The sequence below is a fragment of the Dipodomys merriami genome, unplaced genomic scaffold, assembly GCF_024711535.1.
Source record: "Dipodomys merriami isolate MVZ:Mamm:240054 unplaced genomic scaffold, mDipMer1.0.p SCAF_347, whole genome shotgun sequence".
Lineage (NCBI taxonomy): Eukaryota > Metazoa > Chordata > Mammalia > Rodentia > Heteromyidae > Dipodomys > Dipodomys merriami.
The window spans coordinates 377,488-449,576 of NW_027205015.1; the positions used below are offsets into that span (position 1 = coordinate 377,488).

Here is a 72,089-nt window from a genome sequence, read left to right on the forward strand (position 1 = left end):
GGGCCCCAAAGACTGACAGGAAAATAAATAAATAAAACAACAGAAAAAATAAAAACGGGAAACTTGCAGAGGTCTGCCAGTTTTACATTTGTTTTCTTTGTGAGGTGACCATCTTGGGTGTGAATAGCATGGCTGCACACTGTTTGTCACCTGGCATTGCTGAAGGCTGGTGGGCTACCAGGTAAGGCCAAAACTGCAACATAGGCCCTGTGTTTGAAGACCGGTCCTGACCCCTACCAATGGAAGAAGATACTAAGGGTCTCGTTCCTATTCATAGGAATACTGATGGAATGTTATGAATGTCAGGGTTGAATTAGATGTTCCTGAATGATAATACTATAAAATCAGACAGAGTGATTTTAGGAAGCCGATGGATTTTAGTGAATAATTTTGAACACTTCAAAAGAATACTATTAATTACATGGACACAATAGTTTCCAGACAGTGGTTGATTTAATTAATAATTCATTAAGGATGAAAACAATAATATTAATTACATAGGGGCATAAAAAATACCCAAGAATTGGTAGGAATGTAGTCTGTATAACTGAAGAATGTATAGACATCTCTGGCACTCTATAAAGATCTATATTTATTTGTGGACTACCATCTGCACGTCAATCTGTTCTTATTTTTTCAACACCTGGGGCTCAATCTCAGGTGCTGGGAACTGCTTGTCATCTCCATATACCCCAGGCTGTCCGTGCTGACACTCACTCATTCATAAATTGGATCTTGTAGGCTGTGAGTTCAGACGCCAGCACTCACAAAAATTGAATCTTGGAGTAAGAAGCCCATGGTGACATATGTTTTCCTTTTCTGTGAACGTCCTGTGTGTCATACATAGGCAAATCTATATCACATGTAGTAAATGTAATAAATATTCCATGTGTAATAACAGTCAATAATATAAATGGTAAATAAATGAATAAAACAAAAAATAAAATGAATAACTTCACTAAGCGGAATATGGAATCAATATACAGGGCTCAATCTCAGGGCCTGGGAATTTCCTGGCAACTGTATTGGCTAGAGACTGTTATGCTGACAGTCACCCATTCATAAATTGAGTCTCCTAGGGCCTGAATTTAGATCCCACCACTGCCAAAAATGTAATTGTGGAGTGAGAAGCCAAGCATGACACATGTTTAATTTTAAGTGCTTCAGTGATAGGTAGGATGTATAATTCAGATGCAAATCTATATACTATGTAATAGGATGTCATAAATGTAATAAATGTCATAGCTACAATAATTTTCACTACAATTAATGATAAACAGATTCAATTGGTAGTGAACCATTCTAGGATAAAATTAGATGCAATAATTATAGGACTTGGATTACATTTAATTAATATTATATTAAGCATTAACAGAATAAAATTTTCATGGAGACATAATTAAATGCCTAATAATTGGTAGTAACACATGATGCATAATTTAATAATATATAGACATATGTCTCATTCTATAAAATATGTAATTATATGTGTGGATGTATGTACATATATGATAATGACAAGATATTTAGTAATTATTAATGCTTTATTAATTGTTAACTGGGACACATCAATAGAGGCATAATTTAATAACTAATAATTGGTAGTAATATTATCTATAATTTACTAATATACAGACATCTCTCTTTTTGTGTATATAATATTTATATATAGCTATGTCTATTTATACCTTGTTCACTCCTGGGGCTGGGTGGGTGAGTGCTCGCCTGGTAAGCACGAAGTCCTGGGTCTGATTCCTCAGTGCCACATACATAAACAGAAAACACAGGAGTTCTGGTCTTTCAATTAATTCAGTGCTACCCCGGGGTACAAATGCTTAGGGACAGTGTCTGAGCCCCTACTCAAGTCACAGGACTGCTGCCACAAAAAGGTAGAATGTTCTAACTGCAAAATCACAGAGCAAGCTAGGAGTCTGGTGTTGACAGCTGTCATCTAACCTGACTTAGGCAGATATAAACTGCTGCAACACAGCTCCATGGATTACTCCCGTCATCCTGGCTTACCCTGGCTTAACTCTGACATCCTGACAGGAAGTCTGCTACACACTTTGAAATGTGGCTCGAAGTGGTAGAGCTCGAGCCTTGAGCAAATGTTATTAGAACAGTATCCCAATGTTTTGAGTTCAAGCCCTATGGCTAACTCCACCCCCCAAAAAAAACACCCCACTAAACCATTAGATGTGAACTTGTGTGGTTTGTGAAATGTTCCTCAAAGAATGGTGATACTAATGAAAGCACCCTAATTCTAATAACAGCTTGTGGAATAGAGCTATGTACTGAGTCCTTCATAGGGTGCTCTGTGCTGAGTCATTCACAAGGTGTAGTGTGTTGCGTCCTGCACTGGGTGCGGTCTGCTGTCTTTCGCAGGATGCTGTGTGCTGAGTCATGCAGAGAGCCATGGGCTGTATCCTGCACAGGGTGCATTCTTTCATTGGGTCCTTTTAAGAGCTCCACAACTGAGATGATTATGCAGACAAGAATATTGACGCTCAGATATGTCCCCATGGCAGGGACAAAATTGTGTATTTCTGAAGACTAGTGAGTTTTATCCTGCAGAAAATTTTTTGTCTGTTTTTTCACAGTCGTGAACCTTGAACTTGGGGCCTAGATGCTGACCCTTACCTCTTGGGCTCATGGCTAGCACTCCACCACATGGAGGCAAGGACCCCCTTGCAGCAGAAGCCATGGACTAGGGGCCAATAGCTGAGGTCTGTCATCCTGCCTTCTCAGGAATATGAGATCTGAGGATGTGGGTTCCAAACTATCCCAGACACAAAAGGTCCTATGAGACTATTATCTCCAATTTACCACTAAGAAACCTGAAGTGGAAGCTGGATGCTTGTGGCTCATGCCTGTCATGCTAACTACTCAGGAGGATGAGATCTGAGGATTATGGTACAAAGCTAGCCTGGGCAAGAAAGTCTTTGAAACCCTTAGCTCCAATGGACCACCAGAAAACCTGAAGTGATGCTTTGGCTCAAGTGATAGAGCATAGAGCACAGGACATGAGATGAAGAGCTCAAGGACAGGACCCAGGCCCAGACTTCAACTCCTGCAACAATTAAAAAAGACAGAAACAAACTAACAAACGTGAAGTGGAGGGCTGGGAAGGTGCCTTAGGGGTAGAATGCACTGTATATATGAAACCATGGTTTGATATCTCAGGAACACATCACTAAAAAAAAGGCTGAAGTGGCTCTGTGGCCCAATTGGGAGAGGGCTATCCTTGTAAAAAAGTAACTAGGTACAGGGCTGAGTTCCAGCTCCAGGTCTGGTGTATGTGCACTTGCACACGGACACACACACACACACACACACACACACACACACACTCACACACACACACAAACACACACACACACACACACACATGCATACACACACAGACACAAACACACACAGAGACCAGAAGTGGTGACACAAAATGGTAAAGCACTGGGCTTCTGCACTGACCTCATGGTCAACATACATGCCCTGTGTTTAACCCCAAAACCTAGTCACCCAGGGCCCAACTAGGAGAGGTCAAAGGTTTCAATATCTGATAAGCTTCACCAGCCCTAGATGACAGGAAGCTTTGTGATATTAGACATGTGCTTGGATTTCCCAAGCTTCCAGAAACCTAGGAGAGGCATCATAGACCCATACTCTCCAGCAATGAAACATTTCATTAGGTTCAGTGCCCTAGTTGTCTGCTAGAAGGACTCCTGAATTATATTGATTACTGTATCTGAACACCAGAATACCGTCTCACAAAGGCAGGATAAGTGCACAGGACTTGGCCTGCCACTGGGGGTGGCACAAATGAAGGCTTCCTGTCAAAACAGAGCACTGGGGAGAGAGATCCCTTGGGGTACAAAAAGACCTTTTTCTCCTGACCTGCAGAGCCTGCCCACACTCATCATCACTAACTGACAGAGATGGAGTTGTTTGTTATACAGCTGAACAGGTGTGAGGCCATGTGTGGGCATTTCCAGACAATTAGAGAGATTTCCTCCAGCAGGCCTGGGATGGAGAGAAACATTCAGGCTACACTGGACCAGTGATGGTAGCCCTGGAACATGCACTGTGATGAAAGCAGTCTCTGTGTTATGAAAACATTCTATTGAATACAAATTTCCTAGCTTAGTGTCAATCATCATAAAGTGGAGGTTCACTTGTAGGAATACATTCATACATACCAAAAGACATGGAGGTACAGGTTCTTTATGAGGGGGCAGGTCCTGGGGTTGAACTATGAGCCTAGGCATTTTCACTGAGCTACTTTTGCTCAAGGGTAGTGCATTAACCTTGAATCACAGCCCCACTTCTGGATTTTTCTGTGATCCCTTAGAAATAACTTTGTCATAGACTTTCCAATGCTGGCTGGATTCAAACTCACATTCTGTACATCTCAGCCTCCTGAGGAGCTGAGATTACAGTGAGAAGTCACTGGCACCTTCTTTCTTTTCTTCTTCATTTTTTAATCTGGACATTCTGACTTCTTAACAGGGTCATTCCAATGGTTTGAATTTATAAGTAAACTACCCAGTGTTATTTGCAGCTGCTTTATCTGAGAAGGATTTTCTCTCCTCATCTTTTCCTCTGGTCACAGGTTTGAAGCCAAAAGTGAGGAATGAGTGTCACAAGATTGAGGAGCAAATGTCCAAAGGACATGACAGTTCTGTCACTTAGCATTGAGCTGCAGTGAATTTACTGTCTCAGAATGAGAAGACCAAAGTTTGGAGCGATCCTCATACTGTCTGCATTGCTCCTTTTGCCTATAAAATGATCTAATAATTATGATTGTTTTCTGTCTCCAACCTTAACTATCTAGAACACACTAGAAGTATCTACATGTTTCTGTTTTTCTCTAGTACCTCCTGAGATTTAGACTAAGGGTTTGTGTGGAGGAGCTCCTTGGTGAATCCCTGAGGAAAGCTGCTTGAAGTCTCCTGGGGAGATCGCAATTCAAAGTCCGCCCAAACAGGAAAGTCTGTGAGACTGTGATCACCAATAAACTACCAGAAAACCAGAAGTGGAGCAGTGGCCCAGAGGGTAGAGCTCCAGCTTTGAGAGAGAAAGCCGAGCAGGTGACACAGGCTAGACAGGAAAGCCTGGGAGGCACTTATGTCCAATTAATGACCAGATGGCTGGAAGTGGACCTGTGGTGGTGGCAGCCTCAGCCTTGTACAAAACAGCTGAGGAACTCATTGGGCCTTGGGTTTAAGCACTGAGAAGGCTACAAAAATATTTTTAAAAAAGGGAAGGCCAAGTTTATGTATCAGTTCAATATGTACTTATGTGTGTATATTACTTCCCTGAGTGCAAACAGACCATATGCAATGCTTCTCCTTTTATTTACTGGTTCATTTTTCAGATATGCTCATTGTGCGTACTGCACCGTTCTCTACATTTCAGGCCCATGGCTTTCCTCTTCCAGGGTTCCAGGGCGGTGTCCTTATATGATGCACACTTAAGCTCTCAGCAGTCTTTATTTACATTTTATTATGAGGCCAATGCAGGAACAGTTACAAATCAGGGAGGGGAAGACAAGATACAGTTTTGTAGGAGTAACTATTATACAGACAATTAAACTTGGGAACATAAAATGGTAGCATACTTATGTAAAACCTACCATTAAGAAAAAGATGAGGGTACTGGGAATGTGGATTACTGAGAGAGAGCTTGCCTAGCATACAAGAAGCCCTGGTTAGGATTCCTTGGTATCACATACAGGGAAAAAGCCAGAATTGTCTAGATAGATAGATAGATAGATAGATAGATAGATAGATAGATAGATAGATAGATAGATAGATAGATAGATAGATAGATAGATAGATAGATAGATAGATAGATAGATAGATAGATAGATAGATGATAGATAGATAGGTAGGTAGATAGGTAGGTAGATAGGTAGGTAGGTAGATAGATAGATAGATAGATAGATAGATAGATAGATAGATAGATAGATAGATAGATAGATAGATAGATAGATAGATAGATAGATAGATAGATAGATAGATAGATAGATAGATAGATAGATAGATAGATAGATAGATAGATTAACCTGGTCTTGGATGTCAGGAGATATGAAGGTAACATTCCCAGTCATGAGGCCTTCTGCAGTGTGCCAGGCCACCAGCATCACCTTCACAGAACTACAGAGCAGGAAGAATGTCTCTTTCCCACTTCTCAGGCAGCCAAATGCCCCAGAGCCTAGGGCAGAGCCAGGTTTTAACTCAAGTGCTTGGAGACAGAATAGAAAGGGCCCTGCCTCTCCTTGGACTGGGGATTTATATTAATGATGTGTAGAATGAAGGAAGGAGAATGGATTGGCAGAAGCAGAAGAAGAGTATTCAAATCTGAAAGATGGAGAGTCAAGAATCCACTCCCTAAGACCAAAGAGCAGGATTTTTCTACTCTGTTCCTCCCGTCTCCCCCAATAAACTGACTCTATATTGTTTACCTACAGATAGCCTGGGTTTCTCTTCACCTGAGAGAGGAAGGTTAATTAGTTACTGTTTGAAGAGGCTGAGAAAAGCCTGACCCTGGTGTAACTCTAACAAATGTTTCTGGTTTCTCCTCATTACTGGCCATGCCTGGAATGAATGAAGTGGTTTTGCAGCTTACTTCCCTGTTGAGTGGCATCATCTTGGATCTCTCAAGGCTGGGGTGCCATCTCCAGACCCATAGCCGATCCTGAGATCCTAGGCCCAGAGGGCTGTCAGGAAGAAAAGAAAAAGCTGGAAAGCTGAAGAGGGCTGGGTTTTTATGATTTTTTTTCTTTGCACGGTGACCATCCTAGGTCTGAATAACACGGTTCCAAAGTGTACCTGACCTGCCATTGCTGTTTGCTGGTGGGCTCGCAGGAAAGCCATAGACGAATCTGTCAACATTGACTATGGGTTCAAATCCCAGTTCTTACACTAATGGCAGGAGATCACAAGAGACGCATTCCTATGCATAGGAATACCTATTGAAAGTGTAGTTCATGCCTCAGACTAGTCTAAAATTGGATGCAATAATCTTAGAATGCTAATTGATCTTAATTAAAAATTTATTAAGCATGAAAAGAATAATATTCCTTCAATGATGGAATAACTATGTTTATTGCAGCATTATTTACCATAGCTAAGATATGGAACCAACCCAGATGCCCCTCAGTAGATGAATGGATCAAGAAAATGTGGTATATATACACAATGGAATTCTATGCCTCCATCAGAAAGAATGACATTTCCCCATTTGTTAGGAAATGGAAAGGTTTGGAAAAAATTATATTAAGTGAAGTAAGCCAGGCCCAAAGAAGCATAGGTCCCATGGTTTCCCTTATTTGCAATATCTAGTATAGGTATGAGTCAAGCGGAAAAGGTCAGATAATGTGATGTTAGGAAAATGAACCCTAAAATATGTATTTTAATGTTTTTGTTTCTTTCATGCATGTGTTTCTAACGCATTTATAAGATTATTTCTTTGTTGCTTTGTATGTCCCTCCCCCACAGTGTAACCCCCGCTTTCACTATATTTGATGTCAGTATAACATGTGGAGGAGATGGGGACAAACAAGTCGTTTAAGGATTCAGGTGGACCTGTTGCAACAATGAGAAGTACAAAATGTCATGTCAAAACCAGCTTTACAATGTCGGTGTGGGGGGGGGAGGGGGGTATAATTGGGTGGGGGGAGGGGGGTAAAATTGGGTGGGGGGAGGGGGGAGGCGGGGAAGGGAAGTGAAGGGTAAACAAAGGAGGAGGCTGCAATGCTTGGTAAGAAATGTATGCATTATCCTGCCCATGTAATTGTAGCCCCCCTGTACAATATGTTCTCAAATAAAATAAAATACAATTAAAAAAAATAAATAAATACCTAAGAGTTGGTAGGAACGTAGTAGGTGTAATTCAATCATAGATAGACAGCTCTGGCAATCTTTACTAATATATATTTAATTGTATACCACTGTCTGCCTATTCATGTATTCCTGGTTTGGCCAAACCTGGGGGTCAATATCAGCACATGGGAACCATCTCACAGCTTCATTGGCAAGAGGCTGCCATGCTCAAATTCACCCACTCATGAATTGGGCCTGATAGGCCCTCAGTTCAGATGCTAGCATTGGGAGGCATGATGGAGATGCTATATGATAGGATGTAAACAATTTAATAAATGGTTTAGGTGTCATCAGAGTCAATAAAATAAATGGTAAATAAATGAGTAAAACAAGAAATAAAATGAATAACCACACCAATCACAGTATGGACTGAACATCTCTATGGAAGTATAAATCCTACCTTTAAAATGTATATAAGGAGTATTTTTCCAGGCCTGAGGCTTGAATTCAGCCACAGCTATGAGGTGGGAATGGCAGGAGATCCTGAGATACTCATTTCTGGACCTAGAAAGAGTCATGTTATGCTATCGATATCATCCTTGAATGAGTAGTTTTTGCATGATGCAAATAGGAAATGATAGGCAAGAATCATGTGGTATCAATTATTTGTAAAGAAGAGTTGATGAAGCATGACAATAATCATCACAGTCATGAAATGGAGGCATCAGGAAAGATCCAAGAATCTGTACTGACAAGGTAGATTGGATTCCATCACAGGACACCATCTCTCCTACCCTATACAAATATGTACTTATTTGCATACTACCTTCAGCTTATGAATGGATGACTATTATGCTCCCCACTCTCCCCCGTGCCCACCGAGGAGGGGGGTCTTCAATTTCAGGTCTTGGGAACGGCCTAGCTCCTTCGTGGCTCACAGGCTGGTGTGTTCATGTGGACCCATTTGCCAATTGGGCCTGCTAGGGCAGGAGTTCAGATCCCAGCATTGCCAAAAAATTCATCTTGATGTCAGAAGCCTATCATTTCACTTGTTTTCCTTTCCTGTGCAAGTCCTGTGTCTCAGCTAGGATGGAGAATGCATGGGCCACCCTGTGGCCATGGGAATAAGTTGTTATCCATGTCAACCCAGGTATATCTGTCATCATATACTCAAGAAAATACACAATACATCCATGAATAGCATAAAAAAGAAAGAGAATAACTACATTCAATGCACGATGCAGTCCACACATGAATGTGAATATATATCTCATGTTCCAATGATGCATTGGGTACTATTTGCGCCTACTTGGTGCTCAATCTCTTCCTGGGAATGGCCCAGCTCCTTAGGGGCTCACAGGCTGGTGTGCTCACCTGGACCCATTGGGCAGTTGGGCCTCCTAGTCTCCGAGTTCGAATCTTAGCATCGCCAAAAAATTACCCTGATGTGAGAAGCCAGTCGTTGCACCTGTTTTTATGTGCTGTGCAAGTTCTGGGTCTCAGCTAGGATGGAGAATGCATAGGCAACTCTGTAATTGCTTGTCAACCAGTTCACCACAGTTATATCTGTCTTCCTATACTCAAGAAAATACAAAATACATCAATGAATGAGGCACAAAATAAAGAGAGTGCCTACACTGAATGCAAGATGATGCCCACCATTGTTTGGAAATATAGATCCTCTGTTTAATTATGAATTTATGTCTATATTGGCCCCAACCAGAGCTCAATCTCAGGTCCCAGGAATGACCTAGCTCCTTAGTGGCTCATAGACTGGTGGGCTCACCATGGCCCATTCAACAATTGGGCCTGCTAGGCCTTGAGTTCAAATTCCAGCACTGCCAATAGATTCATTCTGATGTGAGAAGCTATGGTTGAACATGTTTTCCTGTCCTGTGAATGTCCTGGGTCTCATTGAAGATGGAGAATGCTATATAGGCAACTCTATAGCCATGGCAATAGGTTGTCATCCATGTCAGCTCAGTTATATCTGTCACCATACTCAATAAAATACACAATACATCCTTGAATAAGGCACAAAATAAAAAGAATAACTACACTGAATGCAAGATGCATACCACACCTGTAGGTAAAGAGAGATCTTAATTTTAAAAAAGGTGGGCTTGGTAATTTGTGCAGTGCTGGGGCTTCAAATCAGGCCCTGGACCAGGTCTGGCATTCTAGTCCTCAAGGATGGTGAGCTTCCCCTTCCCCCCACCAGTGCAACAGAGCTACCTAGACCTGAGTTCAAATCCCAGCACTGACAAAAGATTCATTCTGCTGTCAGAAGCCAGTTGTTGCACACTTTTTCCTCTCCTGTGAAAGTCCTGGGACTTAACTAGGATGGAAATGCATAGGCAAACCAATAACCATGGGAACATGTTGTCATCCACGGCAGAACAGTTATATTTGTCACCATACTTTGTAAAATACACAATACCTCCATGAATTAGAGACAAAATAAGGAGAAGAAGTGCACCGAACACAAGATGTGTCCACACATGTATGTCAATATAGATCCTATGTTTAAATTATGAATTTATGACTATAGTGGACCACCCTGGGGATCAATGTCAGATCCTGGGAATGGCTAAGCTCCTAAGTTGCTCACAGGTTTTTGTGTTCACCTTGACTTATTCTCCAATTTGTTCTGCTAGGCCCTAAGTTCAGATCCCAGCACTACCAACAAGTGGATCATGGAATAAGAAGGCAAGTGTGAAACTTGTTTTCCTTTTCTCTGAGTATACTGGGTTCATGTATGATGGAGAACATTTCTACAAATCTAGATGCTCTGTGATCGGATGTCATCAATGCAATAAACGGAATGAGTTTCATCAAAGTACAATCAACAGCAAATAAATCAATAAAACAAAAAATAGAAGGAACAACCACATAAAACATGTATGGACTGAACATTAATAGTTAAGAATAAATCCTAAGTTTACAATGAATATAAATAGTATGTTTTCCAGGGCTGGTGCTTAATTCAGGCCTAGTGAACAAGCCTGTCTTTCTTATTTTCAAGTACGGTGATCTTCCCCTTCATCCACATTGCTGCATATTTACCCAGACCCTGAGCTCAAATCCAAAATTTGGCAGAATAATTAGCGGGAATTGCAAGCCAGGGATTATTTTTTATTTTTTCTTTTCTTTTATTTTCTATGAACAGGGTTTAAACTCAGGTTGTGGCAACTCTGCCTCAGCTTCAATCACCCTAGCCTGGTGTGCACCCACTGGCCCCACAGCCGCTGCTGGAATCCTAGATCCCCAGCCCTTGCCTGGAAAAAAATGCATAGAAAAAATGTGGCCTTTTTATGTTTTCTTTCCTTGCAATGTGACCCGCCTGGGTATGAATGACACTGTTGCAAAGGGTTCTTCAACTTGTATTGATGAAGGCTGCCAGACTATCGGGGAAGCCATAGGCCTATGTGGCAACATAGACCCTGATTTTGAATCCCTATCCTGACAGCAACCAATGACAGGAGATACTAAGAAACTGGTGCCCATCCATGGGAATAAAAATGGAATGGTGTCAATGTCACAGTTGAATGAGTTGATTGTGAATAATGCTCCTATAAAATTGGACAGCATCATTTCAGGAGGTTGATTAATTTTATATAATATTTATGAAGCATTAAAAGAATATAATTACTTACAGGAATGCAATAATTTCAGGACACTAATTGATTTCATTGATATTTAAGGATGAAAACAATAACATTAATTATATGGATAAATAATAAATACCCAGGAATTGGTAGGAATGTAATCTGTATAACTGAATAATGTGTAGACATCTCTGACATTCTATGAAGACATGTATTTATTAGCATAATGCCATCTGCATTTCAATCTGTTCTTATTTTGTTAACCCCTGGGGCTCGATCTCAGGTCCTGGGAACAGCCTGTCTGCTCAATTTGCCCCAGGAAAACTTGCTGACATTCACCCATTCATGAATTTGGCCTTGTAGGCCATGAGTTCAGATGCCAGCACTCCCAAACAATGAATCGTGGAGTAAGAAGCTGATGGTGACACGTTTTCCTTTCCTGTGAATGTACTCGGCGTCAGGTATGAAGTAGAATACATATGTAGACCTATATCCTATTTAATCAATGTAACCAATGTTCTTCTATGTTCCATAATATTCAGTAAAATAAATGGTCAATACATGAATACAACAAAAAATAAAATAACTATACTGACACAATATGTAATCAACATATATATATATAAATATAAATCATATATGTAAATTATACATAAATAGGATGTTTTCTAGTACTGGGGATCTATTTCATGCCTAAGGAACAGACTTGAATTTCTTGACTTCAAGGAAGCCAGCTTCCCCTTCCCACACAGAGCAACAGAGATAGCCAGACCATGAGTTCAAATCCCAGTCCTGGCCAAAAAAAATGGCACCTTTATTGTATGTGAGGCCCAATTCTTAGGTATTTCATTATGCCTCCATTATATGTCTGTGATTGTTTAAATGCTTCATAAAGTATTAACTAAAATGATCAATGTCATATAATATAATGGTGTATAATTTTATCCTAGTATCATTCAAGGTCTTCTCATTCAATCAGACATACATCACATTCCATTGGTAATCATATAGAGAGGAACAAGTTCATTAGGATCCCCTGCCAATTTGAGGTGGCAGGATCAGGATTCAAACTGTGGGTTCCTGCTCCCACCACTTAAACCAATGAATAGGGAACTCACCGTTCTGTCCAAGAACATTAGCAAGACCAATGATTAGGCAGGCACCAGTGGCTCTCAGCAGTCCTCCTAGATACTTACAAGGCTGTGACAGGAGGATCATGGTCACTTTAGGCAGGAAAGTCCTTGAGACCCCTGTCCAACTTCATTGCTAACAAAGCTAGAAGCCCTGTGGCTCCATTGTGGAGGGCCAGCCTTGAGCAAAAGCAGCTCACAGACTGCCCAGAGCCTGAGTTTAATTCTGGGACTGGAAACAGACATATCCAACAAAATCTGTGCAGCTATATGGCTAAAGCAGGTCACCCTCTTGTACCCAACTGAATTGGACAGAGTTCCTTGGGAAAAGGACTGGGAGACCCACTGCCATCTTGACTCCGCCCATGCTGCTTGCATCACAGAAATCCGGCCACACTCCCATTATTTCCTCTTTCTTTCTGACCAATGGGATACAAGAATGTGGCCACGCCCACATTCAATGCTGCCTGGTAGCATAGGGATTCTCTCTGTTGGTTGACACCACGACCAGCAGTTGAGGAAGGCAGAGGTGGCTGAGTGGTGAGCAAGAGACTTGAAGCAACTTTTGAGTTTAGTAGGAAATTGACACTCCTCCTTTGCCCCCATCACCTATCCTGCTTCCTTGCAGTGCTGGGTTTCAAACCTCAGACAATTACTTGCTGCCAGCTGGCCTAAGGCCCCTCCTGGTCCCAGCCTCAGGCAGTGTGCCAGAGAAGAGTGCTCTGGGCCGATGTGTCTGCAATGCAGCTGCCATTGCCGCATGCCTCACACTGAGCAGCCAACAACAGCTTCTCCAAGCAGCACAGGTGTGTGGCAGCTCCAACACAATCCCCAGACTAGTTCGGACACCCCTAAAGTGGCACCATGATCCCCTGATTGTTTATTCTTGCCAGCTCTCAGGAGCCACTTTTCTGATTTGAGCATTTCTGAGATAGAGCCTCATTATATTCTCAGGCTGGGCTGGATCGTGATCCTCCTATCTGTGACAGGTATGTTCCACCAGGCCTGGTCCTCTGTAGTTGGGATGGTAGTCATGTAGCAACATGCACAGTCATCAGTTTAGATGGATTATCCCAAACTCTTACTCCACAGCAGCCAATTTTTGACAACAGATTTAGCTCTGTGTAAGGCCTCAACCGTAGGACCTCAGTGTCCTCGCAGAACAGTTGTGTGGAAACCAGGGATTTATACAGAGGGATCTCTGGATCATAGCTAGGCCCAGAGAGATCCGCCTTCAGACAAGCTTCTTGACAATTCTGTGAGCATAATACAGGAAGATACGCGGAAAGGGCTCAGATAGGGCCTGTTATTAATCATGCAACAGGTGTGTGATTATGAAACAAACATACCTCTCTTTTATCCTTACCCTATCCCCATGAGGAAGGAGATTTCTTCACTCTGTTGAGTTTTGCAGCTGGGGAAACTGAGGCACAGAGAAGCAAGGTGATCTACTTATGACCTCAAGTTCACCGGAAGCTCAGCCGGACTTCTCTTCCATGCTCAGTAGGACAATGGGTCCTATTCAGTCCACTTCTTGTGGTGGGAAGTCCACTTCTTGTCAGTCGTGGGGCTTGAACTCTAGGCCTGGGCACTGTTCCCAAGCTCCTCAGCTCAAGGCTAGTGCTCTACCACTTGAGCCCACAGCACCACTTCCGGTTTTCTGGTGATTCTTTGGAGATAAGAGTCTCATAGTTGTTCCTGTCCAGGATGGTTATGAACCATGATCCTCATATCTCAGCCTCTTAGAATTCTAAGCCACCAGCCCTGACTTAAGTGTAATTCTGACTTTCTTTCTCTCTCACACACACAGGAACTGGTTGAATGGGTGCTGGAGGAGGTGGTCCAGAGATTCCATGTGGCTGGAACCCAAGGTGGCCCCCTCATTCTGGGGGTGGGCTTTGGGTCACGAGCTGTCTCGCTCTGCCTGTTGAAACAGCTCCATGAGGTAAGCCCCTCGTTGCCCTGGCTAGACTGTGACGGTTATTCATTGTCCATCCAGCCTTACTGGACTTAGTATTATTTTCGACATCATTTTGTGGTGCCTCTCCAAAATTATGATACATAGTTATGGAATGAAAATATAATGCCATCTTAAGAAAGTCATTTAGGGCTGTGGGAATGTGGCTGCATGGTAGGTTTATTGCCTAGCATTCATCAAACCCTGGGTTCAATTCCTCAGTACTGCATAAACAGAAAAACCTGGAAGTAATCTTATGCCACAAGTGGTAGAGTACTAGCCTTGAGAAAAAAAAAAGAAGCTGGGGAATAATTCCCTAGCCCTAAGTTAAGCCCCTGGACTGACAAAAACAAAACACATTTAGTAAATGCAAAATAAAGAACCCATACTTGCCTTGGAATATATAATTGCTCCTTCCATGCTGACACCTGAAAATAGTCCCTAATTCATGTACTTTACTTATATTAGGATACTGTGTTAAAAAAAAAAGTTTTCTTCATTAGGTCACATCAATTAATGCCTGGAATGTGCTTAGATGTCAGGTGAAGATTAATTCTGGAAATTCAACGATTCTGGGCTTTTGTGTGGTCACTGCTAATCAAAAAGATAAGGGTAGTCAAAGTGTGATTTGGAAATCACAGTCATTGCACCAAAAATTCAGAGGCTAATTAACATTTGTGATAGAAGAGAAGGAATAACTCCAGATGAAGGAATAAAATAGTAAATAAAGTATTCCAGAAACTGTTCTAGGGAACCCTTTTTGGTTATTTAAGAACTAGTTATCAATTAGGCTTACTCCTCATTGACTTTAGCATTCTAAATCTTAGGCTGGTTCTTAATCTCTGTGTGATAAATATATCTCCTTCTATGCTGTTCTTTCATACCTGATCTCCTTTGCTTTCTAAAAATCTCAGTCTTTTATATTTCTCTATGAACATTTCCTGATACTATACATATACTGATGCCAGAAGATGCTAATGTAAGGGTCCCATAGCTCATGAGTCATTAATGTAACAACCTGAAAAGGAGGACATATTTATGGCTAACTCAAATTTTCGGAAAAGCTGCAATATCATCATTTGGTTCAAATTTCCATTCTTTGTCTACATAGTGTCATCCATTACACATAAATGTGAATATGAGATGGGTGCTGATGGCTCACATCTGTAATCTTAGCTACTCAGGAGATTGAGACCAGAGGATTGTGGTTCAAAGCCAGCCTGATCAGGAAAATCAATGAGACTCTTATCTTCAATTAACCACCAGAAAACCAGAAGTGGTGCTGTAGGTAAAGTGGTAAATAGTTCAACTTGACCTGAAGAGCTGATGGACAGTGCCCAGAAACAGAGTTTAAGCCCCATGACCAACAAAAAAGATATGAGTTTAAGTTTCCTCAAAATAAAGACAATGTCAATAATCTTCCCAAGCAGAAGAAATAATTCCAAAAGTTAAAATGTAAGTTATGGCTTCTTTGCTGTACATATTCTCTTCTTTTAAAAATTATAAATTTATTAGTTTTACAATAAATTTCAACTAATATTACTTGTTTCAAAAGATAAGTCCATACAGTTGATATCACTTAGCTTTCTTACGATCTTAGATCAAAAGCCAATCCAGGCAGGGTCATCTGTCAAAATCTTATCTATAATTAAACACCAAAAAAGCCGTAAGTGCAGTTTTGGCTTAAGCTGTAGAGTACTAGCTTTGGGGGCATGTGGGCAGGAAAGACAACTGTTCAGGGACAGGGTCTGCCCTCTCGATTCAAGCCCCAGAACCAGCACAAACTAAACAAACAAGGACAGAGAAATAACCCCACATATTTCTTTGGGACCATCGGTAAAGAAGTACTGATCTGAGAAGAGGCTTCTTTTGCTGATAATACTCACTGGTTCCTGCTTTTTTGGAATCCTTATTTCTATGGAGAACTCAGGAACAGATTAAAGGAATTGATAATTGACTCCTGGAACAAGATAATCATCTCAGGGGAGAAATATCCATCCATAAGACACTTTAAAATCTCCATGTCTTTGTTTCTTTTCATTAGAACACTTTTAAAACAATGTCATTTCCTTTTGTTCTATGCTGGTTTTCAAATGGCACATTATTTCTTTTGTAATAGTCTCTACTAGAAGTTTACAGAAAAGTTTTATATGATTAAAGAACACACTCAAAAAAGTCAAGGACAGAGTATCCTTCTAATCTTGGGATTCTGTTCTTGTACAGTTAAAGTAAAGCATACGTTAACTTGAACTTTGTCATTGCTCTATGTTCAATTCCTCTCCTAGGATCAGTTTCCACATCCAGTAACTGTTACTTCCAGTAACAATCGATGGTGCTGCTTGAGGTATAATGAATGTTTTCTGGGTTCACTGTAATAACACAAGGATACCTTTGGACCTGAGGTAACACGTGTTTCAGAGACAACTTAATTAAGATAAAATATGAAATTTATATTTCTTATAAATTCATTATCCATGAGTACATTGAGTTCAAACTTTGTAAGTTCTCTTTAAATGAAGACGAGTTTTAAATGGGAAGAAGGTTCTCAGATCATTCTCTTTGTGAGTGTATTTGCTGCGCATTATTTCCCAAGTGTACATGAGTTAATAGTAAGAGAAAATATAGCAATAATAGGAGAAAGAGAAGTGCTGTGTTTAAGTATAAGGGTTCAATACAATATAGAAGATTCTACAAATAACACAACATTGAAACAATAAAGCCCAGTATGTAGATTTATGGGAGTGATATAGGGAAAGCATTACTCCTAAGTGAAACACTAAGTATGAGGCCACTCCCTTTCTAAATCACGCTTACTAATCATGCAAATTTGTTAAAAGTAAATGGAAGAATAATTCTGCTTCCAATGCAAGTCAGATATAAGAGCCTGGACTTAACTGGAAAAAAAGTCCATCTTGAGAGAGCAGGGATGATACTAGCAATGAACTGGTGGCTACGATGACATTTCTTTTTCTTTACTTATATATACTTTTTGTGGTGGTGGTGGTCTTGGCACTTGAACTCTGGGCCTGGGTACTGTACCTCTGCTATTCAGCTCAAGGCTAATGCTCTACCACTTGTGCCACAGTGCCTCTTCCACTTTTCTTGTAGTTAATTGAAGAAAAGAGTCTCTGGGACTTTCCTAGTCGATCTGGCTTTGAACTCCAATCCTCAGATCTCACCGCCATCCGGTTTAACACTCAGCATATGTAATGTGTATGTTCATCTATCTTTATATGAATTCTTGAGTTAAAAATGTGGTATACAGCTTAGACTTTACACTAACAAAAATGTTTTTAATTTAAAAGTTCATATTACTGGATAAATAAAACCTAAGTATGTAAAGGAGTCTGGGAAGCTCAGTTTGCATCCAGCCTGGGCAGAACAGTCTTTGTGACTCTACCTATAATTAACCAGCCAAAACCTGGATTAGAAGAATGGCTCAAGTGATGGAATACCAGTCATGAGCAAGACTGATCAATAAGAGCTTGGGGCTTTTGCATACATACATACAAACATACTCACACATAGAGGCACTTACATGTGCACACATGAATACAAACATGATACAACTCTCAGAACATGTAGAAAAGTTAGAAAACAATATAAAATATGTCCTGAGTAAGACTAGAATCAAGTGATAATTGTTAAAATTAGAATGTCCTCAAGTGAATTACCTTAAAAAATGTTTGAGACTATTACATAGGTAGGGACCAGAGATAGTAAGAGAATCAAGTAATCATTATTAAAGGGATCAGATCCACGGAGGAACGAATCAGAGACCCCACAGGTGCATCTGAAAATGTTCATATCTTGTATGAAATGTTAGAACATCTTTGAAAATAGTAGATGAACAGTCTGAACAGTCAGTCTAATGGATAATATCATTGGAGAAGTTCAGGATTACTAGTCTGTATCTAGATTAAATCAAGAAAATATGGCAGAGCAATGTGATAAAAGGCTAGAATTCTAGCACTCAGACCAAGACAGGAGATTAGAGAGTGGAATTACATAGTGATAGCTTCCCTGAACCAAGGAGTATAATTTTGTCTTAATAAAACAAGCCATTCAAGAAAGGAATACAGGGGCTGGGAAGGTTGCTCAGTGGTAGAACGCTTGCTTTGCATGCCTGAGGCCCTAGGTTCGATTCCTCAGTACCACAGAAGCAAAAAGAAAAAAAGGTGGACGTGGCGCTGTGACTCAAGTGGTAGAGTGATAGCCTTGAGCTGAAGAGCTGAGGCACAGCACCCAGGCCCAGAGTTCAGGCCCCACCACAGGACCCCCCCCCCAAAAAAATGAAAGAAAGGAATACACAGTAGGCAGATTGGGCTAATTTTGTCATTATGTTTTGAGAAGTCAAGTTTCTTATTGAAATGCATCTCATATATAATCATCTGTTCAGTTTTAATGCTCTCTTCATTACAGAACATTCCTAGATGCAAAATGGCTTATGAATCCCATCCAAAATCTGAAAAAGTAAGTAATCATTCTGTTGGATTCTAAAGAAATAATGAAGTATTACAAGGTTAAGCCTGGAAAAATAACAAATTAAATCTAATGTAAGACTTGTAGATCTTGCTAAATTAGAATTTAGATTTCAAATAAATATTTTGGTTTTGTTTGTGATTTCATAATCTATAGTATAGTACAAAAATTCTTTTTATGTAGATGGTTTAATTGACAAATTCACAAATGATTCTGGCATTCTATTTGCCTAGAATATTCATTCAAGAATGTTATAATTAGAAATTAGTTAATAGATAATTCCAATAGTTCATGTATTAAATGATCATGTGAATAATGTAGACAGAATTGCCAACAAATGGATTGTATTAATTTATAAATTTAGAAAAAGAGCAATTTTTTGAGGCTTTGGTATAACTTGGTATGAAGAGAATAATTCTGTGAGATCCTCTTTCTTCTACCTATATGTAACACAGGAAGCAATTCCCTTAATTACGTGCTTCCGTACACAATGAGAAAAATGCGAGGTTTGGGGTTTGTTTTAATTTTTGTTTTGTTTTATTGGTTTGTCCTAGGGCTTGACCTTTGGGCCTGGAAACTGTCTCTGAGCCTGTTTTTGCTCAAATCTCATGCCCTACCACTCCAAACTCAGTGCCACTTGTGTTTGGCTTTTTCTGAGAAGTTTATGGGAGATAAGTATCTAAGGAACCTTCCTGCCTGGGTGGGCTTTGAACTGTAACCTTCCAATCTTACCATCCTGAATATCTATGATGGTTAAAAATGTATAAATATAAATAATATTTGTAAGTGTTCTGATCTCAAGAATATCAGTGGGAGATAAATTCATGTAACCCAGTTTATTGTGGTGTTCTTTCCAGAACAAGGAGGGCATCACATTAACAGAGGTGTAGTATTTTTTCACAATAGAGATAAGGTATATTTTATGCAACTTATTTTTTAATTTAATTTTATTGACAAAGTGATGTACAGTGGGGTCAAAGTAATTGTAAATTAGTGAATACATAACTCATTTTTCTCATAATTTTTCTTCACCCTAATACCCTCACAAGTTGTAATGTACATTTCCAACATAATGTCTTGTGCGTATTGTTATTGCATTGTTTTGCCCTTTGTCCTTTGTCTCGCCATTAAGTTGTTCCCTATCCCTTCCCTAATTAAGGGAAATATATATATACAACACACAGGGTACCAAAATCAAATACAGCAGGGGATAAACCATAGGGGGAAAATCCAAAGAAAATAGAAATCACATAGTACATTAAAAAAACAACAATCGCAAATAAAAATCTCTGTTTCCATATCTTAGAGTTCATTTTGCTCAGCATCAGATTATATGGTCATATATACGTATAACAAAGCCACTGGAAAATAATAGTTTCATGGACAAAATATCATGAAAACTATACGTTAAGTGTTTTGATGGTAAAGGTGGAATTAGGATTGGTGAGTTCGTGATTCTGATAAAGTAATTTCAAAAGAGTTTTAAAATTATGACAGGTAAAATTTAATTGTGCAAACTTTTTAACATCTTAGCCTATTAAGAAAATTTAAACTTGCCTGGGAAAATAGGCTTTCATGCAAAGAATCCATGGAGACTAAGCTGAGAGGGAGCAATGTGGGTGAAGATGGCTCATTTTCACAAAAAACAAACAAATCTCAGAAACCTTGCAATAAATCCTGTAGGTTCCTTTGAGAATTGTCCTTACCCAGGAAATGTACTCTCACTGTGTGAAACAAGGTTGTAGTGGAATTTAAATTCAAAATTCTTAAAAAAAAATAAGGCATCAAAATTTGTGAATTGCCAAGCAGTAATTCTCTGAAAAACATAATTTGGGTCAAAATATTTAGGGAGAGCTTGTTTGGAGGTTCTAGCAGGGGAGCGCAGCTACTCGTATACCCTTGACCGAAGACCGGTCCTCCTCTATCGGGATGGTGTTTCTAATGCATTTATAAGATTATTTCTTTGTTGCTTTGTATGTCCCTCCCCCACAGTGTAACCCCTGCTTTCACTATATTTGATGTCAGTATATCATGTGGAGGAGATGGGGACAAACAAGTCGTTTAAGGATTCAGGTGGACCTGTTGCAACAATGAGAAGTACAAAATGTCATGTCAAAACCAGCTTTACAATTTCGGTGTGGGGGGGGGGGGAGGGGGGTATAATTGGGTGGGGGGAGGGGGGTAAAATTGGGTGGGGGGAGGGGGGAGGCAGGGAAGGGAAGTGAAGTGTAAACAAAGGAGGAGGCTGCAATGCTTGGTAAGAAATGTATGCATTATCCTGCCCATGTAATTGTAGCCCCTCTGTACAGTATGTTGTCAAATAAAATAAAATACAATTTAAAAAAAAAAAATATTTAGGGAGAAAGTGTTCTCCACAATGAAAGAAGGTATTGGGTTTACACTTTTCTGCTTGTAATACTTTCCATAATGTCTTTGCACGTGAAGCAGTGAAACAGAAAAAAATCTTATTGGATACTTCAAACCAATGATTTCACATTTCTAAGTAGCTCACAAAATATAATATCCTTATTAACATGAGATAGTGAAGACTTTCCTTATTACATAAGCCAAAAAGTTTTGGAATCAGAAAAGAAGTGAGCAAATTGAAAAGGAAAGAAAAGGCGTTCTTAGAAGCCCTACCTAAGCATATTGGCTCCAACAGTGGAGGGAGGCCAAAACTTTATGATATATTGTAATAATATTTTTGGTACCTAATGTGATTTTACAGAGCTTATTTGGCTCCTTAATGCAGAACAGATTGAATGAAAACATGACAGTAAATTCCACATCCAAATAAATGAGCTTTAAAAGAGAAACCATCAACATGTAGCAGTGAGGGAGGCCGAATAGTCCTTCAGCTTCACTAGACTTGAAGTCCAGAAGCTGTGATTAATTGGAAATCAGGCAAGAGCTAAGAGGAGGACATCAAAGTAGAACACAGAAGTATTGTCCTTTGTAACAGACACAGTCATTCAAGGTATGGGTGATTTAAATCTGGTCCCCTTAGTAAACCTTGTTGAGCAAATGAAAGACCAAGAAAAAAATAATCGGTTGAAATCATTTTGCAACGAGTAACTTCCTGTTCCCGATATGGCATCAAAGGAGAATACTGAAAGAGAAGATAAAAGTGGAGTATTCTTCGATTTCCTCTAAACATGTTGTTAGCAAAATATATCTTTGAGTTTAGAAGTGTTTGAACCAAAAAGTGGTGGAGTACTTATTTTTGTGGGCACTTTAAACACAGGAAGACTTTAAAGGTAAAAGAAAAAAGAAAACGAATAGCTAAATATTTGTGATCACAGCTTCTTGGACTGGTTTTTTGGAGACAAAGATTTACATTAGAGTTTGTCCTCATTAACATAGATGTTGGGTTTTCATGGCAACCAAATACAAGTGTAAAGTTTAATGGCTCGCTTGGACAAGTAAACAGCATGACAGAAAAAAATGGCAAATAATATTTAGTGAATTACTTCGACCAATTATTTTCCAGAACAAAGAAGAAAGATATAACTCAAAATCACTTGACTGAAAAGTACGAGAAAAGAGTAGTGAAGAGAGATGAGCGAAAACATAGAGGACTGTTTTGTTTCCAGTGGAGCACTGGGTTCTTGATCTTGTTTCTTCCATTCTATTCACAAGCTATCAAGTGTGTCTCAGGACTGGAGTATCCAGTTCAGAAAAAGAAAACTCGCTGAAGAAAATATTTGCAGCAGATATAGGTGATTTATAACCTTAGACAATCTATTTAAATCTGTTCAAAACTCTCCCCTGCCCCAAACTGCTCTTTCGAACAGCTTTGTTTGCTTTTCCAAAGACTGCACTTCATTAACTATTTAAAATTTTGAGAGGTCATATTCAACAATCTAGGGATTACTGTTTGGTTGCGATTTCTGTGTGTTTTTGTTTTTTTTTTGTTGTGTTTTTTTTAACTGAATTTCAGAAGGTTTGCAAGTGTGTTACAATAAAATATGTCCATCTAATTGTCCAATGCTACTGGATTAGAGTCACTCCTTCTATCATTCTCAACCAACCCCTTCTGCAAGATTAATTTCAGATTTACTAATTCCTTTATCCCATGTGTACATTGAGCATTCTAGCTGTACTTGCCCCTTGTTCTATTTTTCATTCATTCTATGTCTTTACTATTATTCCTCTCTGGTTTCAAATTCGTGATAGTCATTCTGTTAAACTGTTGGTTAATATTTTGAAAGTTTTATATACATTCCATGGAGTTTCAATCCTGCATATACTTGAACTGATGTCAGTTTATATTTCCATAAATCACTCATCTGCAATAACAATTTGCAAGACTGGAGACGTGAAGCCCCTAGACATGATTTTATTCTCATCGATTTGGAAGATGAATCTTTAGTAAATAAGAAAGTATAAAAATGGCTTAGAATGTATTCCTAACTACCAGTTTTTATAAATGGCTTTGTACAATGGTTTTTGATTATTTTATTTTACATGGGATAATATTTTCTACTACCTATAAGTTTTGGAAAAAGAAGGAAGCTTCGATTTACTAGTATAGAGGAATATGATAGAAATAGAAGACAGATTTTATGTTTGTCACATCTCTGATGAGTACCCATATTTAAGGCTTAAATTTATATTTCTTCCTATGTTAGACAGATAGGGAAAACATAAAACAACATATGCTAAGGCAAATATTTGTGACTTTTTAAAATGTACCTTATTAAGTAATGAAATTTACTTTATTAGCTAGTTTGGGTTTGAATTATGGGAGGCTGATCTATTAACACATTTCTGGAAGGCACATATTGAACAACACAAATGCTGGTGGGTATTATTTCTACACTTTAATGAATGGTTGAACCTGTTTGGCATTAGTGCTGGGTAAATAAATCAACTCTGTTGTAACTTACTCCCTACACATGAAAAACTTGTAATGTCACTAAGTATCATCTACTTGTCAAATGTTATTTTTGCGAATGTGATTTTAAAAAGTTTATTTGAAAAGGAATACACTTTCAGGAGATTAAATGTAGGTTATCATTGGTTTGAGAATGACAAAATTTTTTACTATAAAACCAAGTTTTCCTGAAGTACCAGTGTTTTGAAGCACTAAGGATCTTCTCAATTAATGTTTTACTGTATTATATTTGATCTCTAAGTCAAATTTACCTAGCCTTGGTAGACCAATTATGGATCTATCGTTTCAGGAACTATTTTTTTGGCCTACTTATGCTGGACTGAAATTTTTCATTAATCATTAGAGGAAGGGTATTAAAAAATCCTGTGACATTTGTGATTTGTTCACTCATATGGCCTGGTCATTTGTAAATTGAAAGTTTGAATTACTGTACTTTCTCTCAGATTTTGTGATCTCATTTTTAAATTTTTTTAAAATTTCTTTTTTAAAATTTTTTTTAAAATTTTTTTTGGGTCCAGTTGTGGGGCCTGAACTCTGGGCTTGGGCTCTGTCCCTCAGCTCTTCAGCTCAATGCTAGCGCTCTACCACTTGAGCCACAGTGCCACTTCTGGCTTTTTCTTTTTGCTTATGTGGTGCTGAGGAATCCAACCCAGGGCCTCATGCATGCAAGGCAAGCATTCTACCACTGAGCCACCTTCCCAGCTCTGTGATCTCATTTTTAATTTTAAGTTGCCTTGCATTTCACAATTGCTTACTGTCTTAAGCAATTGTGTCCCTGAAATAGGAAATGAAAAATTGAGATGGGTCTTCAATTACTTTTTGTTGGCATGTTACATGGGCCTAGAGGAGAATTCTTGTCCTTGTTATATGATGATGGGAGCTGGGATCCTAGGACCCATGGGTCCTGCAGAAGAATAATACGTTTTAGACATCATATTGGGTATAATCAGTAGGAATGCTTCAGAAATATGTTGAAAAACAGTTTGAGATCAGAGAGTTAAAATCCCTAATAGATTACAGAAAAACATCTTTTTTTTACCATGTGAATTCAGAAGATCAAGAACACTTAGTAGGTATCACAGGTTTATACCGAAGACATTGCATTGATTCTTTTTATATTCTAATATATATTCTAAACTGAATTATTTATATTCCAATCTATTTATTGGCATAAATATCAATTTGTCAAATTATCAATTAATTCTAGTAAGATTCACTGTGTGAAACACTGTGATTAAAACATTACCAATTTAAGGCCTAATATCGAGGAGAAACCTATGGACTGCTGTAGAGAGCTGTGAGAGGCCGCACCTGGAAGATGGTGCCAGCTTCCGCCCTCTGCCTTCCCGATGGCGAGCGCTCTCGTGGTAAACAACTCCTGATATGGCTAAGGCAAAGAATCTGGCTTGCTTCCGCACACCTGAACCTATTGGTGGTTCCCACGTGGCGTATCAGGGTTGGCTACCCAGCGGGTACTTAAGGCTGTGGGGAATTCTCCCCGGGGTTGGGGTCAGAAGATTACAAAAAGGTCCTGAATAAAGTGCAGAGAGGAGAGTCCGGTGTCACGTCTTCCTTGCTGGTCGAGGCGGTAGCAACACGTGGTGGCCCGTACGGGGACTCAGCCATAACCCCAACGAGGACTCAGAACTCTCTGCGGTCAGTGTGGTGCACCGGTAAGTCCCCAGGTAAAAGGGGAATCCGCCACAAGAGCGGGGTGTAAGTTCCCAGGTAAAAGGGGAATCCGCCACAAGAGCGGGGAGTATGTTCCCAGGTAAAAGGGGAATCTGCCACAAGCGCGGGGAGTAAATTCCCAGGTAAAAGGGGAATCCGCCACAAGAGCGGGGGATTTTTGCTCTTCTCGGTAGATAAAGAGAGAGCGAAAACCCAGGGCTAGTCAGTAGAGTAGCCAAAAGTGAAAGTAAAAGTTTGTTTACCAGCTTTAAATGTTTAAAACATGGGCGCTTCTTCTTCGCACCCAATTTTTTTGGCTCTCAATGAGCTACAGCACTCAAAAAAGTTAAAAATAAAAAAGAGTACTTTAGAGAGATTTTTGAATGAATGTGACACCGTTGCCTCATGGTTCGCTGTCTCCGGAAGCCTCACGGTGGCCTCTTGGGAGAAACTAGGGAGGGACCTAGATTTTGCCTCTGAACAAGGAACGCTTAAGAGCGGAGTGAGACCAATATGGAAACTGATAAGAGGCTGTCTCAAGGACCAGCGTTTGTAAACATTTGGGTAAATGCCCAAAAGTGGGATTGCTGGATCATAGGGGAGATCTATGTGAAGTCTTCTGAGGAACCTCCATACTGCTTTCCAAAGTGGTTGAACAAGTTTACATTCCCACCAACAATGAAGTAAGGTTCCTTTCTGTCCACATCCCCCCCAGCATCTGTTGCTGTTAGAGTTCTTGATTTTTGCTGTTCTAACTGGAGTGAGGTGATATCTCAATGTTGTTTTGATTTGCATTTCTTTTATGGCTAGGGATGCAAATGTTTACAAACAAGACCACACTAAAGCTACCAGCACATCTATGTTTATTGCAGCATTATTTACCATAGCTAAGATATGGAACCAACCCAGATGCCCCTCAGTAGATGAATGGATCAAGAAAATGTGGTATATATACACAATGGAATTCTACACCTCCATCAGAAAGAATGACATTTCCCCATTTGTTAGGAAATGGAAAGGTTTGGAAAAAATTATATTAAGTGAAGTAAGCCAGGCCCAAAGAAGCATAGGTCCCATGGTTTCCCTTATTTGCAATATCTAGTATAGGTATGAGTCAAGCGGAAAAGGTCAGATAATGTGATGTTAGGAAAATGAACCCTTAAATATGTATTTTAATGTTTTCGTTTCTTTCATGCATGTGTTTCTAACCCATTTATAAGATTATTTCTTTGTTGCTTTGTATGTCCCTCCCCCACAGTGTAACCCCCGCTTTCACTATATTTGATGTCAGTATAACATGTGGAGGAGATGGGGACAAAAAGTCGTTTAAGGATTCAGGTGGACCTGTTGCAACAATGAGAAGTACAAAATGTCATGTCAAAACCAGCGGGGAAGGGAAGTGAAGGGTAAACAAAGGAGGAGGCTGCAATGCTTGGTAAGAAATGTATGCATTATCCTGCCCATGTAATTGTAGCCCCCCTGTACAGTATGTTCTCAAATAAAATAAAATACAATTAAAAAAAAAAAAAAAAGGACCAGCGTTGCAGTGAGGCGGTAGAGAATGGTCAGGCCGCCCTAGAAATGCTGCAGGAAGAAAGATCGGAAAGGGCAGACAGCGAAAAGGAGGAGAGCGGTGGGGGGGGGGTGTTATACCCTGATTTTGCCGAACTAGAGACCTCTGAGTCTACAGACTCAGAGGAACTACAATCACTCATAGAACAAATAGAAAAAACAAAGATAAGAAAGAGGAGGAAAGGGAAGGAGAGAGAGGACCCAGATAAAGACGAATGCACGCCCTCCATGTGCCGTGCCACACCTTTGGCCCCTCAGCTCTATGCGGAGGACCCTGGAAGTGGCAGCCCCGGCTGTTCTTTCAGCCCAGGCATGTGGAAAGCGGTCAGAACCGAGTTACATCTAGCCTGTCCAATATTTCAGGATCCACAGGGACAGCGGTATCATGAACCCTTAGTTTTTAAGGTGATAAAATCTTTAGCTGAGTCTGTGCGGACATACGGAATCACGGCCTTCTTTACTGTAGCCCAGGTGGAGGCCCTAAACAGACATTGCATGACACCCGGTGATTGGAGTGGGCTCGCACGAGCTTGTTTGAATCCAGGTCAGTATTTAGATTGGAAGGCCTTTTTGATTGAATTTTCTAGTGAAGAGGCTGCAGCCAATCAGGCTAGGGGGAAACCAGCTTGGGACAGAGATATGCTGCTTGGACAGGGGAGATTCGCCAATCAGCAGATAGGCTACCCGGTTCAAGTTTATGAACAAATCAATAAAATTGGCATAAAGGCATGGAAGGCCTTACCAAATAAAGGCGAGGTGAGTGGCAATCTCACCAAAATCCTGCAGGGCTCTATGGAGCCGTTTTCGGACTTTGTTGCTCGTATGGTCGAGGCCGCTGGCAGAATTTTTGGTGACCCAGATGCAGCCATGCCATTAATTAAACAGCTTGTTTACGAGCAGTGCACTAAGGAATGCAGAGCCGCCATAACCCCATATAAGAACAGGGGACTGGAAGCATGGATGAAAGTTTGCAGAGAGCTGGGCGGACCACTAACTAATGCTGGATTAGCTGCTGCTGTGGTGCAATTAACCCAGAAGAATGGGGCTGGGAAGGTAGCTCAGTGGTAGAGCGCTTGCCTTGCATGCATGAGGCCCTGGGTTCGATTCCTCAGCACCATATAAGCACAATGAAAAAAGCCGGACGTGACGCTGTGACTCAAGTGGTAGAGTGCTGGCCTTGAGCTGAAGAGCTGAGGGACAGCGCCCAGGCCCAGACTTCAGGCCCAGGAAAAAACCTATTCAAAAAATGCTGCAAATTTGTCTAAACAGTTGTTTAGTTATCTTTTAGGTAATTGAACTGGGGAGTTCGACAGCCTGATGGAACAGCTCAGGGTTGCCATCGTCATGGTGAACTCGACCCGAGTGCATGCCGGATTGGCGGAGGGGTTATCTTCATGGATCTCCGCTGCTATGAATCATCTCAAGGAGGGGGCGGGTTTGGGAGCCCTGATAGGCCTCCTGGTGTTAGCCTCCTTGGTATGTCTGTGGTGCATTTGCCAAATTAGAGGTTCTCAGCGTCGCAGTGCAGCCATGATTATCCAAGCCTTTACAGTCAATGGAGCAGGTCAGTCCCCATAAGCGTGGCTTGCCACCCTAAAACAATGAACACAGATTGCAAAGCCAAAATACTGCAGTCGAGAGGCATGAGTTTTGCCCTCGAGGAGAGCATGTTTGATTGCACACGGGTTCGATTCGCCTTTTCCCGTCCTTGTGAAAAACGAATCAATGGACAGGCTGAGTCATCCCTAGAGAAGGCTCCCTCTGGGAGAAGGCTTGTATGCAGTCCTTGCAATTGCACAACAGGGATCAGACCTCTGTTCTCATCTGTGTTCTTTAAACAAAAAAGGGGGAACTGTGGAGAGCTGCGAGAGGCCGCACCTGGAAGATGGTGCCAGCTTCCGCCCTCTGCCTTCCCGATGGCGAGTGCTCTCGTGGTAAACAACTCCTGATATGGCTAAGGCAAAGAATCTGGCTTGCTTCCGCGCACCTGAACCTATTGGTGGTTCCCACATGGCGTATCAGGGTTGGCTACCCAGTGGGTACTTAAGGCTGTGGGGAATGCTCCCCGGGGTTGGGGTCAGAAGATTACTAAAAGGTCCTGAATAAACTGCAGAGAGAAGAGTCCGGTGTCGCGTCTCCCTTGCTGGTCGAGGCGGTAGCGACAGACTGCTCCTGGAGCTATGGAAATATTTTGTGATAGAATATCAGTGGTGTGAGTTCCTGCCTGGTTGGATGGTAGACAGACCAGGACATTAGGTAATCATGCATATGAACATTTTTTTCATCTTCTTGGCTTTAGCTACTTTTGTAATGGTAGGTATAATAATTACATTTTGATAAAATACCTTCTAGTCAGAACAGTTATATCTGAACTGTTCATCTCTCTATGATCCCTTGTTACTAATATTAGTTTTGTTCAAGTAAGATAATCTATGCTGTCAGGGTAACATATTCTGGTTGGTCTGTTCCTACATTGAAGAAGGGTAAAGTGTCATGTAGACATTTGTGCCTGTAAGACCGCATTTGGGAATTTTAAGCTGTAGAAATTTAGAAGTAGCTCTGAAGCAAGGCTTACTTTGAATATATTAGTTCCACAAAGGTAACTCATTAGATAAATAAGTACTTGAAAAGCCATCACCTTTTTTTGAGGTCGTGGGGCTTGATCTCTGGGCCTGGGCGCTGTCCCTCAGCTCTTCATCTCAAGGCTAATGCTCTACCACTCGAGCCACAGTGCCACTTCTGGCATTTTTTCTTTTTGCTTATGTGGTGCTGAGGAATTGAACCAAGGGCCTCATGCATGCAAGGCAAGTGCTCTACCATTGAGCACCTTCCCAGCCCCACAGCCATCACCTTTGGACCTAGGTATAAAGACTTCAAAGTATGATCAAATTTAAAATGAAAAAGACGTAAAATAGTCATTGACCAAAGAAATTGCAAATGTGAGCAATCGACTGAACAATATAAGTATTTCCCACTATACAGAGAATTTAGGAGAAATAAGATCAATAGCATTTTTAGGAACAATAAGATTTCCTTGTTATAAAGAGGCAACCAAGGATATATTCCTGTATAAAGATTGCATCATTAACTACTTAAATTTACAGGATACTACATGCTTCAGCAGTACGACTATCAAAGTTACAACAATACAAATATTAACATGGCACTTGCACAAGCATGATATGAAAATTTGTAAAGTATTCCATATTTTTCATTCTTCAGATGCAAGAAATGAAAAAATAGTTATTAAAAAGTTGATTGCAAAAATACAAGTGTGACAATACATGTAAATCATAGAATTAAAGTTAATTTGATATAGTGTATTAAATCTTCACCTTAGAAAGGCTTTTACATAGCATAACCTTTACAAAACATTTGAAATTAGATAACATCTTCATTTTATCCCAAAGAAATAAAATACTATAAGGAGCTAGGAAAAAAGGAATCTTAAACTGTTTCTTTATGGAATGTAATCTGAAAGGACACATTTATTAATGAACCCATATATTATAAAACAATGTAGAATTCAACGTATTATACCTAGGAGAGAATGAAATAGATTATGGACATTATACAATCAGAATACAGAATATTTTAAAATGTACTTTTCTCAGACAAGCACCAGACATATCTTTAATTTCTGTACTACTAATTTCAACAGGTAAGTTAAAATTATTTCTGATTTAAAATAATCACAAACTCATGGGGCAGGGAAGGTGGTTCAGTGGTAGAGCACTTGCCTTGCATACATGGGGCCCTGGGATCGATTCCTCAGCACCACATAAGGAAAAAAGAATAAAAGCCTGATGTGGAGCTGTGGCTTAAGTGGTAGAGCGCTAGCCTTGAGCTGAAGAGCTGAGGGACAGCGCCAAGGCCCAGAGTTCAAGCCCCATGACCGGAAACCCCCCCCCAAAATCACAAAATCTGGAGAAATCATTATAGATGTATACAAACAACTCGAATACATTTTGACATCAAAGTCAGGCAATTCACTTGGAAGAATACAATGGAATCCATGCATTTTTAAAGTAAGATATTGCTGTTATTTTGTATTGTACAAATATTTTGTAAGGACACAATGGCTGGACTGGCGTTTTTGAAATTTAAGAAACCTAATCAAACCATTATGACTTAGGAGAACAATTTTTAAAGCTTTCCACAATTTCAAAGAGGTAGTGATACATACTTATCCTTTTGGCAATATCAAATGCAGTTTCTTCCAACTTGTTCTTCATACCTGGTTTGATATAATGCTTCAACAGAAGGAGATCCAGCGTATCTTTGCTATTTCTATTCCCAGCAGCAAGATTAAAGGTGGTCAAGAGGAATTTAGTTTGGGCATTGGTATCTGCATCATGATGAAGTAATAAAGAAGCCACTCTGGTATTATTCCATGTGTAAGCATTGAGCAGGGGTGTCCATCCATTCACAGTTATTGCATGAATATCTGCCGTGAGCCACCAACTCATGGATATTGTCTAAGTGTCCACTGTAGCCTTCCTGATGAAGAGGGGTATACTCATCGTCATCCCGAGTATCCACATAAGTAGCCTTTTTGGGAAGTAGTCTCCCCATTGTAGTTACCTTATAATTTTCGGCAGCTCAAAAATGAAATTTGCTGGGATCCTTCTCCATCTTTTCTTTTTCTTGCAAATGATACCATTCCTCACTTTTTCATCTTGTTCTTTGTCTTCATTAGAATTGCCTAACCAGAGACTTTGAGTACCAGTGGGCATGAGTTGTACATATATTTCCCAAATAGTTCCCGATGGATGGTTGGACTCATCAGAAAAATCCGGTGAATTTTCTGCATCTGTTTTTTCACCATGAATTATTTTCACATTTTCTAGTTTTACTATTCTAAATTATTCTAACTCGAGAGTAGGGAATTAATAGGAAGCAGAGGAAAGATTTTCCTCTATATTCAAAGGTACAGAGAGAAAATGAGGACCAATAGTGCCTTAGTGTGCAGTTGATTCTAGGAATGAGAAAATAAGAAATAATGTGTTTTATGTAAATAATTTGGGAAATGGCAGAGCAGAAAGTTAAATGATGCAACCAAAAATAGAAAAGCAAAATAAATTAGGAAAGTAATGGATCAATCATATTATCTGTGAGAACCATGAAAGGGAGAGAGGAAGAGAGAGACAGATGTGCAATGACCTAGCAAGCCACAAATCCATGCCTCTGATAAATTTATACGGCAAACAATTTTATTTTTTAAAGGAGATGTAAATAGAATTTCTGTATTTACTTGAAATTAATAAATGCATTTTTAGTAGCCTAGATAAAGAGACATAGCTTTGACCAATTTACAAACAAGAATCTAAATCCTTGATAATTCTAATAACAGATATGACTGAAATCAGTTGAATCACACTTTTCCTGTAATTCTAATAACAGATATGACTGAAATCAGTTGAATCACACTTTTCCTGTACAGTGAAGGAATAGGTCCTTGTTAGGAAAGCAGTTAGAGAAGGCAGGCCGATTGTATCTGTGACAAAACTTTGTGGAAAATGGTATTGAGGATTACTTACTGGTGATCCACTTGCACTGGAAGTGTGATTCTGAACTATTGCTTGCTGATTCTAAACTATTGCTTTAATCATTATATTCTCCAAGAACAAAAAGTGAGATTAAATTGATAGCAAAGGACTACTAAAGGACTTCTAATTATGCACATTCAATCATCAAAATCACAGGGAGACAATAGAAAGGCCTACTTTTTTAGATGAAAAGTTTCTTTAAAAAACAAGGAAGTTAAGGAGTCCTACAAAGGACTTCTACTTTATTACTTAATTATACATTTTTTCTAGTATTGGGTAACAATAAAGAATGGACCTATTAGAAAGATCTTTAAGCTCATATGTTCAATAGTGAGTTCCTTGATATTATATCATGGTATTATTTATGCTCTTAAGAAGAAATTTACTAGCTTAAATTTCTGACAGCACAATATCATACTGTCCATCTTGCTTCTATACTCTCAGTTTTAAATTACTAATTATGTGCATTAGATAACTATAGAGGAAAAAGTAGAAGCCACAATGTTGTCTCAAGTCTTTAATCCTAGCTAATCACAAAGATAAAATCTCAGGATTGTGGTTTGAAACCAGACCAAGCAAAAATAAAAAGTCCATTAGATTCTGATTTGAAAGTAACCATCAGTTGGGCTGGGAAGGGGGCTCAGTGGTAGAGTGCTTGCCTGGCATTCTTGATATCCCGGGTTAGATTCCTCAGCATCACATAAGCAGAAAAAGCCTTAAGTAGCTATGTGGCTCTAGCGGTACAGTGCTGGCCTTGAGCAGAATTGCTGAGGGACAGTGCCCAGGCCCAGAGTTCAGGCCCTATGACTGACAAAAAAAAAAAAAAGAGAGAAAGTAACCAACAAAAGCTAGAAATGAATCTGTGGTACAAGCAATAAAATGTTTTAGAATGTCTGGGAAGTGACATCTGTCATTTTTGTATGACCCTAAGTGATACTTACATGCAATCTTTTTTTAAAACAATATGCCACTCAGTAGTTGAACGAATTGACAAAATGTGGTATATATATATATATATATATATATATATATATATATATATATATATATATATATATATATATATATATATATATATGTGTGTGTGTGTGTGTGTGTGTGTGTGTGTGTGTGTGTGTGTGTGTGTGTGTGTGTGTGTGTGTACATATATATATACATAAATATATATGTATATACACTGTGGATTTCTATGTTTCCAATTTATAAGGAAATGGAAAGACTTGGTAAAATCCTACTAAATAATATAAACAAGACACAAAGAAAGAGATTCCATGGATTCGCTAATTTGTAATAATTAGGAAATATCTAGGATAGTCCTAGCAGATGAGCAGAATGGCTCAATAGCTATGTATAAGATGATGATGAGGGACTGGGAAGGTGGCTCACTGGTAGAGCACTTGCCTTGCATGCCTGAGGCCCTGGGTTCGATTCCTCAGCACCACATAAGCAAAAAGAAAAAAGTCGGAAGTGGCGCTGTGGCTCATGGGAGAGTGCTAACCTTGAGCTGAAGAGCTGAGGGACAGCACCCAGGCCCAGAGTTCAAGCCCCACGACCTGACCCCCCAAAAACAATTTTAAAAAAAAGCTGATGATGAGCAAAATGAACTCCTACATATGGAAACAGAGGTAGTTCTTTTAGGTGTACTATGTGATTTCTTTTTTCTGTCTTCCCCTATGGCTTGTCCCCTGCTGTAGTTGATTTCACATTTATCTTAATGTGGCAAGGGAAGAAGACTAAGAAAATGGCGACTCAAAGGACAAAGGGCAAACCAATGTAATAGCAATACTCACAAGATAACATGGTGGAAATTTACATTACAACTTGTGAGGGTTACTGGGGTGAATGAAAACTGTGAGAAAAGTGTGGGAGGGGTAAAAAGTTCGACATGTTATGTATTCACTAACTTACAATTACTGCAACCCCTACTATATATCAACTTGACAATAAAACTTAATTTAAAAAATTAGCTACATAAAATATAATTTCAATGTATTGGTATAGTAAATACTAATCTATTACCCCTTTATTAGAGGGTTATTAACTTGAATGTTATCAAACTATACAATATTTTCACAATATACTCACCATTATTTAGAAAAAAACATTATTTTAGTATTGCCTCATACTAAAACAGAAAACAGTTCAATTCTATGGAAACTCCTAACTTTTAAAATTGAATAATTAAGAGAACAGAATATATGTGTTCTCCAAAATTCCTATGACTACTAACTACTCATTGTCAAATTCTGATCATGCCATACCAGAGATATTTTTAAAAGTATCTGTTTGAATATTAGTACTGCAATACATGCAATTTCCAATAGATGTTACATATTTAAAAGTCAACAGAAAAAATAGCCACATTCTGATAGAAGATAAGACTATGACCTATCTATAATAATTAATTCCTGAAGAGTAAACATTTGTTCATCAGAGTAAGCTATTATTTCTATGACAATCAATCCCATGTTTTTATTTCGTAAAGTCATCCTAGCCCAACAGTTTCCAACTTGTAAGGTGCACCTTAAAATTCCTTAAATTCACATCAAGACTAGCTTATCACTATTGTGAAAAAATACTACACTTCTGCTGTGATGCCCTCCCAATTGTTCAAAGAACAGTACAATAAACTTTGCTGCATCATTTTCCCCCAGTTGTATTCTTGAGATTGGAACACTTGCAAATATTATTTATTTTTATTTTATATTTATTTTATTTTATATTATTTTTATTTATCTTAAATATTCAGGAGATTTGAATATCAGAATATTAAGATCTGAAGATTATGGTTCAAAGGCCACCCAGGCAGGAAGGTTCTTTATATTCTTATCTCCAATAAATTGCTAAGAAAAGCCAGACAAAAGTGACACTAAGGTTCAAGTGTTAGAACAGTAGCCTTGAGCACAAACAGAATCTGGGACAGTGTCCAGGACCAGAGGTCAAGCCCTAGGACAAACAAAACAATAAAAACAAACCTCAAATCTAACATTTTTCTCATTGTATATAGAGGTATGTAATTAAGGACATTTCTTCCTGTGTTATGTATATGTAGAAGAAAAAAGATGTCACACAAATAGTCTCTTATATGATGTTACATCAAAGTCTCAAAAATTGCTCTTTTTCTAACTTTATCAATTAATAGCATCCATTTGATGGCAACTCTGTCCAGATTATTCACATTATCATGTTATACATGATCTGTTGGAATTATCTATTAATTAATTTCTAATTATACCTCAATTGAAAGAATATTCTAGGAAAATAGAATGCCAGAATCATTTGTGAATTTGTAAATTAAATCTTCTACTTGAAAAGAATTTTGTAGTATCCTATAGAATATGAAATTACAAACAAAAATATTTTAAATCTAATTTCCAATTTAGCCAAGTCGACAAAGTCCTACATTAGATGAACTTTGCTATTTTTCCAGGCTTAAGTCTTTGTAATCCTTCAACATTTCTTTGTAATCCAACAGAATTACACTTACTTTTTCAAATTTTTGGTTGGGAATCATGAGCTATTTTGCATCTAGGAATGTTCTTTAATGAAGAGCGTGTCTAATACACAAGTGAGGATTATATATGAGTTGCAATTCAATAGGAAACTTCCCAAAACATAGTGACAAAATTAGCCCAAACTTCTCACTGTGTATTCCTTTCTTGTTGTTTGGTTTTATTTTTTTATTGAGAAAAATTATACTACCTGGTCCAAGGAAGGTATCGTTATGTAATTCCACTTCCACAAACGAGAGATAACAGGGAAATTACGCTATATCTAGCTTTCTTTGTTTTTGTAGTCTCTCACGATTTTTTTTTTGCCAAAATTGGCCTGATATCAGTCTTCTAAATCTCTGCCTTTTAATTTGCAATATATATTTCATCTCAAGCTTGGACCCAGACTAGTTTTCAATGTAAACATTTAATATTGACTTCTGTTTTCTAGATATTATTAAATCCTATTGAGGTTAATATGGATCGTTATGATGTTGTAAGAACACAGATAAATACCTTGAATACTTTTTCCAATTCATTTAAATATTTCTAGTATACATCATAAATAAGACATTGATATTTCACAAGTATCTTATGCAGACTTCAGTTACTTTAATTTTTGTGCACATATTAAGTCCAATAAAATTTTATCAACTCTATGTGAATATACAATATTTACAGATACTTTTCTTTACCAAAATAAGTCTGTGTCATGCTTCCCTTTTATAATTAAACCCACTATTTCTGTTTGTCCCATACCAAACCTGTTTCATCCTGGCAACTAACACATTTTTTTCTCCTATTCTACATCACGCAATAAATAAGCTTTTTAAGATTGCCCTCAAATCTATGGTAGATTATTCTCAGTTATTGTATGCCTTAATATTGTATGGTATTCAGTCTAATTGCCTCTTGGTTCTGTTATTGGAGCATGTAGCACAATTAATTTCCCATTAATCTGAAGAAAGCCCAAATTGATTTCTATTTCTTTGACTAGAGGAAATACTGCTGCTATAATCCTCTGTGTTTTTGGCCTTTGGATGAATGTTATATGTTATTTCTAGGAGACAAAGCCTGAAGAGCTCAATTCCTGTGCTATACTGTGGGTGGTTGCATATTTCATTCTAGGAACCCGTCAAAATGTTTTCAGAAGTGGCTTTCCCATTTGACATTCCTGCCAGCATCCTGTTTCTCTGTTTCTTGATAGCATTTAGTATGGTAAACATGGTATTATGTGAAGTAATTCTCATTCATGTTTTATGATGTCATTTTTGTTTTAATGTTCATTTATTTGATGACTAATGATGCTTTTTTGTGCTTATTTTTCACAAGATGTATTTTGCTTGTTTCTAATTGATGTTCTTTTTAATATTGGGTTTTGAGAGGCTAGATTTGAGGCATTCTTCAGGTATAAGATTTGCAAATACTTTATCCTTGACTATGGGTACCCTTCATCATCATCATCATCATCATCATCATCATCATCATCATTATCATATAACTATTACTACTATTACTTTTGTACATCTATGTATGGTTGTGAGACTTGAACTCAGGGTCACTGAGATTTGTTGCAATTTGTTAACAATTTACCATTTCATTCATTCCTCAATTCTGGCTTTTTTGCTGATTAATCATAGATAAGATTCTCAGGGACTTTATTTTGTGGGCTGCCTTCAAACAGCAATACTCAATTCAAAGCCTCCCAAGTAGCTAGGATGAGATATATGAGCCACCTGCTCCTCTATTCACTACATGTATGTGACCTTTCACAGACTAAACTGTTTTACACTTTTATTGAGTTCAACTATATTGTTTTCCTTTCCTATAATTTTAAATCCAAGTTTAAGAATGCTTCATCTCCAAAATTGTCAAAACATCTTCCTTTGCTTTACATTTACATCACTCTTTTTGTTTTATTCCTGCTTGAAGTTAACATTTGAATAAATTGTTATGTTTAAGTCAATATTCACTTTTTAATTCTCCCAAATACTGTCTAACCTATCACTACTTATTAAAGAGAATGTCATTCCAGAAATGTTTGGTTTTATGTCTTATTAAATTTTCCTTGATAATATTTATGAGAATTTAATCTGGTGCCCTACAGACCCATTGAGCTGTATAATCTTTCCTCTACAAATATAACAATTTCACACTAACAGCTTTAATATTGGACAGAGAATATATTCCAGATTATTTTTCTTTGTCAGTGACTCAAGGAGTGCTAGTTAGGTGTTTTCCGAAATTGTCATAAACATAAATAAAACTGTGAACCTGAGCAATGTTCGCCCATGCTTGTAATCCTAGCTGCATAGGAGGCTGAGATCTGAGGATTGTAGTTCAAAGCCAGCTGGAATGGGAATGTCCATAGGATTCTATGGTCCAATTAACCACCAGAAAACCAGAAGTCGCACAGTTGCTCAATGAGTAGAGCATTCACTTTGAACTGAAGAGCCGAGGGACAAAGCCCAGGACCAGATTTCAAGCACCATGAATGACCAAAAAGAAAGGAGGCAGGGGACAATTTATATCTTTGCTCCATTGTATCCTCTAATCCACAAAAGTTATGTCTCCATTTATTTAGATTTTTGCTTTTATACTCAGCATTTTATAATTTTCAATGTTGGTGGGTGAACAACACTCTCATACATGTTGACGATAAGTGAAGGTAGCACAAAGAAATTCACAGAAAACTGTTGAAAAATAAAGGGCAATGGGAATGGAGAAAGCCAGAAAAGGGTTAATCAGGACCTTCATCAATATGTGAGAGTGTAAAATATTTCAATAAGATTTCTTCATACAATTAATATACACCAATGAATAAATATCATCCAAAAGCTTTGGTATTCAAGTATGACATAAAGGATAAATACACATTCTCTGGTGCAATGAAAGAAAGATGAGAAAATACATACTTCTAGTGAATGTGTACATAAACTAAGAAATTCTGTCAACATTCTGAGGGCTCATGGCTCATTATACTAGAAGGCTGCTGGTATCTAAGATAATACTAAAAAGTTAGACTTGAGTCTATTTGTAAGACTGCTTAATACTATTGCTTTTTGAGTCAGTATTCTTTTTATTGTTGTTGTTTTTGGTGGTGGTGGTGGTCGTTGGCCTTGAACTCTGGGCCTGGGTGCTGTCCCTCAGCTATTCAGCTCAAGTCTAGAGCTCTACCACTTGAGCCATAGGGTCACTTCTAGTTTTCTGGTGGTTTATTGGAAATAAGAGTCTCATGGACTTTTCCTTCACAGGCTGGCTTCAAACCACGACCTTCAGATCTCAGCCTCCTGAGTAGCTAGGATTAGAGGGATGAGCCACCAGCACCTGGCTCCTCTGTACAACATCTTGACCATAAAATAAAATAAAGTAAAATCAATAAAGGAATGTTTGGCCAATAAAGTGAAATGATAACTTACAGAAAAATGAAAATAATAATATTCATATATGTATATATACATGTATGTACATATCTGTATATTCTTATATATGCACACATATATAATTATTAGTATATATACACATAAAAGTATGAATACATGCATTTGTACACATAGTGTGTATACATGTGCATTTATTTAAATAGACTTGAATCAGAAATATATAAAGAGCATATTAATGATAATGAAAATCTTTAAACATCCTGAATACATTATCAAAAAATCCAAATACATATCTCTATAGTAATATAACAACAACCAAGGAAGGAACATATGGAAATATCATAATATACCTAGACATTGCTTACATGTAGTGATTAGTGGAAATAGAAACAATCAGATAGCCCTGCACAACCATTATGTAGAAATTGGAATCCTTATACATTGGTGCTTGGCACTTAAAATGATATGGTCAGTTTGTTAAAAATACTGGCAGGGCTAGGAAAGTGGCTCAGTGGTAGAGTGCTTGCCTTGCACGCATGAGGCCCTGGGTTTGATTCCTTCTCACCACATAAGCAAAAAAATAAAAAAAGCCAGAAGTGTCGCTGTGGTAGCCTTTAGCTGAAGAGCAGAGGGCCAGCGCCCAGGCCCAGAGTTCAGGCCCCACTACCTGACTCCCCACACACACATACAAAAATACTGGAAATCTTTAAGATATTACATATAGAGTTGCCTCTATGATCCAGCATTTTGAACCATAAATTTACATACAAAACATATTTCAATATATGTCCAAAGAGACACATGTACAAGAATATACATAGCAAAACCTTTTGCAATAACATATAATAAAATATTGAAATGTTCATTGAGTATATTATTCAATTACACACATGGATTCAAAACAATATGCTCTATCCATGAGAAAAATTTACATGGACTTACTTTGGAAAGAGTGACATTACATGGGAGAATAGATAAAGTAGACTATATTTTCTAATTATAAGAGATTTTAAAATGGGCACATCTGTGTAGGTAGAATATGAAATAATAGCTGCTCAAGGGGAAGTAGGTTGAAATGATGACAGAGAGTGACTACTAATAAATATTGGAGTATTTTGAGAGGGTAGTAATAAAATGTTCTAGAACTGAAAGTGATGTTCTTACTCCAACTCTTTACATTCTGAGAATCATTATACTTTACTGACGAAATACAGATCGCATTTGCATTAACTTGGGAACATTTTCAGACTAGTAATGGGTGAATCTGAGTGATAATTTAGAATTTAAAATCAGAATTCTGTAACGCATAACTTAATATGTTGATGAAAAAGACTATCAAGAAAATATGGTTTATGTTATAACCAGAGAGACTATACATGACATTGAAAGTTAGTGAATATTCTACAAAATTAGGTAAATTAAGGGATGAGATAGGATTGTGAAGGATGAGGAGTAATGATCATAAAGATGTATTGTATTGTCCATGGAATGTGGCTTAGTGGTAGACTGCTTGCCTTGCATGTGTGAAGCCCTGGGTTTGATTCCTCAATACTTCATTAAAAAAAGCTGGAATTGGCACTATGACACAAGTCATAGAGTGCTAGTGTGAGGAAAAGAAGATCAAGGATATTGCCAAGGCCAAACTCCAGGACTAGCCAAAAAAAAAAAAAAATACAAGATCATGTCATCTGCAAAGAGGGAGAGTTTTATTTCTTCTTTCCCTATTTGGATCGCCTTTATATCTGCATCTTGTCTTATTGCTGTAGCTAGGCATTCTAATACTAGATTGAAGAGAAGTGGAGAGAGTGGGCATCCTTGTCTTGTTCCTGAGCTAAGAGGAAATGGCTTTAGTTTTTCACCATTGAGTATAATGCTGGCTGTAGGTTTGTCATATACAGCCTTTCTTGTATTGAGGAATGTTCCATGGATTCCTAATTTTTCCAAAACCTTCATCATAAAGGGGTGTTGGATCTTGTCAAATGCTTTTTCTGCATCTATTGAGATAACCATGTGGTTCTTGTTCTTGCTCCTGTTAATGTGATGAAAAATATTAATTCATTTGCGTATATTGAACCAGTTTGCATCCCTGAAATGAATCCTGTTTGATCATGGTGTATGATTTTGTGGATGAATTGTTGAAGTCGATTGGCCAAAATTTTGTTGAGAAGTTTTGCATCAATGTTCATCAAAGAAATGTGTCTATAGTTCTCTTTCTTTGATGAGTCCCTGCCTGGTTTTGGGATGAGGGTTATGATGGCTTCATAGAATGTGTTCGGTAGTGAGCTTTCTCTTTCAATTTCATTGAAGAGTTGGAGGAGTATTGGTGTGAGCTCTGCTTTGAAGGCCTTGTAAAATTCCGCTGTAAAACCATCTGGTCCTGGACTTTTCTTAGCTGGGAGGTCTCTTATTGATGTTTCTATTTCAATGCTTGATATGGGCCTGTTAAGATAGTTTAACTCATCTTGGTTTAGTTTTGGCATGTCAATATTTGCTAGGAAGAGGTCCATTTCTGTCAAGTTGTCGAACTTATTAGCATAAAGTTTTGAGAAGTATTCCCTTATAAGGTTCTGAATCTTGGTTGTTTCCGTGGTGATGTTTCCATTCTCATCTCTGAGTTTATTAATTTGGGTGTGTTCTCTTCTTTTTCTGATAAGATTTGCTAAGGGTCTGTCAATTTTGTTAAGTTTTTCGAAGAACCAACTCTATGTTTTGTTGATTCTTTCTATAGTTTTTTTGGTTCCTAATTCATTTAATTCTGATTTAATTTTGATTATTTCTTTCCGTCTACTGGATTGGGGTTTATCTTGCTGCTCTTTTTCAAGGAGGTATAGATGTGTCATTAAATTGCTAGTTTCAGATCTCTCCAATTTGTTGATGTAGGATCTCAGAGCTATAAACTTGCCTCTGAGTACTGCCTTTGCTGTGTCCCAGAGGTGCTGGTAATTTGTGTGTTCATTTTTGTTGAATAGCATGAACAGTTCTGTATGCCAACAAAGAGAAAAGTGTGGCTGAAATTAGGAAAGCAACTCCATTTGTAATAGCCCCACAAAAAATAAAATACCTAGGAATTAACTTAACTAAAGAAGTGAAGGACGTAAATGATGAAAACTTTAAAATCTTGAAAAAGGAAATCAACACAGAACATAAAAAATGGCAAAGCCTCCCATGATCCTGGATTGGAAAGATTAACATCGTGAAAATGGCAATACTTCCCAAGGCTATCTACAAATTCAACGGAATACCTATCAAAATTCCACCCTCATTCTTCAAGGAAATAGAAGAGGCAATCCAAAAATTCATATGGAACAATAAAAGACCCCGAATAGCAAAAAAACTTCTCAACGGAACGAACACTGCTGGAGGAATATCAATACCAAATTTCAAACTCTACTATAAAGCCATAGTAATCAAAACAGCTTGGTATTGGCATAAGAACACACCTCAGGACCAATGGAATAGAATTGAAAACCCAGAAATGAACCTACAGACCTATAGCCATCTAATCTTAGATAAGGAAGCTAAAGCAATAGAATGCAAGAAAGACAGCCTCTTCAGTAAATGGTGCTGGCAAAATTGGTTAACTACATGTAGAAAACTAAAGCTAGATCCTTATATATCACCCTGCACCAGAATCAACTGCAAATGGATCAAAGACCTTGAACTCAAAGCAGACACTCTGAAAACATTACAGGATGGAATAGGAGAAACCCTAGGTCTCCTTGGCTCAGGCCGAAATTTTCTGAATAGAGACCCGGAAACACAACAAATCAAAGAAAGGTTGGACAAATGAGATTGCATAAGGTTGCAGAGCTTCTGCAGGGCAAATGACATAGCTAGCACGATCAATAGAAAGCCCACCGATTGGGAGAAGATCTTTACTAGCCATACAACGGACAAGGGTCTCATATCTAAAATATACTTGGAACTCAAAAAATTAAACCACCCAACAACAAATCCTCAAAGAAACAACTGCCCAATAAATAAGTGGGTGAAAGACTTAAAGAGAAGCTTCTCTGAAGAAGAAAGAAGGATGGCCAATAGACACATGAAGAAATGTTCAACATCCCTAGCCATAAAAGAAATGCAAATCAAAACAACATTGAGATATCACCTCACTCCAGTTAGAACAGCAAAAATCAAGAACTCTAACAACAACAGATGCTGGAGGGGATGTGGACAGAATTGTTGGTGGGAATGTAAACTTGTTCAACCACTTTGGAAAGCAGTATGGAGGTTCCTCAAAAGACTTCACATAGATCTCCCCTATGATCCAGCAACCGCACTTTTGGGCATTTACCCAAATGTATACAAACAAGACCACACTAAAGCTACCAGCACAACTATGTTTATTGCAGCATTATTTACCATAACAAAGATATGGAACCAACCCAGAAGCCCCTCAGTAGATGAATGGATCAAGAAAATATGGTATATATACACAATGGAATTCTACACCTCCATCAGAAAGAATGACATTTCCCCATTTGTTAGGAAATGGAAAGGCTTGGAAAAAATTATATTAAGTGAAGTAAGCCAGGCCCAAAGAAGCATAGGTCCCATGGTTTCCCTTATTTGCAATATCTAGTATAGGTATGAGTCAAATGGAAAAGGTCAGATAATGTGATGTTAGGAAAACGAACCCTTAAATATGTATTTTAATGTTTTCGTTTCTTTCATGCATGTGTTTCTAAAGCATTTATAAGATTATTTCTTTGTTGCTTTGTATGTCCCTCCCCGACAGTGTAACCCCCGTTTCACTTTATTTGATGTCAGTATAACATGTGGAGGAGATGGGGACATACAAGTCGTTTAAGGATTCAGGTGGACCTATTGCAACAAGGAGAATTACAAAATGTCATGTCGAAGCAAGCTTTACAATGTCGGTGTGGGGGGGGAGGGGGGTATGATTGGGTGGGGGGGAGGGTGGAGGCTGGGAAGGGAGGTGTAGGGTAAACAAAGGAGGAGGCTGCAATGCTTGGTAAGAAATGTATGCATTATCCTGCCAATGTAATTGTAACCCCTCTCTACAGTATGCTCTCAAATAAAATAAAATAAAATTTAAAAAAAAGGTGCATTGTATTAAGCTGGGAAATAGCTGTTTACGCCTGTAATCCAAATACTCAGGAGTCTGAGGATTGAAGTTTGAAGACAGCCCAGGCAAAAATATCTGTGAGATTCTTATCTCCAATTAAATCTCAGAAAAATCTGAAAGTTCTGCTGTGCCTCAAGTGATAGAGTTCTAGCATTCATCCAAAGGCATCCCTGGGTAAGGGATAGGGCCCAGCCCCAGAGCTCAAACTTCAGGAAAGAGAAAAGAAAAAAAGGACTTACTAAACACTATTCAGAAACTGCTTTGTCAAACAGCAACTCCCACACAACTCCTTAAAGTTAATTAAAAATATGATAAAATTCCAGTCATTTTGGGAGCCAGACATAGATACTATACATGGGACAAAGTAAATTTTATATCATGCGCTTTGAGTTGAAATTTGTTCTATAGTCTTCTTACATCATTTATTAATACTGCCAATTATAGGTCAATTTCCTTGAGGAACAGATTGTTTTCTATCATCTTTTCATAGGAAACCATAGAGGTGATTTTTACCTCTTATTGAAGTATATCTGATATTTTAAAGTAGATTTGTTCTAATATAATGTTAATTTAATACATCATTGTATTAGGGCGATGTTAGCCAGATTTTTTTCCTGTAAATCTTATCCCTCATAATAAATGAGAGCATGCTGTGAGAGTCTCCTTTTAATATGACAAAATACTTTATAAAATTAACTTAAAAGGGGAAAAGATTATTCTTGCCTTCTGATTTTATACATTTCAGTTTATGTTTCTTATCCTCATTGCTTTGGGTTGGTGGTGGCACAGTACACCATGTCAGGAACATGTGATGGAGTATGTGTATTCATGGAAGCCAGGAAGTAAAGAAGAGAAGGAATAGGAGTGGGAGAGGGAGACGGAAAAGGAGAAGGAGAAGGAGACAGAGACGAAAAAGAAGGAAGAGGAGGAAAAGACTTTGATCTTAACACCCTCTTTGATCATAAGTCCTCAGTGACCAAATCTCTTACAACTATGCCCACTTGAAAGGGTTCACCTCTTTATGGCAACATAGTTAAATATTTATTTGATTAATCAGAGAAACTATTTGGCAAGGAGGTGGTTTGGTTATAACATTGCTGGAGAGATATTTTGAGTGCAAATACATTTTGTTTAAATGAAATGGAAGCTTCAAGAGGTGATCTTCAAAAATGACTATTTCATCTAACTCTTAATGATGAATTTTTCATAATTTTATGACCCTTCCATTCAAGTTTTTGTCACCTATGATGAGATTCTTTCTTTCTAGATGAGGGAAAAATGAATACGATCATTTATTTCTTAATTATTCTATATTGTAGGTATAATATGAATCTCCTACCATTCAAAAGTAAGGTATATTCAAGTCTATTGGAATAATTGCATAAGTCATGGAATATCTTGCTTTATCTCATATGGAGATTGATTCAATTTCTAAAAAAACCTTGACATAAAATCCATGAAATTCAGTGTTTATCTGAAATGTCTTGGTAATCAAACCTCAGAAATACATGACCAGTTACTAAGATTATTTTGGGGGCGGGGTCCGTTTTTGCGGCCTGAACTCTGGGCCTGGGCACTGTCCCTCAGCTCTTCATCTCAAGGCTAGTGCTCTACCACTTGAGCCACAGGACCGCTTCTGGTTTTTTTCTTTTTGCTTATGTGGTGCTGAGGAATCGAACCCAGGGCCTCATGCATGCAAAGCAAGCAGTCTACCACTGAGTCACCTTCCCAGCCCACTAAGAGTTTTATCTATTCAAAAAATGTATGAATCTAAATTTTAATGTCAAAAAAGTTTAGGTTTAAAATAAGAAAAAATCAGGTTATCGCAGGAGATAATATTTAATTTAATGAAAAATTGCTTCATTCACCCTTACAGAGCCTACTGCTTTTTCCTGAATAAAACCCTAGTAATATTCCTGTCTTCCACCACAAAGCCTAAATAACTGTCCTATTTGAACATCTAATTTCAAGGCCACTGACAGAGCAGATATGGTGACATCCTCTTTAAAATTAGGTATTCAAAAGAGACAAAGTTATTTCGGCTTTGAAAGAACTGAAAAGGAAGTAAAATGCATATGATTTTTGTTAGCCCCATCATTCTTGTAAACATAAAATGCATATATCCATGTATGTATGTATATACATGTATGTAAATATATGTACAAGTGGTTCATCTCTTTTCTGTGTAGCAAATGGTAAAAATGTATTTGCACAATCACTAATCAAAGTCATGAATATACAAAATGAGCAAAGACATCATATTCAGGAATCTATGAATAGCCAATAACTCTGAAAATCTTTTACATCAGTTTGCATGTGGCAGTTACTGCAGTACAGAGACAGTAAGGCAAAAAATGGGATACCAGGCAGAAGAAATGAGAAATAAGAGATACAAATGGTACAATATTCTTTCTGATGGGTCAGTAGAATTTCCAGTGTGTGTGTGTGTGTGTGTGTGTGTGTGTGTGTGTGTGTGTGTGTGTGTGTGTAGCAAATTTTTTTCATTCATTTCTCTCTTGAGGTGTATCTGGGCTGATTCAGTAAGCATGGTTGTGCTGAAAATTTTACTATATCCTGGCTTGCAAACTTTCAGATAAATGCCTAGGAGTAGAGTTGATGGATAATATGGAAGTGGGTAGTCAAAAGAGAGATAAAGGGTGAAAAGAAGGTAGAATGAACAGGAGAAAAGGGGGGAAGTTCAGAAAGGAATCCAGTAAATATCCTACAAATTTAAGAAGAGTGAAGGAAGAGATTCATTGAGGAGGGATGGATGAGACTATTGAAAGGGTTGGCATTGAGCAAGGTATTTTGTATGCATAAATTGCTTTATTTAATGATAACTCCTTTGCCACTTAATAATTAAAAAGCCATGTCCCTAAAATGTTATGCATTTATAAGCAAAGCATGAGAATCTGCTCAGATCATCTCTAGGGTTTATAAATCTTTTTTCATTAGGATGAATTTTAGAACAACTGTAATGATGCCTATCATCTGAAGAAAATTTAATGATTTCCAGCTATTTAAAATAATCATTATTGGAGATATGGCTCAAGTGGCAGATTGCTACATAGTGAGCAAAGCTGTCAGATATTGAATTCATGTCTCGATCTCGAACAAAAGTAAAAGCATTCAGTAAAAGTCAGGCACATTCCTGGGAACCAGTAGCTCATACATTTAATCCTATTTTTAATCAGAAGGCAGAGATCTGGGGATCTCAGTTCAATGTCAGCTGAGATAGGAACGTCTGTGACACTCTTATCTCCAATTCACTGCCAAAGAAAGCTGCAAGTGGACTTGTGGCTCAAGTGGTAGAATGTCAGCCTACAACAAAAAGCTCAGGGACAGAACCCAAGCACTGATTTGAAGTCCTGGAATAGTGCATATACATTCACAAAGGAAGTAAGTCACTCAAGTTCTCAACCTTCCATTTCCCTAATCCTAACTCCTATTCTGGTCAGAACCCTAAGAGTAACCTTGATGATAATAGTAACCACATCTGAAATTAATGGAAATTACTCAAGTTTAGATTACTTCCTTTTAGATAAGCATTGTCTTTGAAATGATTTGCAGTTTGCTCCAAATCCTAAAGATTCTCTGACTTGGACACTGAAATCTATCTTGTTCCCTATTAGGAATCATTAATCTCAAATCCTCATATCATAAAAAATACCATAGTTTTCACAGATTTTAACTTTTACTGAACTCCTGTATCTCCAAAAACAAGTTGCAGGTTTACTTAAAATCTACTCTACTTCTAAACCATAACTATATACCTAATCCTTACTAGAAACCTAACTCTAAATTTAACCCTATTGAACCCTGAATAATAAACTTAGGGAAACTCTGTAGTTTTTGTTAAATTTCATACTTAGTTTACTTGAAAGTGTCAGCAGAAAACTCAGTTTTACCTTAAAGGTTACCGTTCCCTAACCCTAAGCCTAAACTTAATTAGAAAAGTAAACCTAAACCTAGAACTAATGGCCTTTGGTATCTAAAAAACACACAAATACATTAGTTTTATTCATCCAAATTCTATTCAACTTATCTTTCTTAACATAGTTTGTAGTTTCACTCATTATCTTGTCTTTATTGTAATCCTAACCTAACTGGAATATTGAGGTTAACCCTCACACTAATCATACCCTAATCTTAATATTATTAGCAGTTTCTTATTTCACATTCATTCTAATTCTAACTTGACTTCTCATTCAAAGATTTACATTCAGTTTGACCCTAAATTTTCCATTTCTCTTATGCTTACACTAACCTCAGCTGGAACTGAAACCTAACTTTCACCCTAATTATAATCCAATTCTAATGTTAAAGAAAAAGTCTAGTTTTTAATCATTCTCATGAATATTCCAGTTTTCGCTCTGGAAATGAGTTTGTTTGCCCTAATTCCCACAAATTATCTGACTCTACCTCTGAAGTTATCTTGTTCCCTAACATGAACCATTATATTATTTGTCCTCAAATTGTCTTACCAGGAAAAATACTGTAGTTTCCATTGATCCTACCTTTTCCTGAACCACTGTATCCTAAAACAGTTTCAGATTTACTTACCATCTAGTACATTACTTAAAGCTAACTCTCAACTTAAACCTGGCTTGAAAACTCTTACTAATCCTTACAAGAATGGTCACTGAGGAATAAACATAATGATAAACCTCTAGTTACTATTCATTCTCACATATTTGCTTCTACTTGTTAGTGAGAACCTAATTTTATACTAAAAACTTTCTTATTCATAACAGAAATATAATCAGAAGAAAATACTGACCCTAATCTTAATCCAAATTATATGACAATACTAACACTAACACAAGTACACTAGTTTTCACTCATCCTAACTTGTTTCAAATAAGACTTCCAAACATATGTTTCAATTTTTTTCCAATATCTTAGTCATTTTCTAACCCTAAACTTAATCTTTCTTAACTGGAACATTGAGTATAACCATCAGCCTAATTGTAAGTACATTCTATTATTAATAGCAATTCTCTAGTTCACATTCATTCTAATACTTACTAGACTTATAATTAAAATTTAACTTCAATTTGACCCTCATTCTCGAAATAAATTGCAGGTTTTCTGTAAACTCTACAGACTTTCTCACTCTTAACACTGAATGTATCTTGTTCTATAACAGGAATCATTATACCCATTGATCTCAAATCCTGATATTATGAAATACATTGTACTTCCATTATTAAAATTTTTCCTGAATTCCTAGAACCTAAAAAAGAAGTTCAGCTTTACTTAACATTTGACACATTTCTTTTTTTTTTTTTTCTTTTTGTCGGTCGTGGGGCTTGAACTCTGCGCCTGGGCACAATCATCGAGTTCTATAGCTCAAGGTGTGCACTTAACCATTTGAGCAACAGCACCGTTACTGGGGCTACCTTTCAACTGTTATCCTCAGAAATCAGCTTCCTGAGTAGCTAGGATAATAGGTGCGAGCCACCAGTTTAAACCATTTCTTTACTCTATCCTCAACCCCGGATAACCAGAAACCTAATCCTAATCAAAGTTTGATTTAACACCAAATGGTTAATGTAAAGAAAATTGTCTAGATTCTATTCAATCACACATTTTTTGGCTTCTACTTCTTAGTGGAAAACTAAAATTTACCTTAAAACTTATCCTTCCCTAACCCTAACCAGAATAAAACTGTATCTCACACATTAAACCAAATTATAACTGAATGTTTAAAGTAACACAGATTGGTTTTCATTCATTCTTGCCATTCATTCTTCTTAAAATGTGTGGCAGTTTTACACAATACCTTACATCTTTTTCTCATCCTAACCCCAGCTCTAACTGGAACACCTTGCCTAATCCTAAGCCTAAATATAACCGAACCATCATGTTAATATAATCCTCTTTTTTTCACATTTATCATAACTCTTGCTCAGCGTGTAGGCCTAAATTTTACTTGCGTTTTAAACCTAAATTTTTAAATTGTTTTTCTATTTCCCGTTAGGTTTTATTTTCATTATTTAACAAAAAATTATTTTGTTGTAAAGATGCTTTAAAGAGGGATTAGTTACATGTGTAATGTAAGGAGTACATTTCTTGCTGAGTATTGTTACCCCCATCTTTCTTGTTCACCCACAGGTTGTAGTGAAGGCTCCAGTAAGCAGCGTGGTCAAAGCCGTTTCCTGAATTCTAAATTTTAAATCTAATCATTTTTAGGCTTTGATAATATCATTTACTATCTCTTCAGAGCAATTAAGCTAAAATAAATACTACTTTTTAAACATTACACACACATTGTAAATAATATTAACATAGGCCAAAAAGAGACTAATTATTTCAGACTCATCATATTTGGTGATCTTACTGTGAAGAATGTAGAGAGTAGAAGGTCCTTAAACTCAATAAATAGTTTTGGTTAAATTAAATCATATATCTGGATTTATAATTTAGAGGTTAATCACATGATAACAGGAAAATAATAAAAAAAATTACTTTGGGATCAACAGAAAAAAGATATTTGTGCAAGTACCACAGTTGCTTTATTAGTCTGTAGTTGAACACTGAACTTCGATCTATATCTTGGCTATTGTTGTGAATAATGTGAATAACAATGAACTACAGATGTATTTACAAGTTACCCAGAGAGAAATAATCACATGATTGGTGTGCCAGATGATATTTCAACTTTGGATATCTTTAAAAAACTGCATACTACTTTCTACAACGAGAACACTAACCTGTATTTTGACCAAGAGTGTAGAAAATTTCCTTTTCTCCACAGTCTCGCGATCCAACATTATTACCTTTTGAGTTTTTTTAAAGGGCAGGTTTTTACTGTGTGAAGTACCCAAGACTGGCCTTAGACTCAAATCCTTTTACCCCAACCTCCTAATCGCTTGGAATTACCTGGTTCCTTGGATATTTTTGATGAGTTATGATAGTTATGAAGTAGTAAGTATCTTAGTAATTTTGAATTGCAATTCTCTAATGACTTCTCTTTACAAAGAATTAAGCCACATAGAAGTTGTATTAAATACAAATTTGTAAACCCACACGCGATTTTCAGGGCTTTTTGGAAAACATGTCTATTCAAAACATTTGTCCATTTTTAATCAAGTTTCTTGTTAACCTCATCTTTAATCTCTCTATACAAAATCAATAATTAGTTCACGGTAGTAGAAAGGAAAACATTAAGCAACTCCTAACATTTTTCAATTTTTTATAACATGATATTGCTTAGATCATTTTCTGTTAACGCTTGAGACTATATAACTCAATTTAGTTAGACCTTTTACAAGGCTATATGTATTTTATTTATTTTACTTTGATTTTTCTTTCCAAAGTCTGTGTGACTAATTTCCCTTGGTTTCTTTCTGTCTCATGTTGTTCAGATTTGAAAGTGAAGAATAAATGTAAGGATGAAAACAAAAAAATATACAGTTCCCCTCATCTGATGATTCCTCTACAAGAATGAGGAAAGTGTTCATCCTTCTAAGGACCTATGATAGCACATCAAAAAGAGAATTCATTTTCTATGTCTTCCTTATCTTTGTAACTTGAATGATGTAAACACAATATACTGCTCTGATACTTTTATGTTTTTTCAGTTTTGCACATTTTCATATGTATTTCACCTCAGTCTACAACATTCCTTCATCGTTCTGTCCCTGATATTTTTACACGATCAAGGCATGAGATAACCAGTTTGATTTACAGCATGAGAAGTTATCTACCTGGCTTCCTTGGAAGCAGAGTATGGTCAATAGATATTACTTCTGGTTGCTCATTACATGTAATGGTTTCTGCACTACTCATCACATTCTGTTTAGTATTTTAAAAAGACATAGCTAAACTAAAAGTTCATTCATAGAAGTATATGTTAAGTGTTTCATAAGTTTTATTTCTCTTAATTCTTAAGATAACATTTGCTATAATGCTAATGTTATTGCCATTTTACTGTTGAGAAAAATTGTAATTAAAGACAGTAAGTGCATGTCCCACAGACACACACAGTAAGGAAGGAAATGAGTCAAAGTTTCCAAAAGTCTTTCAGAAATATCAAAAAGGTGGGTAAAATCTCTCCATTCTCTTACACTCTCAATTCAATATTCATATTGACCAAGAAATAATAGCATAGCAATACTTGCTATGTTATTATGGTGATTGTTTTCTATCACATTTTGTCTTCAACACAGACTATGTTTGTGATATTGGGTTATCATGCACAGAGCAGAGCTTATAAATTGAGGTCCAAAGAGAGCCAAATTTTTTCTGTCCCACAGTTCCAGTTTCCTTTTTAAAAAGTAATAAAACCTTTAAATATCATCACTTACTGTCTTTTAAGAATCCAAAAACGAAATAAATTCACATATAATCACTCTAAAATGCTTTAAAAGTAGGAGATAATAAAACAGGCCCCACGAAGTAAATGTTCTTCTATTTTAAAAATTATTCTGAAAGCCTTGTGTTGGCTGGTCACACCTGTAATCCTATCTAATCTGGATATCTACTCAGGAGCCTGAGATCTGTGGATAACATTCCGGAGCCAATAAGGTCCAAAAAACAAAAACAAAAACAAAAACAAAAAGAACAACTTCATGAAATTATTTTTCAAAATTTTTAATGAACTAGCAAAAAGCCAGGAATGGAGATGTAGCTCATATAGTAGCTCAACAAGCTAGATAGGAAAGGCCTTGCAAGACCTTGAAGCCCTGATTTTAACTCTGAGCACTCCAACACACATGCATTGGGTGCGTTTGCATGCTCACGTATGTTTGCTGGTGCGCTGCCGAGATCACACACACACACACACACACACACACACACACACACACACACACACACACACACACACACACATTCAAATTACCTTCATATCAGTGTTCTGCATTAATTTCTTTGTTAACGATAATATATGGGTAAAATAGAGGAAATGAACTCTTCCATCTCAACATTTTTATATGTTTTTTATTGTAATAATACTGTGCAGAGGGGTCACATTTACATGAGGAAGGAAATTAGTACATTTTCTAACAAGCATTGTTACCTCCTCCTTTATATTTCCCCTACTATCCTTTCCCTCCCACCTCCACAAATACACTCCCCTCCCCATTTTCTATCCCCCTGCCTAAATTGTAAAGTTCATTTTTCAACATAGTGTCTTGTGTATCTCATGGTTACAATTGGTTAAACTGCATCCCTATTTGAGCATTTTTCGCTTCCTCTCCCCAAATTTCCTACAAGATGTAGTGCACCAACTTCAAATACAGAGAAAACAGGGGTTATAGTGTGGGGGAGGAACATACAAAGAAACAAAAATAAATGACATCGTACATTATAAGTAAGTTAGAAACAATAGCAAGAAACATAAAACCACTTGTGTCCCTATCTTGGGGTTCAATTCCCTTAACATCATCTTGTCTGGTATTATGCACATATCGTTTGAGCTTTTCTGCTTATCCCAGATATATATTCGTTATTGAAAATAAGGGAAACCATGGGACTTATGTTTTTTGGACTTGGATTACTTCACTCAATAAATTTTTTTCCAAGTCTTTCTATTTCCTAACAAATTTGGAGATGTCATTTTTTCTGATAGAGGCATAGAATTCCATTGTGTATATATACCACATTTTCTTGATCCATTCATCTAATGGGGGCATCTGGGTTAGTTCCATATCTTAGCTATGGTAAATAATGCTGCAATAAACATAGTTGTCCTGCTGGTTTTAGTATGGTCTTGTTTGTGATCATTTGGGTAAATCCCCAAAAGTGGGATTGCTGTGTCATAGGGGAGCTTTATGTAGAGTCTTTTGAGGAACCTCCATAATGCTTTCCAAAGTAATTGAACAAGTTTACACTCCCACCAAGAATGCAGTGCTGTTCCCTGGGGGCCACATCCCTTCCAGCATCTGTTTTTGTAAAAATATGGAATATTCCACGAATTTGCATGTCATCCTTGCACAGGGGCTATGCTAATCTTCTCTGTATCATTCCAATATTAGTGTATGTGATGCTGAATTGAGCAAAGAACTTTTTTTATATATAAAGTATACTTTTATTGATTTTATTAAACTAGTAAGTTTTTATTAAACTAGTAAGTTCAAAACTAGTAAGTTCAAAAGAATTGTTGTGTAATTTTAGAACCATATATTTCTTACATAAGCACACTTTTAAGAATAAAATCAAGACTGACATGTCAAAACAAAATAATTCCAGATATTTGTTGTTCAAGAAATGTGTAGGACATTGCCCCATTAGTTAGGAAATGGAAAAACTTGGAAAAAATTATATTAAGTGAAGTAAGCCAGGCCCAAAGAAACATAGGTCCCATGGTTTCCCTTATTTGTAATATCTAGTATATGTATGAGTCAAGCGGAAAAGGTCAGATAATGTGATGTCAGGAAAATGAACCCTTAGATGTGTATTTTAATGTTTTTTTCTTTCATGCATGTGTTTCTAACGCATTTATAAGATTATCTCTTTGTTGCTTTGTATGTCCTTCCCCCTGCTTTCACTATATTTGATTTCAGTATAACTTGTGGAGGAGATGGGGAAAAACCAGTTGTTTAAGGATACAGGTGGACCTGTGGCAACAATGAGAAGTACAAGTTGTCATGTCCAAAATGAGCTTTACAACGTAGGTGCGGGGGGGGGGAGGGGAAGGGGGGGAAGGAGAAGGATTGGGATTGGGGGAGAGGGGGGAGGCTGGGAAGGGATGTGAAGGGTAAACAAAGGAGGAGGCTGCAATGCTTGGTAAGAAATGTACACATTATCCTGCCCATGTAATTGTAACTCCTCTGTACAGTATGTTCACAAATAAAATTAAATTAAATTAAAATAAATAAAATAAAATAAAAAATAAAAAAAGAAATGTGCAGGAAGAGGAATTCAATTATTCTATAAAAGGCACCTGTCATAATGAACACTCTAGCAAGTGTTAAGTTTTGTTAAAAGTTTTAATGTTTTACATATGTTTAATTTTGGGATTTTGCTTATATATGCCAAAATTTGGATTGTTTGGGAAGTATAAAACTTTTCTATAAAGTATTTAAGATTTATGGTAGCAGATATTAACTACTAAATACTTACATTTCAGAGTTTATAGAAACCTTATTAATGAGAAGTTGCAAAGTCTTTGTGTAAAGAAGTAGATTGAAGAGTTAAGACTATGTTAACTACACAGTTTCTGTTAAAACATTAGGGCTAACTTCCTTTATATGTTAGTGAGGAAAAAATGATGATGTAAGTCATAAACAAATGATGAGATGAGCCATAAATAGTCATCTTAGTGGGAAACTTTAAGAGTATGCATATTCTATAAAACTCTGGTTGAACATCAATACCTTAGCCAGTGTTAAATGTACAGATATTTGAAAAAATAATAAAATCTAATATTTCTACACTTCAAATACTGAAAATACTGATAATTGTTTTGTTTTTTATTTTATTAATCATTAATATTTAATTATTGGTTTTCTTTATTTGTAGCATTGTTTTCCTTGTTGTAATATAATACAACATTTGGTAAGTCATCATTAGGAGGTACTTTGAGAAGCTTACTGGGATCGCCAATCCAGGTTTTATAGGTGCATGTGAATTTACAAAGACGAAAATTAAAAACAAAATATTTATTAAAAAATGATCAAGTAGAGTCTGAATCAGGAGTGTTGATAAATGTCCACACCTGAATGCTTAGCCCTAGGCTGAAGCAGCGGTATTACTGAGTTAAAGCCATAAACTTGAGAGACATTTTGTTGTTTATTTTTTTTGATTTTGGTGGTCATGGGGCTTGAACTCTGGGGCCTGAGTGCTGTACCTCAGCTCAAGGCTAGCAGTACCACTGAGGCACAGTACCACTTCCATCTTTTTCTGCTTATGTGGTGCTGAGGAATGAAACCAAGGTCTTCATGAATGCAAAGCAACACTCTACCACTGATCCACCTTCCCAGCACCTGAGAGACTATGTTTTAAAAAATCATTTAAACAACATTTGATTTCTGCTTTGGGTTATGTTATGAAATATATGAATACTTTTTATATTTTTGTGAATTTTAATACTTCTAAATTTATACTAACTTTAGCCACTTCATCCTTTTCAAAGTCATGAAATATCTCTGAGTGTTTGTTTTTGTGAAGATTGTTTTTGCATTTATAATTTCTTCTGAGTCACTCTTATTTTTCTCAAAATAACTTTATATTTCATGTTGATTTGTTGTCATACATCAAATATCTTCAAATGTACAAGTAGAGTCTAAAGATAGCAGTATGAATATTCTCATACAGCTCTTGTTTATCTGTTATGCACTTTCAGTATTATGATATTCCTCTCTCACTCTCACACTCTCTCATTTCCTCTCTTTCACTTATATGCTCCATGTCTGCTACTTAGAATTTCTGCTGGTCTACTATTATCATTCAGGATCCAGGGGTTTTGTGTGAACATGATAGCGACCATCACTTACCCTTGCATTCTTTAAGAGTTATAACAGTGATGTGATATTATTCTCTAACATTTAAATGGCAAAACAACAAATCTATTAATTCCTTTTCAATTTTACTACTATTATAAATTTTATCACGTAGCAATCATTGGGATGGATAAAAGACAGTGACCTGTGTCCTAAAAAGTTCTTTTTCTTTTACAAACCAACTTTTTCTTTTATTATCAGTAAGTACATGCAATGAAAACAAAGCTATACTATGGAAAGTAGACTAAAGATGTTCCCAAGGATAAAAACAAAGGACTGGGGGAAGTGAGTACAAAGGATGCCCATTTATCATGTACACTTTGTGAGAATGACAATGTGCTGGGATTTATAGATTAAATCACTGAACAACTGATATATATATATATATATGCACATATATTTAGATATCTATATTTATTTACATATGCATATATGTGTGTATATTTCCTTATACATGTACACATGTATGTTACTATACTCACATACATATACACATGTATACATGCACACATGGAGAAAGACACATAATTACAGCCAATACAAGTTTCATTACTTGCTGAATATGCCTTAGACAGAATGCTTGGCACAATATATATTGAAGATGTATTTGTCTCTAAGAGTTTTTTTTTACCACTCCTCTTATCTCTTAAATCTGGTAGGTTTAGAGAGATTCCACTTACAAAATGCAGTACAAGTGACAGCAAAATACTCGGAAGTCTCAGTAAGTATAGGTCATGTGTTGTCTCCCTGCTCCCTATGGGATATTTGCTCTTGTAAACACTCTAAACAACCAAAGTAGCTGGAGAAAACCCTGGTAAAGAATAAAGTATAAGGCTTTAAATGGCATTCTTACTTGAGCTTTTTCCAACAGCCAGCATGAATTCCTAAGCAGATGAGTGAGTCCTCAGAAAACTGGACTCTACATATACATTTAACCAACCTATATGAAAAGTTCTATGACAGAAATGCTGACTGAGGTCCTGCTGATTTGCTGGCCAAGAAAATAAGAAAAAAAGAAAGTACTTTTTAATGTTTTAAAGTTTGAGAATAATTTGTAATCTGTCAATAAATGTGTAGAACACAATTATACCAACTGACAGAAAAATGATGGCGTTTCATTTATGTGCTTTTGGACATGGAGAGTGGTTTAATGTGTGTCTACACGAGCAGAATAAGCATAAATCAAGCCAGCATTTCTTTATTTAAGATATAAAGAAAGGATACAGGTTGACCCATTGGAACAATGAGATGTACAAGACACTCGACCAGAGTGGGAGGTGAAGGAGGGAGGTGGGGAGGTGTGAAGGGAAGGGATGGTAGGGGAACAACAAAGGAGGGGGTAACAATGCTCAATAAGAAATGTACTCATTAAATTATGTAACTGTAACCCTTCTGTACAGTATATTTACAACAAAAATATATATTAAAAAGATACAAGGAAAACTTCTACACTTATATGAAGTTGTATTTGTCACTCAATATCAGTAAGGTATTGGTTTTAGGACCACAGGCTTATTACTTTTGATAATCAAAATCTCTACGTGAACACAATATATTATTTAAGTTAGAATCTGCCCACAAGCTAGTGCATTGAAATTGCTATGAGAATTTTTACTACATTCTATGTTTGTAATGAAAAATAAAAGTATATGCACTATCAACAGATACAAATTTTATTCAGATAAATTTTGTCTGCAGTTTGTGGATGGAATTGGGAAAGCAATTTTGAAAAACAAATTTCATCAAAAAGACTAGTCTGAAAATTTTAACAAGGAGCTAATACAACATCATTGAATAATATGGAACTCCAAAGAGAAGTACTTGCATTGAGACAATATCAGAAAGTGTATCAACTCAAGGACTTTTTAGAAATGCAGCTGCTAGATTTCTCCTGGAGAGCTTTCATAACACTTTGTGAAGCACAAGTCAGAACCTCACTGAAGTGTAGATGGTTTTCCCTCAACTTTCTGTCATGTTCAGTCATTATTAATCAACATATAGCTAGTCTTCAATAATCCTTTAATAAAATGTTGATGGAGTGTTTATATGCAGAAAGGCTGGGAAGGCTAACTTTTTCCAATTAGGAGAGTCTATTCTATGACCCAGCTGAAAGAAAGCTAGGTAAGCATCCATTTATAACCTTCTGAATAATTGTGATTCTGCCCATATCACTTATCTATCCATACCTGTGACCGAGTGAGAGGATTTTAAAAGAATTTAGTTATTTAAAATTTATATTTATGGTTCCGGGAAGATGGCGGCAAAGAACCTGGAGGCTAACAAGCTCTTGCATAGAAAGCAGTTTTAGTGCTCCAGTGAACAGTCCTAAGCCAGAGAATCACAGCAAGTGTGCCATCACAGTTCAGAGAGTTATGTCAGAGAGGGAAAATCCAGGCAAGGAGACAAATCTGAGCACTTGCCAGCAACTGCGGCTGCCGCGAGAGCTGCAGCATCCATAGCCACCATACCTGAAACACAGAGAGGCCAGGACAAACGTGCCAGATGCAGCGGGTGAGCAGATTCTCCTCAACTCAAGCAAGAACTGACAAGAAGCAGTCATCTTCATCCTGTAGATCACAGAACAGAGATGACCCAGGAACCAAGACTATGGCATTAGTAGAAGGCTGACATCCTCACTCCTCCTCATGGAGCAGAGGAGGGAAGGCCACCCCTCCCCACCCACTACCGAAGATCTCCATCTTTGATACTGACAAATGCCTGGCTGAGCATCTAGCTCCAACTCAGGCCTTGGAAGAAAACAATACAGTCATTTAGCAGGTCACAGGAAGCTTACCTGACCTGCCAGGCTCAGCTTCACCCAGGAAAATCACCCAGCCTGGGCCACCATCCAAATCAATGTCTTTCTTCACTGGGTAAACAGAGCCAGAGGTTGCCCCTCCCACTAGCAGCCCTGACAATCAATTGAAATTCGGTAAACATAAATCTGGAGAATGTCTCCAGGCTGTGCTCTCTGAGTGTCTCAGAAGCTAGCCTCTCAGGGAAAAGCTACTGTTCACTGAAAGGCCTCAACTCTACCCAGAACCTACACTCATCGCAGCATCTCCAAACTAGAGGAAACAGCCATCTCCCTCTTTTGTGATACTCAAAGCAGATCTCCCTCCCATTGAACTAGCCTGGGAGGAGGATCAGAAAATCCTGTGTAAAGCATACCATTTTTCTGCCTGCACAATCTGATTTATGAAACCAGCCAAGAACAGGAAAATCAAACACCACAAGCAGACCAGAGACTCCAGCAAGAGACTGTTATGGACACAAGGGAGAAACAGGATCTTCCCATCCCGCCCCCCCCCCAATAAAAAGGAAAGAACTCTTTTTTTATAAATTTTATTAAAATTTTTTTAATTTTTTTAATTTTTAATTTTTAACTTAAATTTTTTTCTATTAACTTCTTTTTCTTCTAATATGTTTATTTTAGGGGTATATGTGTGTTTGCTTTTTTTTCTTTTTTTTTATCTCTACTCACCTTTTGATCCTTTTTTTCTTCCTTTCTCATTCTTTTGACTTTTTCTTCTCTTTCATTCTTCTTTATGTGACTGAATTGCTGTTCTGCTCCTCAAATATACCCGTAGTCAATTAGTAGACCTTACCCGACATTGTGTACACACTTAATGCAGAAATTTATTACTCAATTCAAAACCTCTTAGACTTAAATTACTTAATAGCAGTACAACCTCTTTATATCTATATAATATTTTAAGCATTTTTATTTTTAAATTTTTCATGTCTCCTTTCTATCCCTCTCCTCTTATCCTATTCCTGTTCTTCTCTGAATATTGCATTTTTAAATTTGCATAATTTTAAAGTGTTTCACTTTTTAATTTTAATTTTTGTTTTTCTATCATTTGTTGTCTCTTTTTTTCTTTCTCCTTTATTTTCTCTCTAATATCAGTTATCCAACCTATTTCCCGCTTTGAGATTAGGACTTAGTTAACTCTCCTTCTACCTTTCCACATCCCTCTATTCCTATTTTTACCCACATCTCTCCCTAAACATTATAATTTCTGGTTTGCCAAATTCTTTGTGGTTGGTAGCCCATTAATACATAGTAGTTTGAGGTTTAATAGATATTTCTGTTGAACACTTTTGACTGTGAAACTAAAGACTTTGGTTGATGCTTGCCTTAAGATAGTGTTCTAGAACAAAACTGGTGTTACTCTCATCCCAAATGGGCAGATCAAGCTGGAAAAACATAACAAAAATGGCAAGTCCGTGTATCTCAATTCCCACTCACGATAATCAGGGGAAAGGACAGATAATGAATAATTCAGAGGAGAGATCCCAAAAAGCTCTCTAAAAACTACTGGTAAACAGGGTAAATGGAAATATTGAAAATCTGCAAAGGACTCTGTGTGAGCATGACAGGGAGAGAGAGGATGCAAAGCAAAGATCTATACAAGAATATCATGAGGATGAAGAAGCTACTCAAAGACTGATACAGGAATTGCATGAGCAGCTTGATAAATCTCAAAGAGAAATAAAGGAATGGCGTGAGCAGGCTGAGATCAGCCAAAGAGATAGACAGGAATTGCGTGAGATGGCTGAGAACAGACAAAGAGAAAATCAGGAATGGCGTGAGCAGGATGAGAACACTCAAAGAGAACTACAGATATTGCATGAAAGTGAGGAAGCTAAAAAAGGAATAATACAAGAATTCAGAGAGTGGGATGAGAATAGACAAAGATTACTAGAGGCATTCATGGAATCCACAAACAGAGAGCTGAAAGAAGTCAAAGAGACCACAAAGAGAATAGAGCACAACAGAAGGAATGGGAGTCCAAGGAAACCATAATCAATCAACTAAATGATTTGAGATTAAACACAACACCAAATTAAGGAAGTAAAGAAGTTCATACAAGATCTAAAACAAAGCTCCAACAAAGAATGTGAAGCCATAAAAACCGACCAACTAGAGTGAAAAGAAAAAAAAAAGAAAGTCTTAATAGTAGGTTAGACCATGCAGAAGATCAAATTTCGGGCATTGAAGACAGCGTAGATATATAGAAAAAGAACATACAACCATCCAGGACAAATCCAAGAAATATGATAGATTTAATAAACACTTGGAAGACACCATCAGAAGGCCTAATCTGAGGATAATGGGTGTAGCGGAGAACCTAGACACAGAAGTTAATGGTCTAGGAAATTTGTTTAACAGAATGCTAGCAGAGAACATCCCATACATGCAAAAAGAAAGACCTATTCCTATACACGAAGCTTTTAGACACCCAAATAAACCAGAACAGAACAGGATATGACATCGTCAGTTTATAATTCACAAAGGATCAATTCAGACCAAGGAAATGATCCTTACAGTTTCTCTATAAAGGAAACCAATTAGAATCACCTCAGATTTCTCATCAGAGACAATCAAAACAAGAAGAACCTGGAATGGTGTATGCCAGGCCCAAAAGACAAACAACTATCAACCAAGAATAATGTACCCAGCTAAACTCTCCTTTATAATCGAAGGTCAAATAAAACCCTTCCATAGCAAAGAAAAATGGAAGCAATATATCTCCACAAAACCAGCCCTACAAAAGATTCTTTAAAATGTCCTAAACAGAGAAAACCAACAAGACCACAATAAATTCCAAAAAACCTCACCCAAACTGAGAATCCAAGAACCATAGGAAGAACCCAGTTGCCACAGTAACTGGGTTCAAGAAATCCCAAATACCTCTCAGTCCTATCTCTCAACATTAACGGACTTAACTCTCCAATTAAAGGACATAGAGTCTCTAGATTAAAAAGAAAGATCCTTCTATCTGCTGCCTTGAGGATTCACATCTTACCCATAAAAACAATCACATTTTCAATGTGAAAGACTGGAACAAAATCTACCAAGCAAGCAGCCCCCATAAACAGGCGGTGTTGCAATTCTAATATCAGATTAATAGACTTAATATTAAAATTAGTGAGAAGAGATAAAGAAGGTTGCTACATACTCATTAAGGGATCTCTCCTTCAGGAGGACATTACAATTCTAAACATCTATGATAAAAAAAAACGAAGTACCCAAATTTATCCAAGAAACACTACTCTCCCTCAAATCCCACATAGATCCAAAGACAATAATTATTGGGAACTTTAACACACCACTCTCCCCACTAGATAGATCAACTCGGCAAAAACTCAAGAGAGAAAACGCAGATCTAAAAAACTGCATAGATCAATTAGATTTAACAGACATTTACCATATATTTCACCCAGCAGCATGAGACTATACGTTTCTTTCAACAGCACATGGATACATTTTCCAAAATAGACCAAATTTTAGGCCACAAAGCAAACTTGTCCAAATTCAGAAACACTGAAGTTATACCTTGCATTCACTCAGACCACAGGGGAATAAAATTAGAACTCAACACCAAAAGCACCCAAAAAAGTCCTGTAACACATGGAGGCTGATCAACACACTATTGAATCATGATTGGATCATGTAAGAGATTAGAAATGAAATTCAAATCTTCAAGATATTCAACAAAAATGAAGACACAAAAGAGCAGCTTCTCTGGGACACAGCAATAGCAGTACTCAGAGGCAAGTTTATAGCTCTCAGTTCCTACACCAACAAATTAGAGAGATCTGAAACCAACAAATTAATGAGACATCTGAGCCTCCTTGAGAAAGAGCAGCAAGATAAACTCCATTCCAGTAGACAGTAAGAAATTATTACAAGTCAATCAGAATTAAATGAATTAGAATACAAAAAAAAATCATAGAATGAATCAATAAAACAAAGAATTTGTTTGAAAAAATTAACAAAATTGACAGACCCCTAACAAATCTCGTCAGAAAAATAATAGAACACACCCAAATAAATAAACTCAGAGATGAGAATGGAAACATCGCCACAGAAACAACCAAGATTCAGGAGAGGGAAGATGGCGGAGGAGAAGCTGGAATCTGAACAAGCTCTCACAGTTTTAGAGTTCCAGTGAACAGTCCTAAGCCAGAGAATCACACCAAGTGTGCCATCACAGGACAGAGAGTTAGACAAGAGAGGGGAAGCCAAGGCAAAAAGACACATCTGAGCGCCTGCCAGCAGCTGCTGCGGCAGCGGCGGCAGGGTTGCAGCGGAGAACGCAGCCGGGGCCATAACTGAGCGCTCACACAGAGAGTCCAGGACAAAGGAGCCAGACGCAGCGGGCAAGAGGATTCTACTCAACAACAACAAGAACCGACAAGGAGTGGACATCTTCATCCTACAATTCGCAGACCAGAGATGGCTTCTACTCGAAGTGAGTAGAAGCCCGACATCCTCACTCCTTCTCAGGGAGCAGAGGAGGGAAGGCCACCCCTCCCCTCCCCCAGCACCGGTGATCTCCATCTTGGATACCGACAAAGCTCGGAGGAGCTGCCAGCTCCAACCCAGGCCTTGGAATAAAACGAGTCATTTAGCAGGTCACAAGAAGTTAATGGCGGTGAAGTGACCTGCCAGACTCGGCTCCATCCAGGGAAAAGTCACCCAGCTCAGGAAACAGCCATTGGAGTGGCTTTCCTCACTGGGTAATCAGAGCCAGAGGCTGCCCCTCCCTCTAGCAGCCTCAACAATCAATTGAAAAACAGAAACCCTGAGAATGGCTCCAGGCTGGGCTCTGTGAGTTTTTTTTTCACAAAATAGCCCCAGGAAAAAGCTACTGATTGTTGAAAGGCCTCAACTCTACCCAGAACCTAGCCTCACCACTGCATCCCCCTCTTTTGTGATTCTCAAAGCACATCAACCTCCCAGTAAACTAATCTGGGAGGGGGATCTCAAAATCTTGGGTAAAGCAGAGCATTTTTCTGCCTGTTCGAACAAACTGACTTAAGAAACCAATCAAGCCACAGGACCTCAAGCTGACCAGAGACTCCAACAAGAGGCTGTTTACAGACAAAAGGGAGATACAGGATTCTTCCCACCCCTCCCCCCCCAAAAAAAATCAAAGAACTTTTTTTTTTCTTCCTCTTCTTTTTTTTTTCTTTTTTTTTTTTTTGGTAACATATATATATATATATATATATATATATATATATATATATATATATATAATTTTTTTCCTTTTACAAAATTTTTTTAATCTTTAATTTTTGCCTTTTTTGAAAATATAATTGTTTTCCAGTAACTTTTTTTCCTCTTATAATTTTTATATTAGGAATACATGAATGTGCGTTTTCCTTTCTTTTCTTGTCTTCTTTCTCTTTTTCTTTCTTTCTTAACTATCTTTTTGTTTTTTTGTCTAGCTCTACTGAACTTCTGATCTTTTTCTCTCCCTTTCTAATCCTTTTAACCTTTTCCTCTCTTTTGATCTTCTGTATGTGACTTAACTCTTGTCCTGCACATCCTCAGATTAACCCGTAGTTAAATAGTAGACCCTATCCCCCATTGTGTACACACTTAATCCACAAATTTATTACCCAATTCAAAACCTCTGAGACTTAAATTCCTTAATAGCAGTACTACCTCTTTATACCTATATAATATTTTAAGCATTTTCTTAAGATTTTAACTTCTCCTCTATGTCCCTACCCTTCTATTAATATAGGAATCCCACAAACGGGAGGAAGCTAATCAAAGAGTAATTCAGGAATTGAGAGACCAGGATGAGAATACACAAAGATCACTAAATGCATTCATGGAATCCATTAACAAAGAGCTGAAGGAAGTCAGGGAGACCACAAAGGGAATGCTGAATGGAACCCAACAGAAGGAATGGGAGTCCAAAGAAACCATAACCAATCAACTAAGTGATTTGAGAACAAACACTGAACACCAAATTAAGGAAGTAAAGAAATTCATACAAGACCTAAAACAGAGCTTCAACAAAGAACTTGAAGCCATCAAATCTGACCAATTAGAAGGAAAAGATAGAACAAAGTAGAGAGTCTTGACAGCAGGTTAGACCATGCAGAAGATCGAATCTCAGGGATTGAAGACAGCCTAGATATTATAGAGACAGAACATACAACCATCCAAGACAAATCCAAGAAATATGATAGATTTATCCAACACCTGGAAGACACCATCAGAAGACCTAATCTAAGGATAATGGGTGTAGAGGAGCACCTAGAAACAGAAGTTAATGGTCTAGGAAATTTGTTTAACAGGATCCTAGCAGAGAACTTCCCAAACATACAAAAAGATAGACCTATTCAGATACAAGAAGCTTTTAGAACCCCAAATAGAGCAGACCAGAATAGGACATCCCACCTTCACATTATAATCCACACAGGATCAACTCAGAACAAGGAAAAGATCCTTAAAGCTGTCAGGGAGAAAAGGGTAATCACCTATAAAGGGAAACCAATTAGAATCACCTCAGATTTCTCAGCAGAGACAATCAAAGCAAGAAGAGCCTGGAATGATGTATGCCATGCCCTAAAAACAAACAACTATCAACCAAGAATACTGTACCCAGCTAAACTCTCCTTCGTAACTGAAGGCCAAATAAAAACCTTCCATAACAAAGAAAAATTGAAACAATACATCTCCACCAAACCTGCCCTACAAAAGATTCTTAAAGATGTCCTACACATAGAAAACCAATAAGACCGCAACAAAGGCCAAGAAAATGCACCCAAACTGAGAATCCAAGAACCATAGGAAGAACCCAGGTTTCGCAGCCCCCAAGAAGGTGGATAACTTGGCAGGAACTCCCAAATGCCTCTCAATCCTATCTCTTAACGTTAACGGACTGAACTCTCCAATTAAGCGACATAGACTGTCTAGTTGGATTAAAAAACAAGACCCTTCTATCTGCTGCCTGCAGGAGTCACATCTTGCCCGTAAAAACAAACACATTTTCAATGTTAAAGGCTGTAACAAAATCTACCAAGCAAACGGCCCTCATAAACAGGCGGGAGTTGCAATCCTAATATCAGATAAAATAGACTTCAAATTAAAATTCGTGAGAAGAGATACAGAAGGTCGCTAAATACTAATTAAAGGATCTCTCCTTCAGGAGGATGTTACAATTCTAAATATTGATTCGCCAAACAATGGAGCACCCAAATTTATCAAAGAAACACTACTTTCCCTCAAATCCCATATAGATCCAAAGACCTTAGTTGTTGGTGATTTTAACACACCACTCTCCCCACTAGATAGATCAACTCGGCAAAAACTCAACAGAGAAACCGCAATACTAAACAGCTGCATAGATCAACTAGACTTAACAGACATCAACCGAACATTTCACCCAGCAGTATCAGAATACATGTTTTTCTCAGCAGCGCATGGAACATTTTCTAAATTAGACCACATTTTAGGCCACAAAGCAAACTTGTCTAAATTCAGAAACATTGAAGTTATACCTTGCATTCTCTCTGACCACAAGGGAATAAAATTAGAACTCAGCACCAAACGCCACCAAAGAAACTCCGGTATCACATGGAGGCTGAACAACACAATGCTGAATCAAGAGTGGGTCATGGAAGAGATTAGAAAAGAAATTCAAATGTTCATGCTATTCAACAAAAATGAACACACAAATTACCAGCTCCTCTGGGACACAGCAAAGGCAATACTCAGAGGCAAGTTTATTGCTCTGAGCTCCTACATCAACAAATTGGAGAGATCTGAAACTAGCAATTTAATGACACATCTAAACCTCGTTGAAAAAGGGCAGCAAGATAATCCCAATCCAGTAGATGGAAAGAAATAATCAAAATTAAATCAGAATTAAATGAATTAGAATCCACAAAAACTATAGAAAGAATCAACAAAACAAAGAGTTGGTTCTTCGAAAAACTTAACAAAGTTGACAGACAATTAGCAAATCTTATCAGAAAAAGGAGAGAACACACCCAAATTAATAAACTCAGAGATGAGAATGGAAACATCACCATGGAAACAACCAAGATTCAGAACATTATAAGGGAATACTTCTCAAAACTTTATGCTAATAAGTTCGACAACTTGACAGAAATGGACCTTTTCCTAGCAAAATTGACATACCAAAACTAAACCAAGATGAGTTAAACCAGCTCAACCGGCCCATATCAAGCATTGAAATAGAAACACTAATAAGAGACATCCCAGCTGGGCTGGGAAGGTGGCTCAGTGGTAGAGCGCTTGCCTTGCATGCTCGAGGCCCTGGGTTCGATTCCTCAGCACCACATAAGCAAAAACAAAAAAAAAGCCGGAAGTGGCGCTGTGGCTCAAGTGGTAGAGCACTAGCCTTGAGCTGAAGAGCTGAGGGACAGCGCCCAGGCCCAGAGTTCAGGCCCCATGACCAGACCCAAAAAAAAAAAGAGACATCCCAGCTAAGAAAAGTCCAGGACCAGATGATTTTACAGCGGAATTTTACAAGGCCTTCGAAGCAGAGCTCACACCAATACTCCTCCAACTCTTCAATGAAATTGAAAGAGAAAGCTCACTACCGAACACATTCTATGAAGCCATCATAACCCTCATCGCAAAACCAGGCAGGGACTCATCAAAGAAAGAGAACTATAGACCCATTTCTTTGATGAACATTGATGCAAAACTTCTCAACAAAATTTTGGCGAATCGACTTCAATAATTCATCCAAAAAATCATACACCATGATCAAACAGGATTCATTTCAGGGATGCAAAGCTGGTTCAATATACGCAAATCAATTAATATTATACATCACATCAACAGGAGCAAGAATAAGAACCACATGGTTATCTCAATAGATGCAGAAAAAGCATTTGACAAGATCCAACACCCCTTTATGATGAAGGTTTTGGAAAAATTAGGAATCCATGGAACATTCCCCAATACAATAAAGGCTGTATATGACAAACCTACAGCCAGCATTATACTCAATGGTGAAAAACTAAAGCCATTTCCTCTTAACTCAGGAACAAGACAAGGATGCCCACTCTCTCCACTTCTCTTCAGTCTAGTATAAGAATGCCTACCTACAGCAATAAGACAAGGTGCAGACATAAAGGGGATCCAAATAGAGAAAGAAGAAATAAAACTCTCCTTCTTTGCAGATGACATGATCTTGTATTTAAAGAATCCCATAGACTCCACTCCCAAATTACTCAAGCTGATTCAAAACTTTTGCAAAGTAGCAGTTTATAAAATTAACCCCCCAAAATCAATGGCTTTTCTGTATGCCAACAATGAGAAAAGTGTGGCTGAAATTAGGAATGCAACTCCGTTTGTAATAGCCCCACAAAAATAAAATACCTAGGAATTAACTAAACTAAAGAAGTGAAGGACCTCTATGATGAAAACTTTAAAATCTTAACAAAGAAAATCAACAAAGAACTTAAAAAATGGCAAAAGCTCCCATGCTCCTGGATTGGAAAGGTTAACATTATGAAAATGGCAATTCTTCCCAAGTCTATCTACAAATTCAACGCAATACCTATCAAAATTCCAACCTCATTCTTCAAGGAAATAGAAGAGGCAATCTAAAAATTCATATGGAAAAATAAAAGACCCCGAATAGCAAAAACGCTCCTCAACGGAAAGAACACTGCTGGAGGAATATCAATACCAAATTGATAACTCTACTATAAAGCCATAGAAATCAAAATAGCTTGGTATTGGCATAAGAACAGACCTCAGGACCAATGGAATAGAATTGAAAACCCAGAAATGAACCTACAGTCCTATAGCCATCTAATCTTCGATAAGGGATCTAAAACAGTAGAATGGAAGAAAGACAGTCTCTTCAGTAAATGGTGCTGGCAAAATTGGTTAACTACATGTAGAAAACTTAAGCTAGAACCTTATATATCACCCTGCACCAGAATCAACTCCAAATGGATCAAAGACCTTGAACTCAAAGCAGACACTCTGAAATCATTACAGGATGGAATAGGAGAAACCCTAGGTCTCCTTGGCTCAGGCCGAAATTTTCTGAATAGAGACCCGGAAACACAACAAATCAAAGAAAGGTTGGACAAATGGGATTGCATAAAGTTGCAGAGCTTCTGCAGGGCAAATGCCATAGCTAGCAAGATCAATAGAAAGCACACCGATTGGGAGAAGATCTTTACTAGCCATACAACAGACAAGGGTCTCATATCTAAAATATACTTGGAACTCAAAAAATTAAACCCCCCAACAACAAGTCTTCAAAGAAACAACTGCCCAATAAATAAGTGGGCGAAAGACTTAAAGAGAAACTTCTCTGAAGAAGAAAGAAGGATGGCCAATAGACACAGGAAGAAATGCCCAACCTCCCTAGCCATAAAAGAAATGCACATCAAAACAACATTGAGTTACCACCTCACTCCAGTTGGAACGGCTATAATCAAGAACTCAAATAACAGATGCTGGAGTTGATGTGGACAGAAGGCAGCCCTAATGCACTGTTGGTGGAAGTGTAATCTTGTTCAACCACTTTGCCAAGCAGTATGGAAGTTCCTTAAAAGACTCCACATAGAGCTCCCTTATGACCCAGCAATTCCACTTTTGGGTATTTACTGAAATGTTCACAAACAAGACCACACTAAAGCTACCAGCACGACTATGTTTATTGCAGCATTGTTTAACATAGCTAAGATATGGAACTAACCCAGATGCCCCTCAGTAGATGAATGGATCAAGAAAATGTGTTATATTTACACAATGGAATTCTGTCCCCATCAGAAAGAATGATATTGCACCATTTGTTAGGAAATGGAAAGAGTTGGAAAAAATTATATTAAGTGAAGTAAGCCAGGCCCAAAGAAACGTAGGTCCCATGGTTTCCCTTATTTGCAATAACTAGTATATATCTGAGTCAAGCAGTAAAGGGCAGATAAGTTGATGTTAGGGAAATGAGCCCTAAGATGTGAATTCAAATGAATTTTTTTCTTTCATGTGATTGTATCTAACACATTTATAAGATTATTTCTTTGTTGTTTTGTATGTCCCTCCCCCACGATATAACCCTTGATTTCCTTGTATTTTATGTTGGTATAATTTGTGGAGGGTTAGGGAAAAAACAAATCGTTTAAATAGGGATACAGTTGGACCCATTACAACAATGAAATGTACAAGATGTTATGTCGAAAAAGAACTGTACAATTTTTGTGGGGGGGGGGAGGATTAAATTGGCGGAACTTGGAGAGAATGGGTAGGTATGGGAAGGGGAAACAAAGGAAGAGGCTACAATGTTTGATAAGAAATGTACTCATTATCTTACCCATGTAACTGTAACCCTTCTGTACAGTATATTCACAACAACAAAAAATATTAAATTCAAATATGGAATGAAATTAATTCCAATAATGCATTGCATTAAGATGTTTAGAAACAAGTGAGAAACTTAAAGGTCTATAAGATATTTTTTTGGAAGTGAAGGGATATAGGAATTTGGTTCTCTAGTTTAAGCAATTTGCAAAAGCATTAGGCAAAACAAAATTTACATTTGCAGCAGACTTGACACATTAAATGTTGTATGTTGAAAGGGACACACGCCTCAACAATATGTCAATGCTCTCTTCTTATTTATTTCTAAAGGTTTAGGCTTCTGGTCTCTTAATATCATAACTTCAAAAAATTATCTTTATCTAGTTGTGCAAAGGGGTTTTGCTTCATCATGTCAGTGTTGAATAGAGTGTATATGCATTTGAATATACAGTGCATCTGGATCATTGTCAAACTTTCCATTTTTCTTCGGCCCCTTACCCTAACCACACTTATCCCTTCAAGTTTCCTACTTATATTGTCACATGTGTACATTAAGTGCTATGACTGTATTAGTCCACCATTTCATTCTCCATTCTTCTACCCTACTCCCTTTTAGCCCAGATCCCCTTTCAAGACTTGTTTCAACTTCATGGTTTTTTGTTAAATATCTCTAATTTGGCATTTGGCTATGGGCTTGCCCCATCCTTTCTTCCATGTTTGACCTATACAAATGAGTATATTTCTCCACATTTCTAATCTGTGAATGGCTGAGATATGTCTCCTTTACTATTCACCTTCTGTCCTAAATTTAAAATTGTACTTTCAGGGCCATTCATTAGAGCATTTTTTATTCTCTACACACTGAAGAGAATTTCCAT

General features: G+C 37.6%; 1 long non-coding RNA gene, 1 other non-coding gene and 1 pseudogene across 2 annotated transcripts; 2 read left to right on the forward strand and 1 right to left on the reverse strand.

Moving 5' to 3' along the window:
* Positions 1-16,809: 16,809 nt before the first annotated feature.
* LOC138803722 (uncharacterized) lies at positions 16,810-22,758 on the forward strand. The gene is made up of 3 exons (XR_011365025.1): positions 16,810-16,920; positions 18,941-18,991; positions 22,491-22,758. It is a non-coding gene; the product is annotated as an uncharacterized lncRNA (long non-coding RNA).
* A 7,494-nt stretch (positions 22,759-30,252) lies between these two features.
* LOC138803735 (U6 spliceosomal RNA) lies at positions 30,253-30,352 on the forward strand (annotated as a pseudogene).
* A 24,203-nt stretch (positions 30,353-54,555) lies between these two features.
* Positions 54,556-54,662, reverse strand: LOC138803738 (U6 spliceosomal RNA). The gene has a single exon (XR_011365031.1). It is a non-coding gene; the product is annotated as a U6 spliceosomal RNA (small nuclear RNA).
* Between the last annotated feature and the right edge of the window lie 17,427 nt (positions 54,663-72,089).